This window comes from Podarcis gaigeae (assembly GCF_964106915.1).
Source record: "Podarcis gaigeae genome assembly, chromosome: Z".
Classification (NCBI taxonomy): domain Eukaryota; kingdom Metazoa; phylum Chordata; class Lepidosauria; order Squamata; family Lacertidae; genus Podarcis; species Podarcis gaigeae.
The window spans coordinates 2450862-2522388 of NC_139691.1; the positions used below are offsets into that span (position 1 = coordinate 2450862).

Here is a 71527-nt window from a genome sequence, read left to right on the forward strand (position 1 = left end):
AATCTTTGAATGAAATGTTCCTTTCATATCTCCAATTTTCTTGAACAGATCTCTGGTTCTTCCCATTCTGTTGTTTTCCTCTATTTCTTTGCATTGCTCGTTTAAGAAGACCTTCTTATCTCTCCTTGCTATTTTTTGGAAATCTGCATTCAATTTCCTGTATCTTTCTCTATCTCCCTCGCATTTTGCTTGCCTTCTCCCCCCCGCTATTTGTAAGGCCTCATTGGACAGCCACTTTGCTTTCTTGCATTTCCTTTTCATTGGGATGGTTTTCGTTGCTGCCTCCTGTATAATGTTGCGAGCCTCCATCCATAGTTCTTCAGGCACTCTGTCCACCAAAACTAAATCTTTAAACCTGTTCCTCACTTCCACTGTGTATTCATAAGGGATTTGACTTAGATTGTATCTTACCGGCCCAGTGGTTTTTCCTACTTTCTTCAGTTTAAGCTTGAATTTTGCTATAAGAAGCTGATGATCTGAGCCACAATCAGCTCCAGGTCTTGTTTTTGCTGACTGTATTGAGCTTCTCCATCTTTGGCTGCAGAGATTTCGATGCTGCCCATCTGGTGATGTCCACGTGTAGAGTTATCTCTTGTGTTGTTGGAAAAGCGTGTTTGTGATGACCAGCTTGTTCTCTTGACAGAACTCTATTAGCCTTTGTCCTGCTTCATTTTGCTCTCCAAGGCCAAACTTGCCCGTTGTTCCTTTTATCTCTTGATTCCCTACTTTAGCATTCCAATCCCCTATAATGAGAAGAACATCCTTCTTTGGTGTCACTTCTATAAAGTGTTGTAAGTCTTCATAGAATTGGCCAATTTCAGTTTCTTCAGCACCAGTAGTTGGTGCACAAACTTGGATTACTGTTATGTTAAAAGGTCTGCCTTGGATTCGTATCGAGATCATTCTATCATTTTTGAGATTGCATCCCAGTACTGCTTTCGCCACTCTTTTGTTGACTATGAGGGCCACTCCATTTCTTTTGCGGGTTTCTTGCCCACAGTAGTAGATATGATGGTCATCCGAACTGAATTCGCCCATTCCCGTCCATTTTAGTTCACTGATGCCCAGGATGTCAATATTTATTCTTGCCATCTCATTTTTGACCACCTCCAACTTACCCAGGTTCATGGTTCTTACATTCCAGGTTCCTATGCAATATTTTTCTTTACAGCATTGGACTTTCCTTTCGCTTCCAGGCATATCCGCAACTGAGCGTCCTTTCGGCTTTGGCCCAGCCGCTTCATCAGCTCTGGATCTACTTGTACTTGCCCTCCGCTCTTCCCCAGTAGCATGTTGGACGCCTTCCGACCTGAGGGGCTCATCTTCCAGCGTCATAACTTTTATATGCCTGTTGTCTTTGTCCATGGAGTTTTCTTTTTTTAAAAAAAAGGATATTTATTGAAGTTTCAAAAGTTATACAAAACAGTAATATAAACAAAACACCAACACAAAAAATAACAAATATAAAAAACAAAATACAAAACTAAAAACCATTTAAAAACAAGTAAAGTTTCATTCCCTTATTTTCTTATAACTAACTTCCCCGACCTCCTCATACCTCCCCTTTCTGTATTCCAATTTCTAATTATTAATTCAACAAATCCTCTCCCTTAATTTTCATTTAATTTTCAACCTTTCTTTTTACTTAATCATTACAGCTGGAAACCACTTAATTTCTAAACCAACATCATTCTAACATTCATTAATTTTACATTGTTTCCTAAGATAGTCCTTAAATTTCTTCCAATCTTCTTCCGCCATCTCTCTTCCCTGGTCTCGGATTCTGCCAGTCATTTCTGCCAGTCCCACGTAGTCTATCACCTTCATCTGCCATTCTTCCAAGGTGGGTAGATCTTGTGTCTTCCAATACTTTGCGATGAGTATTCTTGCTGCTGTTGTAGCATACATAAAGAATGTTCTATCCTTCTTTAGCACCAATTGGCCGACCATGCGCAGGAGAAAGGCCTCTGGTTTCTTCAGGAAGGTATAATTAAATACCTTTTTCATTTCATTATATATCATTTCCCAGAAAGCCTTAATCCGTCCACCAAAGGTGAAAGAATGTACCTTCATTTTCTTTACATTTCCAACATTTATTATCAGGCAAGTGGTAAATTTTTGCAAGCTTGACTGGGGTCATGTACCACCTGTAAATCATTTTCATAATATTCTCTCTTAAGGCATTACATGTCCATGGAGTTTTCTTGGCAGGGATACTGGAGTGGCTTGCCGGTTCCTCCTCCAGGTGGATCACGTTTGGTCAAAACTCTCTACTATGACCTGTTCATCTTGGGTGCCCTGCTCATAGCTTCTCTGAGTTCTTCAAGCCCCTTCGCCACGGCAAGGCAGTGATCCATGAAGGGGATCAGTGGGCTTAAGGGTGCCCAAATATTAGCATGGAAGTGGACTTTTGGTCTATGTGAATTCTGGAGATTCCATAAGAAGAACCTATGCACAGCATGAAAAAGTACTTTATTTTATCTGCCCTTAATCTTCCACTGTTCGCTGCATTGGATGTTCTCAAGCTCCTGTGGTTATGAGAGAAGGAGAAAAACATTTCTCTATCTACTCTCTCCACGCATGAATTCTGGAGATGCCATTGTCTAGATTCCATAAAGTATGTGGCACAGGTTCATGTCAAGGTGCGAGTGTAGATTTGCACAGGCCACAGCTGGCCCTCACAGACCTCCCATGCAGCCTGCTGCACATGTTCAAGCTAACGACGACATCCCCTTCCTTGCTGCCAAATTTTGCTGATTTGACCTCCCTGCATCCCACTAAACTGCTGTTTGGTGCATTGAAGACAAGCAGAATTTCAGTGGGAAGGAAGTTGCAGTGCGAGAGTCATCCTTGTGGGCTGGGAAACAGCTTTTGCATAGCAAGTTTCCCCCCTTTACGCCAGCAGGGAAAGGTTCGGAATGCCAGGACTGTGTTGTCCCCAGCAACATCATTACATTCAAAGCATGTGTCTGTGTGCAACCAGTCTATAACCCTGGCATGCCCATCCATCTCTGAATATTGATTGATTGATTGATTGATTGATTGATTGATTGAATTTATATACTGCCCTATACCCAGAGGTCTCAGTGCGGTTCACAGAACAAAATCAAAATATAAAATCACAATATGTATAATCAAAATATGGACCTCGAGGACACAGAGGCAGCCCAAACAGGTGATCATAGCACTGTAGCATGCACCCCAATCTTTAAGTGGCAAACTTCCAGGGATTCCTCTGCTTACTTTGAGTATGGTCAATGGAGACAGAAGTACCTTTGTTATATTTACATATCTATACAACCCAGGCATAGGATTGGCCGGGGGGGGGGGCAGTTTCACAGCACCAGCACCCCAGCAGACGTTACTTCTCCATTAGGTTTTCAGAGGGACCCCAAGTCACAGCTTTGGGGTTCAGCACAGAGCAAGACATGCCTCTGTCTCCCCAGCTTCCAGCATCAGCCAAAACATTTCTCACCTCCCTTACGGGCCTATTGTTCTTCCGTAAGGTGGGAAAATTATCATGATGGGAACCTCTTTGGACATGTAGAGGACTGTACTTAACTGGCCAGCCTTAACAAAGGAACTTATCTGATCTTCTACTAGATTCTAAGGTTTCTTGATATAGAATCACAGGCCTGGAAGTGAGCCACTGGCATCATCCAGGCTGAATCCCCAATTCTGTAACACCTGGGACAGCTCAGTTGATTGAGCATGAGACTCTTAATCTTAGGTTTATAGGTTTGAGCCCCACACTCGGCAAAAGATTCCTGCATTGCAGAGGGTTGGACTAGATGACCCTCGTGGTCCCTTCCAGCTCAACAATTCTATGACTCTCTCTCTCTTTCTGTACAATGGTTAGCCAAAAGAACCCCAGGAACCTAGAACACAGTAGTGCCCATGAAGGGCTCTTGCTTTGCCAAATTGCATGCATACACATAAAACTGTAACACAAGAACTCATGGCAAAAATATCTTTCAGCTTCCTGTTTTTTCTGCGTAATTGTGCAAACATGGTCTTGATCACAACAGTTCACAGCCATGTTTTTCCCAGAGCAGACTCATTTAAATTAATGGGTCTAAGTTACCCATGCTCATTTAAAGTTGCGTGGGATCAATTTCAATCTGTTACCTCCGAGGATGTGGACAGGCTGCTTGGACAAGTGAAACCAACCACCTGTCTCCTTGATCCTTGCCCATCCTGGCTTATAAAAGCAAGCCGGGAAGGGCTGGGCGATGGGCTCTGCGGGGTGGTGAATGCTTCTCTCTGTGAGGGAGCCTTCCCAGACCTGCTGAAAGAGGCAGTCTTTAAACCACTTCTTTAAAAAAAACATCTCTAGTCCCAGCCAATATGGCCAACTATCGCCCAGTCTCAAATCTTCCATTCTTGGGAAAAGTTACAGATAGGTAGCCGTGTTGGTCTGCCATAGTCAAAACAAAAAAAATTCCTTCCAGTAGCACCTTAAAGACCAACTAAGTCAGTTCTTGGTATGAGCTTTCGTGTGCATGCACACTTCTTCAGATACACAGATTCTTGGGAAAAGTGATTGAGCAGGCAGTTGCTGAACAACTCCAGGCACGCTTGGAAGAAGTGGACCATTTGGATCCCTTCCAGTCTGGATTCAGGCCTAATCAACATGCAGATCTCCGGCAGGCTAGGGACAAAGGTGAGAGTTGTTTCCTAGTTCTGCTGGATCTCTCAGCGGCTTTTGATACCATCAAGCATAACATCCTTCTGGACCGTCTTGAGGGGCTGGGAGCTGGGGGCACTGTCCTACAGTGGTTCTGCTCCTTCCTTCTGGGCTGTGTTCAAAAAGTAGTGGTGGGGGATGAGTGTTCAGACCCCTGGGCTCTCACTTGTGGGGTGCCTTAGGGTTCCATTCTCTCCCCCATGCTTTTCAACATCTAAATGCAGCCGCTGGGAGAGATCATCAGGGGGTTTGGGCTGGGTGTTCATCAATATGCAGATGATACCCAGCTCTACCTCTCTTTCAAATCAGAACCAGTGAAGGTAGTGAAGGTCCTGTGTGAGTGCCTGGAGGGGATTGGAGGATGGATGGTGGCTAACAGATTGAATCCTGACAAGACAGAAGTACTGTTTTTGGGGGACAGGAGGAGGGCGGGTGTGGAGGACTCCCTGATCCTGAATGGGATAACTGTGCCCCTGAAGGACCAGGTGCACAGCCTGGGAGTCATTTTGTACTCACAGCTGCCCATGGAGGCGCAGGTCAATTCTGTGTCCAGGGCAGCTGGACAACCTGTAGGTATGCCCCAGCTTAAAAGTGAGCCAGGCAGGAGTGTAATATAGGTGGCAATGTTAAATTACTTATGGCCACCAGAGGGCAGGATAGGAATATGCTGCGCAGACATGCCACAGCGTGTTGAACTTCCATCAGAAATCCTAATGTTTGCAGGGTAGAGATTGTGGGCAAGAGTTAATCCGGAGGCCCTGAAGAAGGCAGAGGCACTCATCCGCCAGCAATCTGGTGCCCCTTCAGATCTGGACTACAGAGCCAGCATGGCGTAATGGGCATTGGACTAGGATCTGGGAGAAGAGGGTTCTAATCCACCACTTAGCCAGGAAGCCTCCTGGGTGTGGCCTTGTCACTGTACCTCAGCCGAACCTACCTCACAGGGTTGTTGTAGGAGGGGGAAGAACCATGCACATGTCACCTTGAGCTCCTTGGAGAACAAAGTGGGAGATACAATTCTATAAACAAATGAAAACTGCCAAGTGCAGAATGAGGAAGGTGGCTGCACTCTCACACGTTGTAACCCGCTCTACGTGGGGCTGCCCTTGAGACTGACCCAGAAACTCCAGCGGGTGCAGAATGCCGCGGTGAGGGTCCTTACGGGGTCCTTGCCGCGGCATCACATTCACCCAGTGCTTTACCAGCTGCACTGGCTCCCGGTGGAGTACAGGGTCAGGTTTAAGGTGCTGGTTTTAACCTTTAAAGCCCTATACAGCCTAGGACCCTCGTATTATGGAACCGCCTCTCCTGGTTTTCCCCATGGAGGACCTTACAGTCCGCAAATAATATCTTGGAGGTCCCGGGCCACAGGGAGGTTAGGCTGGCCTCAACCAGAGCCAGGGCCTTTTCGGCTGTGGCTCCAACCTGGTGGAACGCTATGTCACAAGAGACTAGGGCCCTGTGGGACTTGACATCTTTCCGCAGGGCCTGCAAGACAGAGCTGTTCCACCAGGCGTTTGGCCAAGGCACAGTCTGACCCCCTCCTTTGGCACTCTTCACAGAACTCTAGCCATTAATTTGATTCTGAATTGGTATTAGAATGAATTGATTTTAGAATGTATTTTAATTAATTGATTGTGATTTTATGTAAACTGTGTTATTTTTACTGTTGTTAGCCGCTCATGTACCAAATCAAGGAAGGCTTGCTTTTTTGAAGTGTACTTATCTTTGACTTGCACCATTTTCTAAAAGAATACTTTTTAAAGCCCGCCCAGCACTGCTGAACCTGTTGCATGAGGCTGGCTTAATGTATTTTCAGTATCCCTCCTAGAATATTATTCATGAAATCGTTTTTAAAAAGTGTTTTGAGCTGATGTTCAGCCTCTGGAACAGGTTTTTGGGAACCAGACCCGAGACTCTTCTGTCCGTACTATCATGTAGCCTCCAAGGCAGCTGGAGCTCTGTTCTGGTGTAGTGGTTAGGGCATGCTGGAATAGGGTCTGGGAGACCAGGGTTCAAATCTCGACTCAGCAATGTAGCTCACTTGGTTGACCTTGAGGGCCAATCACTGCCTTTCATCACAGCGTTGTCGTGAAGATTAATTGAGGGGAGAAAACCATGTCTGCCACCTTGAGCTCTCTGGAGAGAAAAGGTAGGCCATATATGTAATAAATAAAAAAATAAAAAAGGGGAGATGAACAAACACTCCAACTGGATTTTATGATGGGAGGGGGGGCCCATTGGACGAATGACAGAACATGGGTTTTGTTTTTTGAGAAATTAATGCATCAGGAACCAAAGTGACCCCCCTTCTACCTCCCCCCGAGAGAAAACTTAAATATGTCAATGGCCTTGTTAAGATGAAGAATCCGTCTGTGTGAAATGGGTGGAAAACAGGCAAAAACCACCTCTCCCCCCCCCCTCGCCGCACCAGAAAGAACACGCTGACAAACTGTAAGGAGAAAGAAATCTGTAATTATACTCATGGTCCCAACAACATTGAACTCTTTACACAATAAATTCAAACTTTCTCTCTCTCTCGAAGTCTTCAACAACAATTTACAGGATAACACTTGGAATTAAAACGAACCTGGACTCCTCTGCTCTCAAGTAGGCTTTAAATTATGACAGAATTTCTGTCCCCCCACCCACAGAAAAGCCCCTGACTCAAACCTCTGGCCCAACATTTTGGCCCTGGCAAGAAAACTGTGGCAGATCATTCAAGCTGGCAGCTCCGGCACTCTGCACATGCTTCTGCAACCTCCCCTGCAGGTTGTTCCCGAGATTTTTATTTCAAGTGAAGCTTGGCTGTTTGAATGAAGCGAGGATTCCAGTGTGGACTGGGAAATGTAAGCCGTAAAGAACAAACGTTTTGTGGGGAGGAGACTATAAGATACATCCTACATGAGTCTTTCTTAACCTGGTAGCCTCCAGATGTCCTAGACTACAGCTCCCAGGTTGCAAAAGAGAGTCCTGCATTTTGCAAAAAACCTGATTATTTCAAACAGGTGGTTGTTGCTGTTTTTTTAACCACTGGGTTTCCATTCTCTGTGCTAACTTGGAAATAGCTTTGAGAGAAACTCTGTGGCTTTTGGCTCGGAGGCTCCTATAGATGATAAAAGAAAGCAAGATATGGACACCTTTCTCTCCTCCATGTGCACCACGCTGAGGTCCGTGCGTGTCAGCTGTTTAGTTTCTCGCTATGCAACACTGTGACAAAAGAAATCAGCACCATCAGTGGAACTTCAGCCTGCCTTGCAGCAGATTCTCACTCAGCACATTGCACATGGCCAGAAATATCCAAGTATGAAACACACACATGGTCCCATCGATTGTTAAGGGCACACACAAACAATGAAAAGTGACATTTCTCTTCCAAACACACGGAACCGGCCAACTGAAGCTGTTCTGCACGTGCAGTGACTTGCCTGGGTGCTCACTCGTCATGCCTTTATTTTTTTAGTACATCTACCTGCAGGAGGAACGCAGGTGGCGCTGTGGGTTAAACCACAGAGCCTAGGACTTGCCGATCAGAAGGTCGGCGGTTCGAATCCCCGCAATGACGGGGTGAGCTCCCGTTGCTCTTTCCCTGCTCCTGCCAACCTAGCAGTTTGAAAGCACATCAAAGTGCAAGTAGATAAATAAGTACCGCTCCGGCAGGAAGGTAAACGGCGTTTCCATGCGCTGCTCTGGTTCGCCAGAAGCGGCTTTGTCATGCTGGCCACATGACCCGGAAGCTGTACGCCGGCTCCCTCGGCCAATAAAGCGAGATGAGCGCCGCAACCCCAGAGTCGGCCACGACTGGACTTAATGGTCAGGGGTCCCTTTACCTTTACCCGCAGGAAGCAGGATTCTCACCCTGCCACCCTGCTGAATATTCAACTGGCTAAACGTAGCTGTGCCTTTTTGAAAGCAGCCTGATCAGCACATGCATTGGCAAGCAAGTGTTAAAATCTCTGTGCTGCCAAGATTTCTGCATGTGTGAAAAAAATGTACACAAGAGCATTCCCACCCTCCAACCAGGGTGGTTAGGAACTCTAATTGCCCTTTGAACCTGCCCCTTGATGACTTGTTTAGCGATAGTTGACGGGCAATGGCCACAATTTCCAGTGGTGCTCTGCTCTGGTGACCACCCTAGGCTACTTGGCCTCTGCGGGGCCTGTTCTACCTGTGCAGAGGGTTGCTAGGCAACCCAGACATGGATGCCCATTGTCTCTCTCTTTCTCTCTCTCTCTCCCCTGAATTACGACCAACAATACATCCCTTCACCCCAAATCAACCTTCTAAACACATTCCTAACCTGCCTCGTTTAACTGTGCATTTGGCCCCCAAAGGAGGTGCACTACATACCCCTCCCCTCTGGGTCCCCCCAGCTATGGGACACACCTTTTAATGGCACCCTGGGATAAAAGCCCACAAGGCGCTCCATCCACATCACCAATTCCTTTCCTTTTCAGATCCCTTTCGAAATACGGCTCCTCTGCTTGTGTGAACCAACCTTCAAGGCCCTCGTGCAAAGGAGTGAGAATCACAAACCGGGGGTGCCTTTGTTCACTAGTGGGTGGCAGCTCTGAGGGTCCTGAAAGTTTGGGGGTGGCGGGAAAATGCCCCTGATATGGTGAAAGCCGCCTCCTCAGCACCACTTGAGCTTGCTTGGCTGACGTGCTTCACACTCGCTCCCGTGACACGTGCTGACCTGGGGCAGCCTTCAGTGGCTGATGCATCTAATGGCGCCACTGGCATCATGACACCCCCACTGAGCATTCAGGCCTCCCGACGTCTCCTGAGCCCACCTCTTGCAATTGGCTTGCTGACCACTTCTCCTGACTGCATTCCCACCTGGCCCCAAATTTAACTCTCCCTCTTCTCAAACTCATCCTTTCAGCAAACTGCTCCTGGTCCTCCTCCACTCTCGCTCTCTCTGTGACCAAACATTACAGTTTCCATCCTCTCTTGCATGGCTGATGAGTTTTGTTTCTGAAACAAAAACAACCCATTTCCACCCTTCTGAGCATCCCCTGAGGGGAGGAGACAGCTGTGCCCCCTCCTCTGGATGACCCACAGCCCCCAATTTCCAGCTTTCGCTTCATAAGAAAGACTACGTTTGCAGCATTCACAGAACCTGATGGATGAGGTAAAATGTACAGGCATGGGCCTTCTCTATTTTTCTCTTTTGGATAAACCAGCCTGGTCCCCAATTCCAGTGTTTTACTTTGCACAGATGGCCTTGGGGGGGGGGGGGAATCTCGTTCGACGCCCCTGTGAGCGTGCAGTATGATGCGTGGCAGAACAAGTTGCCAACAGTGAGACCCTCTGGGGATGGGTCTACTCGGAGTAAAACTTCGCTGTCCACCACTCAAGCATGCGCTGGAATTGGCTTTCTGCACTCTCTTACTCTTGTGCCTCCAACTCAGCGCAAAACTGTTCGGATTTCACCAATTTTAATAATAATTTATTATTTATACCCCACCCATCTGGCTGGGTTTCCCCAGCCACTCTGGGCGGCTCCCAACCAAATTAATAATAATAATAAAGTGATAAAACATCAGACATTAAAAACTCCCCTAAACAGGGCTGCCTTCAGGTGTCTTCTAAAAATCAGATAGCTGTTTATTTCCTTGACATCTGATGGGAGGGCGTTCCACAGGGTGGGTGCCACTACCGAGAAGGAATAGGAAAACAGAAATGATAATAACTACCTCAGGATCTAGGAAACACCAATATGCTGAATTTCTCCAGCCTCAGAATAAAATAAAACTGAAAGGAGCATCTGTGCCACTAAACTCCTGCTGAAGGAAGGGATGGTCTGCAGGTGGGGGAAATTAGGGGGGGGGGGTCTGAAGGGTGGCTCTCCTTCATTCAGGCGCAAACTTCCTGCACCTTCAGCATCCCACCCCCGCCCCCCGGATGTTAGAGGTAAGGTGTTTGGAAGACATCACCACAGCTCCTCTCTGGCCTAACAGCCGACGCCTGGTCTGGAAATGGCCGCCAAGATGCTCTTGAACTGGTTCCCACAGGGGCGTCCAAGATGGGGCTTCTTGACCCTCTCGACCAGGAAGGGGGCTGGACTTCTAATATCAAGTGACTTCAAAATACTGGACTAATCTCACCTGTGTGCATCCCTCTCATTCCCGGGGAGACTTCTGGAAGTGACCATTCGGATAACCACCACCCACCCTGCTCAGGTGCTAACCTTGCCTCACAACGCCGAATGCTACAGGCCACCCACGACCTCCCTCTCCCTACCTCTTTTGCCCCCCCAAAACTGCAAGCAGCTTTTCTTGACTGGGGGGACAATCTGTGGCACACAGTCTAGATTTAAGCCAGTCGTGCCGAGCTCTTTCCCTGGGGCACAGAGACTGAGGATCTTGCGCCTGGTTTTTTACTGGTGCTTGTACCCTGGGTGACACGAGGTCCTTAGGTGTTCCTCCATTCCAGGTCAGCCAGTTTGTCAAGACGTCTGGTCATTTCCTGGTGTCTGTTGAGGACCTCTGCTTGTGTGGAAGACAAAGGCAGGAGACCCTCCCAACTCGCTTCTTTTGGAGACCACACGACTTCTGGCTCAAAGTCTCCCACTTTTGCTCTTACGGAACTGCCAGCCTCCACTGGTGGCCATTTCAGAGACTCCCCCCTGGCGCCGCAGCACCCTACAAGCCACCTCTAACCCCCCCAATCTGTGCCTGGCAACCAGTGCAAGCTAATAGCTTGCTCCCCAAGTGCATGGTTTATGCACGAGCAATGCAGGCCCCTGATGTGTCCAGCTCGTCCTCCGAGAGACTGATGCGCAAACAGGTTTCATTGCCGGCAGAGGAGAGGAAAGGACGCCGGAGAGACAAGCTGCCATCCAGATCCCTAGAGGGGCCTTTCTCAGGTCGTCCCAAGGTCCCTTTTGCCGGGGGTGCCTGTCCACCCTCCCCAGCCCGCTCCTGGCTTAGGGCCACCTGGTTTTCGGCACGGCCGCAAGTGTGACCTCTTCCCAGCGTCCTGGGCTCAGACTCCAAGCTGGCCAGGGAGAAGATGGTGATGCTGGTGAGTGTGGAGGTGCTGTGGCCGGGCCCAGAGGTGGTGGTGCTGGTGGCTGCTGCTGTGGTGTCCGTCTCTGCTTCTAGGCTGGGCGAGGTGGTTTTGCTTGACCTCCTCCGCAGGGTTGGAGGGGGTGGGTTCAGCTTGGGGATGAGGGGCTGCAACCTGTCAAACAGAGAAGGGATGGGTGGCTTTCAAAGGCTTTTCGTGACTTTGCACACTGCCCTGATGTTCGGCAGAGAAATAATTCTACAAATAAATAAGTCTATGTTGTGAACGACCCTGTGATCTTTGGATAAAGGGCATTGTACAAACTTAATAAGGAATAAAATAGAATAAAAATAATATATACCGTATTTTTCCGTGTATAAGATGCCCCCATGGGGGGCCTCCAAATTAAGAAAACACCCCTCAACACTACCTGTGTATAAGACGAGCCCCAATTTTAAACCTAATTTTTTGTTAAAAAAACACCCCTAGTCTTATACATGGAAAAATACGGTATATTTTATTTGTATTCCCCTATTCATTTTAAAAATATAGATATATCAGAGCAGTTCACAACAACTATAGATAAAATCATACAATAAAAATCATGTAAGAATGCTAAGATCAGAAATCAGCCAACTACTGTGGAACGATGTATTCTTAATTACCTGTACAGGCCAAGTTTTCAGCAGGCATTTAAAAGTTGAATCAGAAAGCGCTTGCTGAATCTCTAGTGGCAGAGTGTTCCACAGGGCTGGGCTGATGGACACCAAAGGCTCGGTTTCATGTTGTTGTCAAATTAGCCTCACCAATTGAGGTAATGACCAGCAATGCTCCTGCTGATGATCTGAGTGATCAAGCTGGGATGTAAGGGTTCAGGTGCTCTCTAGGTACGCTGGACCCAAGTTGTCCAGGGCTTTGTGAATTAATAGAAGGGCCTTGACCCTGAGCCAGAAGCAGACGGGCAGCCAGTGCAGATGCCTCAACAAGGGGGCCACACATTGTTGGCCAGGTGACCCCACCAGCAATCTGCCCACCTCACTCTGCAGTCGCTGGAGCTTCAGAACCAGACCCAAGGGCAGCCCCACGCAGAGCGCAGTGCAGCAGTGCAGCCTCGAGGTTTTTTTAAATTGGAGGTGCTGCCCAGGAATTGACCCAGGGACATTCTGCATGCAAAGCAGCTGTTCCACCCTTGAGTAGCAGCCCCTTCCCTGGCTTGCCTGTAGTGAGATTTGAGTAGCAGCCCCCACAACTTTGCAATTCTAGCAAACAGTAATTGGGTGTCACCTTGGGACAACACACCTCTCCCACAGCAAACCACGTTTTGCTTTCTCCATTACTAAACCAGCATACAGTATGAGCGCTTACTGCATGCAATTAACTTGAGCAACTTTAACCTTGCATGGTTGAAAGCCCCCAGTCGAAACTGCACAAATTAACTGCACACAGGGCAGAGAGCTTTAAAACTCTTTTTGCATTCTTTCCCCCAGTGTGGAAAGAGATTTTAAGCAAGATCTCACAAGAGCACCCAGAGCCTGAGCAGGACTTGACCGGTAAGCAAGGCAGAGAGCGTAATTGTGCAAGATGGGATCGTCCTGTGTTGAGAAAGGGGTTTTTCCTGGCTGGGATGTGTCCTCAAATTGGGATGGTGCCTCTCACCTGCCTGGATAGGTAGAGAAATGGGGCAGGTGGGAGCATAGGAATCTCTGGCTGTGATGAAGCTGCATTTGTAGGGTTCTGTGTGAAGGGGTCAGCCACATCCATGGCTCCACCCATTTCGGCCTCTGGCCATGTGGCCCCTTGAAAGCTGCTCAGGAGGAAACGTGGCCCTTGGGCTGAGAAAAGTCCCCCCCCCCAGCCATCTGTGAGCAAAACAGTTGACCACATACAGGTGAAACTCGAAAAATTAGAATATCATGGAAAAGTTCCTTGATTTCCGGAATTCAACTTAAAAGGTGAAACTAATATATGAGATAGACTTGTGACATGCAAAGCAAGATATGTCAAGCCTATATTTGCTATAATTGTGATGATCATGGCCTACAGCTGGTGAAAACCCCAAATTAACCATCTCAGAAAATTAGAATATTCAAGGAAATCAGCAAAACAAGGATTGCAAATCGAGCAAGATTGGACCTCTGAGAAGTAGAAGCACACCTCGCTTTGCATGTCATGAGTCGATCTCATATGTTAGTTCCACCTTTGAAGTTGAATTACTGAGAGAAATGAACTTTTCCACGATATTCTAATTTTTCGAGTTTCACTTGTAGATGACCTTGGAGATACCTCCAGTTCTGATTCTATGAGAGCAGACCAATGGGTGTGACAGCGTCATTGGCACTGGCACAACAGCTGTGAAACTGCAAAAATCTGCATGTATGGCAGCCCACCCCCCTTTCCCACCACACAGTGCTAAGAACCAAGCTGTGCAATTTGCCTTGCATGGGCCCAGACATAGGTTGATTATGAGCAACACTATGAGCAAGACTTCCCTACCTCTCCTCCTGTGCCGGAGTGCCCAGGTTGCTACTCTTCTGCTGGCCGGTTCTTCCCAGCACCGCACAGTCTGCGGCCTCAGACCCCTCCACGCTGCGGAGGCCGTCTGGCCCCTCCAGGACTGCCAGGTGCTCCTCGCTCTCTGCCCAGTGGCTCAGCTGGCTTCCCTTCTCCAGGTTGGACAGATTCAGGTAAGACTCGCAAGCACTGCCCATCTGTGCCACAGGGCTGCCCAGGACGCTGGCCGGTGTCGAGGTGGATGGCAGGTTGATTTCAAGGCTGTAGTGGTTCTTCAAGTTGAGGGAGAGCGACTGAGCCAGCGTCAGGTTCTGCAGGGATCGGTCAACTAAAAGCAAGGGGGAGGGAATGGTAGATAGGTAATAACACAAGGATGGAGAGTCCGTGCCTGCGGTCTGAGACCAAAGGCTTCCCACAGAGGCTCCTGGGAAGCCCCCAAGCTGTGGGTGCAGGCCAATAGCCCTCCCTGGCCCTGTTTTATGCCCCCAGTATCTGGTATTTGAAGGGAGCCGGGTGGCGCTGTGGGTTAAACCACAGAGCCTAGGACTTGCCAATCAGAAGGTCGGTGGTTCGAATCCCCACGACGGGGTGAGCTCCCGTTGCTCGGTCCCTGCTCCTGCCAACTTAGCAGTTCGAAAGCACGTCAAAGTGCAAGTAGATCAATAGGTACCACTCCGGTGGAAAGGTAAACGGTGTTTCCGTGCGCTGCTCTGGTTTGCCAGAAGTGGTTTAGTCATGCTGGCCATGTGACCCGGAAGCTGTACGCTGGCTCCCTCGGCCAATAAAGCGAGATGAGCGCTGCAACCCGAGTCGGCCACGACTGGACCTAATGGTCAGGGGTCCCTTTACCTTTTTCTGGTATTCAGTCGCAAACTGCCTCTGCGCCTGGAGGCTCCATCTATTCATCAGGATAAAGGTAAAGGGTAAGGAGACCCCTAACCATTAGGTCCAGTCGTGACCGACTCTGGGGTTGGGGTGCTCATCTCACTTTACTGGCCAAGGGAGCCGGCATACAACTTCCGGGAGCCGGCGTACAGCTCACCCCGTGGTGGGGATTCAAACCGGCGACCTTCTGATCAGCAAGTCCTAGGCTCTGTGGTTTAACCCACAGCGCCCCTCGCGTCCCATCCATCAGGATATAAAGCCCTTTATTTGATAGACTTCGCAAAGCCACACCAGCCACGGAGCACATCTGCTGCTGTAATTCTGCACTGCATTGCAGCAGTGCTGTGGCAAATTCAGAAGCTCAGGGTCCCTTCATGGCAGTCGCAGCCATGCCCCGCACAGCCACCCTATTTCTCAGACTATACAACTTTCTAAGGTTATACAACCCTTTTATAGTAATTATACAATGGCAATAATTGGGTACCTTCTGGTGTTGCAAACTTACTTTACAAACCGTTTTAATTTTATTGAGCCTAACCTACCTGGCAGGGTTGCTAGGAGGATAATGCAGAGAGAGGGAGGATCAGGTGTATGACTGGGCACCAGAGAGAGGACCTTGAGTGACCCTCCATGGAGACACGCCCCCTCCAGACTACTCCGGTCTCTCACCTGGATGTCGTAGATGCACCTTGATCTCTAGTTCCTTGAGCTGCCTCACTAGCAAGGAGACGTGCTGGAGGAGGTCGCGGTTGGTCATCAGGAGCTGCCGGACACGGACCTGAGCTTCAACCCGGGCTGTGGTTTCGGCTGACAGCTGGTCTTTCAGTAGCTGCACCTGCCGGGAGGTGGGGTGGGGACACAATGAGAGGGTCTCATGAGCTGAGAGGGCTGAGTGAAGTCACCAGGGGCCCTGCTGGATCAGGCCAATGCATCCTTTGAGCCCGACTCTCTGCTTCTAACAGTGGTCAGCTAGAGGTATCACTGGGCAACCCATACGCAGGCAGACGACAGACATTCTCTGCTGCTTTTGCCTCCAGTTCAGAGAAACTATGAACACAGAGTTTCCAACTAGGCATTGTGACAACTATCAATAAAGTTCTCCTCCACAGTGGATTTGTCAGAGGCGCGTTGGTTTTGGTTTCCTTTCCTTTTCAGCCATCTATCATATTTTATCCCCTTTATTATATTATAAATATATGCATATATGCATACTCACACACACACAAACACTTACATGCTGTTGCAAGCAGAGTTTGCTTTCAAGCTCCCAAAACCCATTCTTCTGCACTGCTTTTATTCTATTTAAATTGCTTTTTAACTATTTGCATTTTGCATGATTTTAGCTTTTTACCTGAATTGCTTTAATTTGTGTGAGTCACCTGGCGAAAAGCCAGGATGTAAATACAACAACAACATCCTACATGGGGCATTTTGGGGAAGAAGTTAGTTGCGCTCTCTCTCTCTCTCTCTCTCTCTCTCACACACACACACACACACACACACACACACACACACAGAGTAATGCAGAAGAGGAATGGGGAATGGCGTGGGTGGTGACCTGCTGAAAACTGCGTCAAAGAAAGTGCAGTCAGGTGGTTGCCAGACAGGTAGGGGCATAATTACCTGAGCTGCAGCCACCTGCGTCTGCTGCTGCTGCTGGAGGAGTTGGTGCTGGAGGAGCTGGAGGCAGTGCTGGGAGGCCAGCGGGGTCACTGAGGCGGAGGAGCTGGGGCTTGCAGGACTGCCCAGCGGCTGTGCGGTGGAAGGGCGGAGTGACCCGGTCTCATTTTCCTGGAATCCAGCATGCGGCAAAAAGGAGGGGACAATCAGGAACCCCCTCCACACCTTCCCTTCTACAACACATATTCGTGCCACACAAAGAGAACTGCTGGCTGCCCAAGCGATTTGCAGCTCCTCCACATATTTCTTGCAGAATGTCATGACGCGAAGCCTTTTTAAAAATACTTTGTTCTCTCTGCCTGGAGTAGTTCTGCTGATTATTGTGAACGGTTGTCAAAAGATTAGATAAAAAGTGCTGAACAAAAGGAAGAGGAGTGTACTCAAGTGTAGGACGAGCTCCTGACAACCAGCACTCCTGTTTCGGTAGTAGTCATTACCCGAGACAACAAATTATCCCTGATTTTTGTGAATTTATACAATTATCGTCTGCACAAAATGGATTGTTTATTTATGTAGCTTGCATACAGCCCTTCTTCCAAGGATCTCAGGACAGCTCGCAGCAAAAAAATCACAAGATAAAAATATGAAACACATAATAAGAATAAGAACGAAACAGACCAATAACCCCACCCCCTCCCCCATTTAAAAGGATATGGAATGTTAATCAGCCCAAGAGGGACACTTCACCTGGCGCCTAAAGGTGCATATTGAAGGCACCAGCTGAGCCTCCCTGGGGGAGCATTCCACAAATGGGGAACCCCTTGCTGACAATAAGAACATAATGTGCTTATTGTTACAGTTTGAACTTCTATGAACAAATGAAAAAAACAAAACCCCACCTTGTATAGATTTTAAAAATAAAATCCCATCTCTGCTCTAGGTTTGGCCCCTAGCCCCAAATGTTTGTAGAGGTGGAGGGCAGGAGTGGTGCCCCCACGTTTGGCTTCTGCCTCACTAAGAAAGTGTGGGCTAGGGGGCTAATCATCTTGACTTCACAGACACCTTAAATCAGTGCTCCCCAAACATTTTGGGACCACCTCTCCCTGGGTTCCATAAACTCATCCCTAGTACACCCAGTGCTGCAGCTAAGAGGGGGAAAGGCTAGATGGGTTTTTGCCCCAGGTGAAGCCCCCAGAGGGGTGCCACTGAGGCTCCCAGCCTGGGTATGTATGTACGCAAATGTGCATTGGTGTGTGTATGCCAAACGGGGTCTTTGACCTGGGTGAAATAAAGCCATTTTCACCTCTGCCAGGACCCCCTACATTACCCTGCAAATAGCCTTATTCAGAGTAGAAGTTTGCACGGTCCACTAAGGACGACAGCAACACTATAAAACTCGTAACAGTAACAATTGCACATTTATCCAAAATCCAGCTGAACCTGTTTACAGTGGTACCTCTAGTTGCGGGCACAAACCGCTCGCACCCCAAAAAGTCCACAACTGGAGCAGCGCTTCTGCACAAGCACAGAGTGAGATAGAGCACTTCTGCATATGTGCAAAGTATGCAAAATGCTTCTGTGCATGTGCAAAGAGCGCAGAACACTTCTGTGCATGCACAGTTTTTTCAGTGGTCTAATCTCAAAGTCTCTTAAACTTAAGCCAAGAAAGAGTATTCTCTATAAGATTGAATATCAATATAAGTATCAAGACTTTGAGATTAGACCACTGAAGAAGCCCGGAAAACTATCTTGGGAGTGTGCTGCCTGCAAGCCCCAGTTAAAGGGCCCCATCGGGGGCAAACAGCGGCCTTTTGATTCCTTGGACTGCCAGGGTGAAACAGGTGGAAAACGCCGGCACCCTGTCTCTACAACTCTACTAGCATCTCTCGGTATTGTGAATATCACCGAACTTACCTTTTGTTGGTATCTTCATGAACTTATCTAAAAGACTGGGTTAAGCATTTGAAAAATCTATTGAAACCAGAGGTTATAGGCTGGGTAGTTCGCAAGCCTTTGTGGCTTTCTTTAATGTTTTGTATATTTCTCAGAAGGTTGATAAAGTACCGTATTTTTCGCTCTATGATGCACCTAGTTTTTAGTGGAGGGAAACAAGAAACAAGAAAGTGACGCAAAGCCTCCAGAGCGAAGAGGGAGGAGCGCTCCCTCTTTGCTCAAGAGGCTTTGCGTGGCTATCCCTGAAGCCAGGAGAGCAAGAGAGATGTTCTTGCTTCAGCGAGAGCTGCACAGCCTGCATTTGCTCCATAAGATGCACACACATTTCCCCTTACTTTTTAGGAGGGAAAAAGTGCGTCTTATACAGCGAAAAATACGGTATGTATAATTATTCTGTGCATATTAATCGCCAACATGTTGCATGAGTTGCACAACTTCCATCAGCAGCACAGGTTGCATTTTTCTAGCATGAAGTGGCGCATGGCCAGCTTGGTCCAGCCACTCTTTTTCGGCCTAATCTACCTTGCAGGGGTGGCTGAGAGGGCAGGACACAGTTGCAAAGTGGAGGTACCTGTTCATGCTCTTCTGGGCCTCCCCAGAGGAGAAAAAAACATTGCATTGGGCTCTTACCTGGCTGCTCCTGTCCTTCAGAATCATCCCAGATTGTGGGACCCCTAGGTTGGGCGCGGCCAAGCGCAGCTCACAGGCTCCAAAGTCAGGTGCAAACGCTCCCTCAGGGCCATTTTCTTCGTCAGCCATTGCTGCCCCAGCCAGCTGGAAACCTTGGAAGTGACACAACAACAGAGAGCAGAGGGGGTTACCCTCCCAAAGGCGAAGGAGCCCATCCTGCAGGGGGGGGGAGGGGGCTGCCTTGCAAACCTGGGAGAGTGTTGCCTTGAAGGTGGCCCCCGATTTCAACCTCATGCAGGAACTCCTTTATCAACTCAGCCAAGAGTTGGCACCATGGTGTTTCCTGCTTCCAGGCACATTTAGACAGGTGTTGACCTTACTGGGGCTTCTGTGTTGCAAGGAGAACGTCAGCAATGTCTGGGCAACACGATGACCATGTACATACGTGATAGACAATCTTTATAGAATTCCTTCAAACCATAAGAAGTACAAAATGAAATCTTTAGTCTCAAAGTCGCTAAAAAAAATTAAATGAAGCGAGGTACCGGACTTTGTACGGTGAAAGACAAGCTGTGAAGCTTTGTGTATTCAGCAAATATGATGTCCAACACTGAACAGTGATTCCAAATATAGACTACTGTGTTTTGTAGAATTCTTTGTCAGCGTGGTGGGAGGATATAGAATGCCTTCATAAACCCATCTTATTTCAAATGAATGTATGTAAATGAAAATATCAAATGCTGTGGAACAGTGCTCATATAATAATGTAGTCAATAATGTGACTACATTATTACATGAGCACTGTTCCACAGCATTTACATACATTCATTCGAAAAAAGAGGGGTTTACGAAGCATTTCTATATCCTCCCACCACGCTGACGAAGAATTCTACGAAACAGTAGTCAATATCCGGAATCACTGTTCAGTGCTGGACATCATATTTGCTGAATACACAAAGCATCACAGCTTGTCTTTCATCGTACAAAGTCTGGTACCTCGCTTCATTTAAAGATTTTCAGAGACTTTGAGACTAAAGATTTCATTTTGAACTTCTTGTGGTTTGAAGGAATTCTATAAAGATTGTCTATCGCGTATGTACTACATAGTCATCGTGTTGCCTAGACATTCCTGATGCTTACTGGGGCTTCAGCACCAAATGAAGGCTTTCTGTCAATTCAGACAAAACTTCCCACAGGCCTGAGCCCAGCCATGTCCAGCAGAAACTTGATAAAGCAGCAGAACTGTACTATATCAGAATCTATATCATCCCCCCCCCCCCCCGGGCCCACATTTGTTTTTATTTTCATTTCCTAATGCATGGAAAGCAACAGCAACGGTAATAAAGAGTGAGGGAAACGATCCCAAGGAAGAAAGTGGGGGGGGGGGGGGAGAAGAAAGGACGGAAACGAGGAGGGAGTTGGTAGCATTCCGAAAACAGCACTGCATATTATTCAATAATGTTTTTCCAGAGATCTCCACTGAGAAGAGGGCAGCTGCCAATGAGGTCCCTTTTATTTTTAGTACATTTGATAATCGGGTGCCAAGCATAATTTACAAAGTAGTCCTTCATTTTTGGGTGGTGTAAGGTTCAGGGACGCGGGTGGCGCTGTGGGTTAAACCACAGAGCCTAGGATTTGCCGATCAGAAGGTCGGCGGTTCGAATCCCCGCGACGGGGTGAGCTCCCATTGCTCGGTCCCTGCTCCTGCAACCTAGCAGTTCAAAAGCACATTAAAATGCAAGTAGATAAATAGGTATCACTCTGGCGGGAAGGTAAACGGTGTTTCTGTGCGCTGCTCTGGTTCGCCAGAAGCGGCTTAGTCATGCCGGCCACATGACCCGGAAGCTGTACACCGGCTCCCTCGGCCAATAAAGCAGATGAGCGCCGCAACCCCAGAGTCGGCCACGACTGGACCTAACAGTCAGGGGTACCTTTACCTTTACCTTTTTAAGATTCAGGTATATTTTGTTAACTTTTCCCATTAATGCAATGGTCCAGGTCTTGAAGTACCAATACTCTTGCAAGTTTCCTGTAGCTGACATCTTCTGTATCATTTATTATATGCTCTTGTTCTACGTGCGGTTATTTAAAAAACAAGAACAAGAAGGACCTCCTCTTGTACATAGCTTTGGATTTTTTAAAAACACGAATTGATTAATGTGTTAGATGGTCAGATGGACGTGAGAGACCAGGGTCCAAATCTCTCTCCCCCCCCCCACCTCCAATGGCCATGAAGTTCACTCAGTGTGACCTTGGGGGCCAACGACTGACTCTCAGCCTAAACTACCTTGCAGGGGTGTTCTGAGGATTTGAATGAGGAGTGGGGAGAGCAATGCCCTATGCCACCTTCAGCTCCTTGGAGAAAAAGGTGGGACTTCAATGCAAGAAAGAAGGCGCTTTGAGGATTTGCAACTAAACACCAGGAAGAACTCTTTGACGGTAAGAACCATTCAACAGGGAAACAGTCTCCCTCAGGAGGAGCTGGGCTCTCGTTTCTTGAAGGTTCTGAAGCAGAGGCTGGATGGCCATCAGTCATGGGTGCTTTGGCTGAGATTCCTGCAGGGGGGGGCGGTTTTGGACTGGATGATCCTTAATGGTAACAATAAATTTTATTTATACCCCGCCCTCCCCAGCCAAGACTGGGTTCAGGGCGGTTAACATCAGGTATAAAAACAACTGATTAAAATACAACTTAAAAACAATATTAAAATACAACATTAAAATGCACCCTCCTTTCAGTAGAAACTCAAATCAAAAACTTTTTAGGGATGAAAACATCAAGTCTTCACCAAGGTCAACTATCCAGACTGGTCCTACGTGGGCCAGGAAAAAGCCAGGGAAGTCCCCAAACAGGAGATCCATCACAGAAGGAGAAAGGAAAGAGGGGAAGGGGATCAAGTTGATTCCAAGCCAAAGGCCAGGCAGAACAACTCTGTCTTACAGGTCCTGCGGAAAGAAATCAGATCCTGCAGGGCCCTGGTCTCATGAGGCAGAGCGTTCCACCAGGTCGGGGCCAGTGTTGAAAAGGCCCTGGCTCTGGTTGAGGCTAATCTGACTTCCTTAGGGCCCGGGACCTCTAGGGTGTTGTTATTTATGGACCTTGAGGCTCTCCATGAGGCATACCAGGAGAGGCGGTCCTGGAGGTACGAGGGTCCTAGGCCGTGAAGGGCTTTAAAGGTCAAAACCAGCACCTTAAATCTGACCCTGTACTCCACCGGGAGCCAGTGCATCCTTTCCAATATTACAGTTCTCTGATTCTATGCTCCCTACCATCTAGCCATACATAAAATTTATGAAATAAGAAAGAAGTAATAGTTATTTAAATAAACAAGCAAACACCATGCTCTCATCTTCTTTTGGGTGCCCCCTGAAGCTTCCAAAACCAGTCAGTGTTTATCCTCCTCCTTCCGGGGAGAAAGGCTACCACCAGGCAGGTATTTTAAATTTAAATATTAATAAACTAAGCCCCAACCCTGGACCCTTTTGAAATGCCCATGCAGATCTGACCCAGACCCCTCACCTTCCACCTGGGGGTCATCTGCGGAGTTGTTGCTGGCTCCATCGGCCTGGCCATCAGCGTTCTGCAGGGCATGTTGGAGGCTCAGCTTGTGACAGACCTCGAAGGCCTGGCCCACTGTCCGAACCACCCGCATGGCCTGCGTCTGTGGGGAGAGAGAAAGCCCACCTTAGCATGAGGAGAGGCAAGGGGCAGTTAAAGGCAGCAGCAGTGGTGGGGAAGGAGGAGATCCCATGGCAAAGGGCCCCTCGCCCACGCCAGCCCACCTTCTTCTTGGATTTGAAGACGTTGCACCGGAAAGAGTTGTTCGCGCCGTCCCTGGCGATGTAGCTGAATATCTTCAGATCCTGGGAATCATGAGAGACATAGAAGATCCTGAGGAGAGAGGAGGTCCGCAAAGTGAACCAGGAGGAAAAAGCGTCCCCCAAGTCCTGGGCACAGGGGAATGGTAACAACATAGCTTGGGAGATGCCTTAAGGTAAAGGTAAAGGGACGCCTGACCATTAGGTCCAGTCGTGACCGACTCTGGGGTTGCAGCGCTCATCTCGCTTTATTGGCCGAGGGAGCTGGCGTACAGCTTCTGGGTCATGTGGCCAGCATGACTAAGCCGCTTCTGGTGAACCAGAGCAGTGCACGGAAATGCCGTTTACCTTCCCGCCAGAGTGGTACCTATTGATCTACTTGCACTTTGACGTGCTTTCGAACTGCTAGGTTGGCAGGAGCAGGGAGCGAACAACGGGAGCTCACCCCGTCGCGGGGATTCAAACTGCCGACCTTCTGATCGGCAAGTCCTAGGCTCTGGGGTTTAACCCACAGTGCCACCTGCGTCCCAAGGGAGTTGCCTTGCACTGTGCCAAACCCTTCCCTTGTTTCCCAGGAATGCTGGGCAGATTGTCCCTCAGATTTGCTCCAATGAGGTGGGAGCAATTACCAGCTTAGGGGATTGAGCCACCTGGATCAAATTAGCAGCTTTGCCAATCTGGTAGTGCAGAGGACAGCTGTCAGGGACTGCCTGGGTGGGGCAGCAGGGGAACCCCAGGAATTTGCACCAGCAGAGACAGAGAGGCCAGCTGGCACTGCAAAGACCAGCTGGAACGGAGGCAGGGTTGGCATTCCCTATTGAGGACAGCCGGACCCATATGTGCCCAATGGGCAGGGGGGCAACTGAAGGGAGCTGAGCCACTAGTGGCCACCTTTTAGCCCACCAAAGGGGCAGGGGTCAATCTGCCCCATGTGATCTCTGGCCAATCTGGAAGAATAGGGCAGATTTGCATATATGTTGTGTTTTTATTTACCATAGTTATTAAGGCACATGGCCACTCACTGCCACCAGTATATATGAAAGTCTGGTTCTTTTAAGAGTACACAGAACATCCATTCTCAAAAACAATGGAACTCACAGGTGGATAATACCTTTTATTTTTATAAATATTATTTGTTTGCAAAGGGAATATTTGAATGACTTGCTGCTGTATTACATCTTTGGAGCTGTGCTGGATCCTTGCATGCAAGTAGGGAGAATCCGCAGCAACCTACCTGTAAACCGGGTCGTGCATGACCACCATCTTGCCCTCATCCCAGGCCCACTCCTTTCTCTGCAGACAGGAACAAAGAATTAGTATAGCCCTCTCCTCCTCCATGAATTTGCCTAGTGCCCTTTTAATGCAATCTAAGTCAGTGGCCATCTCTGCCTCCTGTGGACGTGAGTTCCACAGTTTAACTGTGTACTTTATTTCGCCTGTCCTGAATCTCCCAGCATTCAGCATCACTGGAGGACCCCATTAGTTTCTAAAATTAGTAGAGAGGTAAATGAAAGGTCCATCTACTTCTTCAACCTCATGCATGATTTCATTTATTTATTTATTTGAAAAGTTTTTATTATGAAAATAATTCAGCATTAATAAACACCTATTGCTAATATACAAGCATACAAACATACATTTCATACAATCCTTAAAAATGTTCAAACATGCCTACACTCATTCCCACAGATAATTCCTTTTCCCATCACCATCCACCACCCCTCACCCCACCTTTGTGTTAGACTTCTAATCTACTCAATTGCAATTTCTTTCCACTTCTATTACTTTCTTTCACACACTTTTAAACCAACTTTGCTACTTCTTTTTCTGTTACACATTGTTATCCATCTTATTTAGTATTTCAGTATTTAAAACGGAACTTGTTTATTCTAATAGGAGTTCTGATTTTTCAATATGGTTTTGCAAGTATCCTTTAAACACTTTCCAGTCCCTGTCTATCCTCTCTTTTGAGATCCTTCCAATTTCTCCCATTGTTTTGGATATATTGTAATACTCCAATAATTTGGCAAGCCACTCTGTTTTTGTCGGTATAATACCACTTTTCCTATTTTTCGCAATCAATGATTTCCAGCACTTTCACACTCTCCCCTCCCCTTCTTTCCAAACCAAGAAGTCTCAAATGTTGCTAAGGGAGTTTGCCCTCCATCCCCTTGATCATTTTTTTGCAGGATGAGAGGGTGGGGGCCCTTTCCCTGCCCCCTCCCAGCTCTCCAGCATGACTCATCTAGGCCCCACTCCTCACCTTCTGCTTCTTGCGCAAGATCACTTTCACTCCATCCACCGAGATGATGATGTTGACCTTCTTTTTTTTGATGTTCTTGGCCTTAAATTCATACTGCGGGAAGGAAGAGGGTGGAGAGATGCATTAGGGTGGCCAGTTGCCGTCCAGCTTGGCCCCAAGGCGTTGCAGTGGGTGGGGGGAAAGGTCACATCAGCAGCCCTGTCACATGGCGAGTGGATAAAAATATCTATCCAATTTCCACCTCTAGATTTCATGCTGGGCAATTTGTAAATGCAACCATTTGCACCCAAAACCTCCTGCTGCATTGCCCACCCTGATTTTTGTTAATTGCAGACTGCAAAGCCCCTCCCCCACCTTCCTCTCTCTCAACCATTATGTGCTGGGCTTTTTTTATCTCAGCTCAGGAGAGAGGCAACTCAGGCCTGCAGTGGGAATGTTCAAAGACCACTGGTGGGGGGCTGTCAGACTGAAACGGCCCCTGATGTGGCTGCACCACTTAAATATTCATTAAAGCGGGTTTTGAACGAAGCAGCAGAACGGAGCAGTTTTTGTGTGTGTTGTAGCAAACAAAACAGCCCTCCCCAAACCCCAAATCAAATCATTTGGAGAGAAAGTCAGATGGATGATGATGATAATAATAATAATAATAATAATAATAATAATAATAATAATAATTTATTATTTATACCCTGCTCATCTGCTGGGTTCCTCCAGCCACTCTGGGTAGCTGGGTAGCTACAAAATATTAAAAATACAATAAAAACCAGACATTAAAAACAGGGCTGCCTTCAGATGTCTTCTAAAAGTCAGATAGCTGCTTATTTCCTTGACATCTGATGGGAGGGTGTTCCACAGGGTGGCGCCACTACCAAGAAGGCCTTCTGATTTCATCCTTTGATTTGAAGGGCTCAGTCTTGGAATGCAGGTTGTGCTTACTCAATGGGGTGCAGATGTGTGAACTCTGCACATCCTCAGAGGCGCCTGCATTTGCTTCATGCACTCAGAGCCAAGGGTCCCAAGGTCAGTCTCAGCTGTGTTTTAAGCGTTCCTTGCTTGACCTTCCATCAGTAGTCTTTCTCCACCCTGGCCTGAACTTTGCTCTCTACCTACTCGGTCAGAAGGATGGATTAGCCTAGCCTAGCCTCCCCCCACCCACAACCTTGGGTCCAGGGTTGAAGGCAGCAAGCAGGCAAGAACAGCCCCCGCCCCAGGCAACCGCTTGGTCTCTGTTAAGCTGTGACCTCTTGATCAATCCATGAATTATTACACAGGGCAAGCTGTTTAGAAAGCTAAATTTAGCCACAAAGTGTGAACACACAGAGAGAGGGAGAAAGGGGGAGGAAGGAAGGAAGGAAGGAAGGGAAGGAAGGAAGAATGAAGGAAAGAGGGATTTAATTAAAGAAAGTCAGAAAAATTTAAGGAGGGAGGGAGGGAGGGAGGGAGGGAAGGAAGGAAGGAAGGAAGGAAGGAAGGAAGGAAGGAAGGAAGGAAGGAAGGCAGGCCAGCCAGCTGTGTTCTTGTTTACACAAAAAAGAGGGACAGGGCATGATCCCTGCTGAAAGGACAGCAGCCGCTCCACCAAAGCTGATCCTTCAAAAGCATTGCCACCGCAACCTCTGCCTGGGGCTAAGAAGATGGATTCTCTCTCCCCTAACACACACACATACCGGATATGCACCTGTGGAACCAAAATCTGCCCTTTGCCCAAGGGCAGAGCCAGGTGCTGCCTGTTCCTTCGAACACACCCTTTCCCCCAGCCAGGAGACCTTCTAGCGGTTTCAGACTACAACTCCCATCAGCCCTGGGCAAAGGCCGTCCTAAGAAATCTGTTTCCACTTTTGAACTGCTGGGACTGCCCAGGCGTGGGCTGCTACAGCCCCATACCCCAGGAGGGCAGTGCAGCTGCGCAGAGAGCCCTTTCTGTTTCCTAAGGATGGCGGAGGCTGCCCCCTCGGGCTGTTGGAGCTGAGCACCTCTCCAAGGCGTGAGAAGGGGAGCCATGCCAGGGATGGGTGCCAGCTGGCTGCTGCCCTCTTCTGCCCTCAGCACTCACGCAGAGCCGCTCACTGCTTTGAAATCGGGACTGGAAGCCAAAGAATATTTGCACCCCAGGGCGAGTGATGGGATTGGCTCCTCCTGAGACCTGTGCTTTGGCTCCTCTGCGCAGGTTCTGAACACATCCGTCTGTTCAGGGAAAGAGGCCAAAAGCCGCTGGATCTGATATCAGAGGGGCTCAATCGCTACTGTTATTATTAATTATTAAAAGCAGGTTTGCTTCTTGGGAGAAAAGCAATGACAAACCTAGACAGCATCCTAAAAAGCAGAGACATCACCTTGCCAACAAAGGTCCGTATAGTTAAAGCCATGGTTTTCCCAGTAGTGATGTATGGAAGTGAGAGCTGGACCATAAAGAAGGCTGATCGCCGAAGAATTGATGCTTTTGAATTCTGGTGCTGGAGGAGACTCTTGAGAGTCCCATGGACTGCAAGAAAATCAAAGCTATCCATTCTGAAGGAAATCAGCCCTGAGTGCTCACTGGAAGGACAGATCGTGAAGCTGAGGCTCCAAGACTTTGGCCACCTCATGAGAAGAGAAGACTCCCTGGAAAAGACCCTGATGTTGGGAAAGATGGAGGGCACAAGGAGAAGGGGGCGACAGAGGACAAGATGGTGGGACAGTGTGCTCGAGCCTACAAACATGAGTCTGACCAGGCTGCGGGAGGCAGTGGAAGACAGGAGTGCCTGGTGTGCTGTGGTCCAGGGGGTCACAAAGAGTTGGACATGACTAAACAACAACAAACCACTTGGAAGTTTGAGCAAGACTGACATCTGCAGCTCCTTCAGACATTGGGACCTGAACCAGTACAGTGGTACCTTGGGTTACAGATGCTTCAGGTTACGGACTCCGCTAACCCAGAAATAGTACCTTGGGTTAAGAACTTTACCTCAGGATGAGGCGGCGCGGCGGCAGCGGGAGGCCCCATTAGCTAAAGTCGTACCTCAGGTTAAGAACGGACCTCCAGAACGAATTAAGTTCTTAACCTGAGGTACCACTGTAGATTCAAACGACAATAAGAGAGATGCCAGCTAAACATTAGAAGAACTTTCTGACAGTAAGAGCTGTGTGACAATGGGGTGCGTTAACTCAAAAGGTGCTGGGCATCTGTCAGGGGTACTTCAGCTGAGATTCCTGCATTGAAGGGGGTTGGACTAGATGACCCCTGGAGATCCCTTCCAACTCCACCATTCTATGATTCCACTTCTGCCAGGCTAGGAATAATTATTGATGATGATCATGATCACGATGATGGTGGTGTGTGTGTGTGTGTGTGTGTGTGTGAAAAGGACTCCCAGCGTTTTGGAGCCTTAACTCCATATCGGGATAAATGGTGCATGACCAACAAAAATATCTGCACCATGTAAAGGACACAGAAACCAGTCCAACTTACTTTTTCTTTCGCATACAAAGCACAGTTGGCCCTGCCAGATTCTGCCTCCATTTGCACCGCCCTTCTGGTTCATATTTCCTTATGGGCCTGCATTCCAATGCACAACTCCCCTTCCACAAAGAAGACAGAATCATGGAGTTGGGAGGGACCCCCAAAAGTCATCTAGCCCAACCCCGTGCGATGCAGGAGTGTTAAGAGACTCCCAACAGCAACCTCCATGCAGCACTTCCCCTGATCCTGCCCCTGTTTAGAAAGCCAGTAATAGCACCACCCTTCTCCCTCCGCCAAGCTTCCATCTCAGAGGACCAAAGCAGCCACAGAAAGACCTCAACTCCACCCCCCACCCACCCTGAGACAACCACCGCCAAGCACCTGCCCAGGTGGAGATGACCACTGGGCACGTGGGCACCCGCCTCCCCCCCCCCCGGAGCTCAAGTACATAGGGTCTCCTCCCCCCCATTTTATCCTCAAAACAACCACCCTGTGAGGTAGAGCTTACGCAGAGAGTCAGTGATTGGCGCAAGGTCACCCAGTGAACTTTATGGCCAAGAAGGAGATTTGAACCCTGGTCTCCCGGGTCTTAGTCCAACAATTAACCACTACACCACCACCGACTTCCCTGTTATGAGCCTGTGAGAGATCTGACAAAAATTTCTCATTTTTCCAACAGCAACTAGCCAGATTGAGAAGGCCATAAGCGCAGGGCTCAGGATCTCAGCAGTCCCCAACCGGCAGTATTCAGAGGTAGATTTTGTGTTAACATGGATGCTTCATTTAGGCGCCCTGACCACTAGCCCCTAAATAGACACCGCTTCTCCATGAATTTATATAAACCTTTTCAACAGCCTCCTAAGCCACTAGGGACACAGGTGGCGCTGTGGGTTAAAGCCTCAGCACCTAGGACTTGCCGATCGAAAGGTCGGCGGTTCGAATCCCTGCGGCGGGGTGCGCTCCCGCTGCTCGGTCCCAGCGCCTGCCAACCTAGCAGTTCGAAAGCACCTCCGGGTGCAAATAGATAAATAGGGACCGCTTACCAGCGGGAAGGTAAACGGCGTTTCCGTGTGCGGCTCTGGCTCGCCAGAGCAGCGATGTCACGCTGGCCACGTGACCCGGAAGTGTCTCCGGACAGTGCTGGCCCCTGGCCTCTTAAGTGAGATGGGCGCACAACCCCAGAGTCTGTCAAGACTGGCCCCTACGGGCAGGGGTACCTTTACCTTTACCTTTACCTAAGCCACTGCCCCTCACCAAAGTTAGCTTTGTGAAGAAATCATTTTTTAAAAAACCTTTAAATCTCTCCCCCCTTTTGTTCTTGTTTTTATTATGTATGTTGTGTTTTTATCTTGTATTTTTATGCCGTGAACTACCCTGAGATCTATGGATGAAGGGAGGTATACAAATTTAATAAATAAATGCATGCATAACATATTATCTGAATTTACCTGGGACTCAGCTAAAGGTAAAGGTACCCCTGCCCGTACGGGCCAGTCGTGTCTGACTCTAGGGTTGTGCTCCCATCTCACTTAAGAGGCCGGGGGCCAGCGCTGTCCGGAGACACTTCCGGGTCACGTGGCCAGCGTGACGAAGCTGCTCTGGCAAGCCAGCACCAGCACAGCACATGGAAACGCCGTTTAGCTTCCCGCTATAAACCGGTACCTATTTATCTACTTGCACTTAGGGGTGTTTTCGAACTGCTAGGTGGGCAGGAGCTGGGACCAAACGACGGGAGCTCACTCTGCTGCGGGGATTCGAACCGCCGACCATACAATCAGCAAGTCCTAGGCACTGAGGTTTTACCCACAGCGCCACCCGCGTCCCGCCGGGACTCAGCTATACAGCTGCAAATAAAACATTCTGAATGTGTTGCAAAGTGCAATATACAATCGTGACACTAGATGACGACTGTGAGCTATAGCAGATTCAATGCATTTTTCAAAACAATTTTTTAAAAAGCATTTTCACATGTGTAGATTCCACCCTGCTGATCTTTCGTTGTTGTTGTTAAAGTTTTTATTTAGAAAAAAAAAACTTTACTAAGTGGTTTAAATATTTTGCAACGAAGCAAAACAAAGAGTCAGGTGGCGACTTGCTATTATAGATCCAGAGTACATGGCTGGATATGACATTTGAACGCGAATGAGTTTTATCTGAAGTGAGACAAGACAACAGGATGGCTGTTCTTGCAGGAACAACGAGGCCTCGCAGTAGTGGATATCAGTATGTACCAAATCAGTACCAAATGAAGTATGATGCGGTGGGAGCCAACCAGCCATGCGCTTGCGTCTTAATATATGCCAGAAAACACCCTCAACATGGCAGCGGAGCCCATCGGCACATGAAACATGTTCATTTGGTGAAACGTGCATTTCATTTGGTGATCTCCCCACCAACCCCACCCTGAGCTAAAATAGGATGCCAGAAGGTGAAAACCTCCCCAGTACACACTTCATAGGGCTGCGCATGATTTCACAAGCATCAGTCATGTCCCACTTGCAGAATGAAATGCGCTTGCAGAAGAGCGTGATGGATGGAGCCTCATCAGAATTATTTGGCGGGGGGAGGGGGGAGTTTAATGAGCACAGTCCTCCCTTTGGCAGTCAAGAGGCGTTTCTGCAGAGGCACTGCAGACACAAGGAGAATCCCTAATGCTGCCGCCTTGTGTGGGCAGAGAAGGCGCCAAGCGCATCCTGGATACTAAATAATGCATCTCCACCCCTCCACACACACACACCCGACCTCCCTCTTCCCTTCATTGCAAAGGAGCTATTTCGGGCTGCATGGATTTCCAAGCCAGAGAGAGGTGGGGAGAGATTCATTCACTTAGCATGGGAAAAGAACAAAAATCCCTTGAGCCAGTCTTCACAGAAAGGACTCCCCGAAGAGAAGTAGAGATGGAAGGCAGGACATTTGGAGGAGGAAAACGAAGCGTGGGGTCGGGGGCTGGCATGCATGGCCCCACCATGCAGCAAGCTGAAGCAGCCTGCTTTAAGGTAGTAGGGCTTGGATGGTGTGGTGGGGGGCAGATGTCTGGACAGCACAGTTAGGCTTTTCCCAGGGGGTGGTCCTCACAAGGGTTGGAATGCTGGTTTGGAAGAATCTTAGGCTGCTCACCCCTTCTTGGAAGCCAGGCCAACCTCCTGAAATGAGCTTCTTTGTGAACGGAGGATGATGCTGCTCTTGAGAAAAAAGCCTCCGTTTTCCGGCTCCCACGCTCACCTCCTGGCACCGGGATGCCTTGTTTGCATCGCTCTGTGTGCTGGCACAAGCCGGGGCCCAGATGGCATAACGACACAGACCGTTCCTGAAGCAGCCAGTGCACCCCACGCCCCTTGTGCAGTATCGCACAGCCTGCCCCCATCCCAGGACTTGGCCACCTCCCGGGGGGGGGGGGTGTGCATTTCGTGACTCGCCACGCCTGTGTTCATCTGTCAGTACAGCACTGGCTGGCTCTAGGCTCCGGCTCAGAAGGGAAGCACGGGCAACATCAGAACAGGGGCAGTTTTAAAAAAACCAAACCAGCATGCCAAGGAGTCAAAATCATAGTGCTGGAAGGGACCCCAAGGGTCATCTAGTCCAACCCCCTGAAATGCAGGGATCTCGGCTAAAGCATCCCTGACTGTTGGCCATCCAACCTCTGCTTAAAAACCTCCAAAGAAGGAAAGCCCACAACCTCCCAAAGGAGACTGTTCCACTGTCAGAAAGTTCTTCCTGATGTTTAGTCGGAATCTCATTTTTTCTAACTTTAAGCCATGGGTTCGAGTCCTACCCTCCGCAGCAGGAGAAAACAAGCTTGCTCCATCTTCCATGGGACAGACCTTGAGATATTTGAAGCTGGTTATCATATCTTCTCTCAGTCTCTTCTTTTCTAGGCTAAACGTTCCCAACTCCCTCAGCCCTTCCTCCTAAAGCCCTTGATCATCTTGGTCACCCTCCTCTGCACATCTTTCAGCTTGTCAATGATATAATAATATGAATTACCAAAGGCCAGCTGGTATTATTTTCAGCAACCTGCTGAGGTTCCCACCATTTCCTTCCAGGCAGCAGATAAAGGGCAGGTAGGAAATAAAATAAAAACTGAGACGGTTTGGAGACAGCGGCCTTTTAATGGAAAGTTATAGGTTGCTGGGCAGATAGAAAGGAGCATCATGCTCAGCCACACACGGCACTCTTCCAGGGGATCTCCTTCAAAAACACCCACACAGGAGCGGTGACATTCGAAAGTGCCCCAAGAGAGGAGGATCTCCGTATTCTGCTTGGGTGCTGTCAATGTTGCCCCGCAGGGCAAGACAAGGCAGATTTTGGCTAAACATCAGCAGAGACTTCGTTATGGTTAGGAGGTGTTCACCACTGCAACAACCTGCTTCCTTTGCCGGAGGTACTTAGGCAGAGGCCAGGCAGCTTTCTGCCAGGGATGCTTACGTTCCTGCATTGCCTGCCCTGCCCTAAGCAGGGGTTGGAGAAGATGGTATCTAAGGTTCTTCCTGACTCTATGATTCCATCACTGTGTTGACCAGACACTGCACAAAGCCAATCTTCATGCGCTGACTGCATCCACAGTCCTGTTTTGCACTGTGTACACAGTGATTAACACCTGCCACCCAAGAATATTGGTGTGATCCTATGCATAATTATAACGGATCCACAATGCTTTGTCAGAATACTGTATTGTTGCCGGCACCTGCTAAGGCCATTTTCATTTAGGCAACCCTACCCAGACATGTAGGGACGCGGGTGGCGCTGTGGGTTAAACCACAGAGCCTAGGACTTGCCGATCAGAAGGTCGGCGGTTTGAATCCCCATGACGGTGTGAGCTCCCGTTGCTCGGTCCCTGCTCCTGCCAACCTAGCAGTTCGAAAGCACGTCAAAAGTGCAAGTAGATAAATAGGTACCGCTCTGGCAGGAAGGTAAACGGTGTTTCCGTGCGCTGCTCTAATTCGCCAGAAGCGGCTTTGTCATGCTGGGCACATGACCCAGAAGCTGTACACCAGCTCCCTCGGCCAATAAAGCGAGGTGAGCGCCGCAACCCCCGAGTCGGTCATGACTGGACCTAACGGTCAGGGGTCCTTTACCTTTACCCACACATGTAGAATGTTGGTGTATGTTTTAATCTGTTTTTAATTTATTGCCTATACTACTTTTTTTAACGTTTTAAATAAGCGTTGGCTGTTTTTACTGATAATTGCTTTATTCTTTTTTTGGTTTTTTGGTGGTGGTGTTTTTTTACATTTATATAAATTTTATGAAATAAGTAAAATCAATAAGCATGGCTCTTGTGCTTGGGTCCTGCATACAGGATTCCAATAGGCATCTGTTCAGCACCGTGAGTACAAAATGCTGCAGTAGGTGGGCCACTGGCTTGATCCAGAAGGGCTCGTATTATATCCTTTACTCTTTAAAATTTAAATTTAAAGATATGGCTTATCTGTGCCCCCTCCCCTCCCCACGGACAGCCGTGTCCCCAAATGAGGTCTATCCATCATGTTTAGTTTAGCTCCTTGACCCCTCCTTGACTAACCCAAATCAGCATTCACACAAGCTTGCAGAGATTGCGCCAGCACCAGGCACACGCCCCCCACCCACCCACCCACCCGGCTCTTGGGAATCCAGTTCCAGCAATTCTGAGCATGGCATTAAAAGGTCACCATTGCTTAGAGATTACATGTTTTGCAGGCTGATCCATCAGCCCATCTGCTATCAATCATCCCTGGAACGTGCTCTCATAACTGCGGCATTTTCTTCTCAGCTAACAGAGTGACCATCACTCTGACAGGAGGAGATGGCCATGGCGATGGCGGCCACCATATATTGGAGCGACCCCAAGGGAATGCATCATAATTTTAGCTTTCTATTCCATTCTACTATTGCTAATAAAAAAGGCCATTTTTTTGCCCTTGCAGAGATAAGGAAGGAAACAGAGGGGGGCTAAGCAACGCTTGCGGTAGGCCAGGGGTGAGGGCTCCTCATCCTGCATGAAATGTAGAATTATGTAAAATGCATGCAAATCTTCATGATTTGCATAATCATGAACTGAGCTCAGGTTATCTTGGCACATAATAATAATTATTTTTAAAGAGCCCTGCCTATGCAAAGCCCTCTCTCCACTGAATAAGTAGAATACCCAGATAGTCCAAAGATAACTTGCATATAGTCCTCATTCTTCCATATGTGTCTTGCTTACAGTCCTGCCAGGTGGGTCGCTGACGGAGTGCAGATAGAGAGAGGGGGTTTTCTCCCTCTCCCATTGTTCTGGAACTCAGGGCAGTCTCTCAAAGCCAATGGGATGCAGTGCCTATGGAACTCACTGCTGCAGAGTGAGGCATCCCTCCACATTTAGAGGAAATAGGCTACTGACTTCCAGGCACTGAGAAAGGGCCTATGCCTTCAGACTCTGTTGCCGTCAGGTCCTAATTTTTTTTTGGGGGGGGGGGCGTTCCTATTGTGGCATTTGGTGAGCACAGAATGTTGTGCTAGAGGTTTAATCTCACTCTCCTTGCTTGAAATTTGAATCCACTGGTTTGGGTCCTACCTCCCAGAGCAGGAGAAAACAAGTTGGTTCCACCGCCCATTTGTTAAACCACTCTGGGAACTGTAGTTCTAGGAGGGGAATAGGGCTGGGTCTCCTAACACCTCTCAGCACCTTGCACAAACTACAGAAAACAGCCACTTCTTGAAAGATAACCTATGAAGTAGAAGCAAGCTCTTCTTATGCTCTTTGTTGGCATCAATCTGTCTCAAGAGACAATGGAGCGTGCTGCTGAAGCTCTGAAGAGGTTCTTAAACATTTTGAAACCTGACGCCTTATTTGGGGGGGGGGGGTTGCTCCTGGCTTGTAGGCTGCTGCTGCTGCAATACTGCAAAAAGGCGCCCAATGCAATCAGCACGTGAAGCTGCCTGTGAATGAGGCCTGCAGTTGTATTATTGCAATGCACCTCCCAGATCTGCCTTATCCATAGAGGCTAGTGGCGCAGGGCGCCAGGGCGCCAAGTTCTGGAGGGCACCAGGCGGGAGTCTGGGAAACACCGAACGAGCTGCCCGCCTCCTCCAGCCCTAAAAAAAGGCTGAAACTCTGGGAAAGGGTGTGTGTGTGCCAGAGGGATCTTTGCACCACAGCGCCAGATATGCTGAAGACGGCCCTGGCCCCTCCTGACCAAAGGGACAGAATTCCAGTAGGGTTTTTTAGGGGGGGACAAAATATGAATTCTCCACTGACTTCGCATGATAGCATCATGCAAATCCACATTTACAGAGGGTGTCACTGTGAGAGCCTTGTGTGGTTTCCAACAGAAAGCCTGCGGCAAAACCAGTCCCCCCAGGGTGGGGGGTGGGAGGTGCACACATGCGCTGCTAGAATGCTCTTGCATGCACCTTTCGACTGAGCTGGCTCTGGACCTGACTTACCCATAGAATAATGACCCTTCTGGGGAAAAGTCACGCCTGCCTCTCTATTAACAATTAAGGCGTAGGAGAGAACAGATTAATTTTGAGGCAGCAGAGCAAGGAGGCCAAAGGACAGCATCTCTGCTCTTTTCGTCCTTGCTCAAGAGCAGAAGCTTGTGCCACAAACTCTGCAAGCTAAAGCAGACTTGGAGGCAAACAGTAGGAGAGTAGTTTACCTTAATTTTCTAGTCACTGAGTGGGGAAGATGGGAGATTTTCAGGGCACTGAATCCACCCCCTTGGTTATGCTAAACCTTACTCAGCTTCTCTTCAACTGGCTTCAGATTTTTTTTTTAAATAATAATAATAATAATAATAATAATAATAATTTATTATTTATACCCCTCCCATCTGACTGGGTCTCCCCAGCCACCCTGGATTGCTTCCAACAAAGTATTACAATACAGTGGTCTGTTAAACATTAAAAGCTTCCCTATACAATGCTTATTCTCACCTAAGAGGGCTAGGAACTTGCGTTGTGTGTGCTCCATAGCCAGTTTCCCGTGGCTGAGATCTGCGGCTCATAGCTGCTCCTGGAGGATCAGTTTGGCCCACTGCCTGTACTGAATCCATGACTTTCAGAGCTTTCAACCTCATCTTCAGGACTGCAACTTGTCAGGATATCCCTAGAGGGTTGGCAACCAACAGCACCAGGAGCCCCACCACCCAGGGAATGTCACCCAGAAGACAAAAGACGAGGGGGGGTGGGCAGCTGCAATGGTAACCAAAATTGCTGGGCTTAGCAGAGCGGGACCTTTGTTTGCTACAGAAGCACATCCTTCTCCAAAGCAGTTACTGAGCAGGGACGCATTCAGGGTTACATCACTAAGTTCCTAGGACCCAAAAAAGTGTCAAATCACAGAGCTGTGGAACTGGAAGGGACCCCAGGGGTCATCTAGTCCAACCCTCTGAAATGCAGGAATCACAAGCTAAAGCATCTATGATGGCCATCCAACCTCTGCTTAAAAACCTCCAAGGAAGGAGAGTCCACCATCTCCCGAGGAAGACCGTTCCACTGTTACACGGCCCCTACTGTCAGAAAGTTTTTCCTGATGTTGAGTCAGAAACTCCTTGTAATTTGAAGCTATTGGTTCAAGTCCTACCCTTCACAGCAGGAGAAAACAAGCTTGTTCCATCTTCCATGTGACAGCCCTCCAGGTCCAGGCAGTCTTTCTTTGGGTTACATTCTGGACCCCAGTGGGGCTCAAGTTAAACATTCCATTCCACACTGCCCCAACCTTCTAGTGGCATTTTGGTGACATTTTCAGGTCGCTTCCAGGTTTAGCGCTGCACGTGTGTGTGTGCAATCGCATATCAGTCAGACATGTCTAAATTGGTAATTGCCTTTATTTGAAGGTGGCTACCACATCACTTCTCAGTCTCCTCTTTTCCAGGCTAAACAGACCCAACTCCCTCAACCACTCCACATAAGGACTGGTTTCCAGACCCTTGATCATCCTGGTTGTTCTCCTCTACACACCTTCCAGCTTGTCAACATCCTTCTTAAATTGTGGCGCCCAGAACCGGACACAGTACTCCAGTTGTGGCCTCACCAAGGCAGAATACAGCAGTGCTATTACCGTATTTTTCGCTCCACAAGACGCACTTTTTTCTTCCTAAAAAGTAAAGGGAAATGTCTGTGCGTCTTATGGAGCGAATGCGTGGTCCCTGGAGCCGAACTGCCCAGGGGCAAAAAGCAGGTCATGCTTTTTTTTTTTCTTTTGAAAGAGGGAAGGGGGTGTTGAAACAAAGCCGCTGATGAGCAAGCGATCAGGAGCGAGATAAGGGACACTAGAAATAAAGGAGGCTGCCTGGGAGCAGGGAGGTAAAAGCCCATGGATCCTCAGGATTTTTACATTGGGTCACCCCAAATTAACCATCAGATCACATAGCATGTCCATGGCTACAGCCTGCACCAAAAAAAAAAAAATGCACCCACTGTTTCATGAGGCCATAATGGTGCAAAAACGTGGTTACAAAGCCTCCTGGATCCTCAGGCTTTTTGCATTAGGCTAGCCCAAACTCACCGTCAAATCACATATCATGTCTGTGGCCACAGCATGAACCACAAAAATCATACATCCACTGTTTTGTTCAGAATATTTTTTTTCTTGTTTTCCTCCTCTAAAAACTAAGTGCATCTTATGGAGCGAAAAATACGGCACTTTGCTTGGTCTAGACAGGCCTGTCTTTTCATTTTCACCTCTTTGCCTGTCCTCAATGGTCCTGAACAAGGAAACTTTGCTGAGGTTTTGTACTGTCCTCATTTAACTTTGACTCAATCAATTGGTTAATGTTTCCATCAGCTAAAAGGCAGAGGCTTGATCCGTCAACCTCCCAACCTCAATTAGCCCACACTGAGAGTCAGGGAGGTGTAGTGAAGCGGTTGTGGGGCTTAGGCCTCCATGTGGCTGGGGCTGATGGGTGCTGGGATCCTGACATCTGGAGTGCCACAGATGTTCCTCACCACCGGTGCTGCAGTTACATGCCAGGCTGAAAGAACTGGAGGCCTCTCTCTCAGACAAGCCTACCTCGGAGGGTTGTTTGCAAAGGATAAAACAGGCAGGGAAATGGCAGCCCTATAGGTGGCCTTAAAAACCTTCTTCTGATGCAGTTCTTCAGGAACTTCCCACCCCCAAACACACATGCCAAGGGGTTGGGCCTTTTCGCTGGTGGCACCCCCAAATAAGTGTCTTCAATTGTAGCATTCAGGTGCCAGGTTAAATCCTCTCTTTTAAAGCAAGGCTCCTGACCGATGGATTGCTGGTAGGAATACGGCTGCAAAGTTGGCTCTGCTGCCTTCTGACTTTCAACTCTGTTTGGTTTATTTACTTATTCTGAAAATGTGATTCATGGTTTCAGTGCCAGCTTGCCTCTCTGCTTCCTATGTATTAACCTGGGTTCTCAGTGGGTTAATAGATTTATATTTTGCATGTCTATCTCACCTTTTCCTCCAGGATGGCATGCCTGGCTCTCCCTCTTCCCATGTTAGCCTCTCACAACATCCCTGCGAGGTAGGTCATGCTGAGAGGCAATAGCCTGATAGATGAGATGAGAATTTGAACCCTGGCCTCCCAGGTCCTAGCAAGGCACTCTGAGCTTGCTTTGGCCTTGCTCTGACACTGCACCTCCAGAGGCAAAGCCTGAACGAATTATCTTGCCATGGAGTGCAACCTGTTCCATTTAACACTGTGAGCGGCATAAGAAGAGTTGTATCTCAATGCTAGATCATCCACTTTGCATGCAGAAGGTTGCAAGTTCAATCCCCAGTAGCAGAGCACCAGCGTGGTGTAGTGGTTGCAGCATCAGATAAGCATGCGGGAGAGTCCAGGGTTCAAATCCCCACTCAGCCACAAAGCTCTCGTGGACTGACCTTGGGCCACTCAGCCTAACCTACCTTGAGGGTTGCTGTTGTGGGGATTCAGTGAGGAGTGGGGAGAAGAACCATGTACTCCACTTTGAGATCCTGGGAGATAAAGGTTAGATATTTATTATCATCATCATCATAATCACCATCATTAATTAAATTTGTATAAAGCCCTTCATCCGAAGATCACAGGGTTGTTTACAACATAAGCATATACAGTGGTACCTCGGGTTACATACGCTTCAGGTTACAAACGCTTCAGGTTTCACACTCCTCTAACCCAGAAATAGTGCTTCAGGTTAAGAACTTTGCTTCAGGATAAGAACAGAAATTGTGCTCTGGCAGTGCGGCGGCATCGGGAGGCCCCATTAGCTAAGGTGGTGCTTCAGGTTAAGAACAGTTTCAGGTTAAGAACGGACCTCCGGAATGAATTAAGTACTTAACCCGAGGTACCACTGTAAAGTGAGAATGCAAAATGCATAACAAAACAAAACAAATAACCTCCCCTAAAATAAAACTAATCTCTAGGTAGGGCTTGGGAATGTCCCTGGCCTAGGGCCCTGGAAGGCAGAGGCTACCAGACCCGAGGGGAGACCAGACCTGAGGGGAGGGGGTGGTTAACCCTTGGTCCTCCAGATGTTACTGGACTACAACTTCCATCAGCCCCAGCAAGTGCGGCCAACAACCAGGGAGGATGGGAGTTGTAGTCCAGCCACGCCTGGAGGTCTGCAGCTTCCTTCACACCAATTATGGACAACATTGGGCTAGATGGACCAGCAGCTGGTCTCAGGGTGAGGCCCTTTCCTAAACCATCCCCAGGCTCTGAAAGCAAGCATAGGCTACAAAGAACCAAAATGTAATGGGGGGGGCAGGATGCTCCTGCCAAGGAGCGCACCAATCGCTGCCCCACTTAATATTCAAGCGGCAAGAATAATGACATCCGCTGTCACTGTCAAAGCTGGGGGAATTGGCTGGGGAGGAGGGAGGATTAGCTACAGCTCAGTCAGTCGCAGAAAAAGTCTGTGGCTCCAGGAGGCTACTAATAATCCAGGAGAAAGGCTGGCAATTTTTAACGCAGAAAACCCCCCACACATTTAAATGCAGGCTTAGCTTAGCCTTAATGTCAAGCCAACACAGCAAGCACCAAATTTACATTCTGCTCCAAGGGCTGAGCTTTCTCTCTGTTTGTTAAAGAACACCTCTTGCCAAGAAACCAGCCTGGGGGGGGGGCATGGCTGTGTCTCTGGGTGGATCCAGGAGCTCTCAAAAGAACAGAGGGCTCCCACCACATCTTTTGGGTTCCCCACCCACCCTGAGCAGCAGGTAGGAGGCAAGGGGAACACCTGTGCTATGGAAAACTTTACCAGCATGGCTTCAAAGTAAAGCATCCTGCCCTGAAACACTGAAGCCAAATTTCGCATCCAGCACCTTTGTAAGAAAGAGATGCCTTAAAACTGCCGAGAGTCAGTGTGCAAATATTTTGCCTTTGTTTGTTGTCAATTGCCCCATATATGCCCACTTGCCTGCTTCGATCTGTGGAATTGGCCATCCGGCATTTGTGGGATCTCGATCTCATAGGGTGGCAGCACCTGTAATTTTGAAACTCTCTACCTGATGTCAGGAACCTTTACTATACTCCTTTTGGTGCCTGCTAAAATCATTTTTGTTTAGACATGCCAACCCAGAAGTTTAGGAAGTTGGTGTGAGCTTTAATCTGCTTTTAGTCCATCATTATTTTAACTTCCCAAAGGTCTTAAATTATTGTTGTTAATTCTTCTCAGTGATATTTTCATTGTTTTATCCCATTTGCAAACCATTTTAAAAATGTCAGTCCGATCCTATGACATTTCATATTTGGCTGGCGAAGGTTCCTAAAATGCTCAGCTCTTATTGCAGACTTCCGCACAAGGACTCTGGAGACTGCAGTTTAGCACAGGATTCAGAAAACTTTCTCTAGAGTTTCCCACCCTCCTTGCAAGCACCCGCACCCCCTTCAGAAAACTACAGCTCCCACCCCTCCAGGTGCCTTGATCAGGAGCCTGGTGCTGAACATAAGAGGACACTGCTGGGTCAGGCCCATGGCCCCTCTAGGCCAGCCTCTCGGTGCCTGGATGAAACCTGCAAACAGAACCCAAGCATGGAGCCTTCTCCCTTTCTGTGGTTTCAGAAGCATAGCCAGGCCTGTGCAGAGCTTGTCTGAGGCCCAGGGCAAGAGTTCCCAAGTCAGCTGGGAGGCATGGGGCAATCTTGGCATGACAGTGTATGTCTGGCATGTTCTGGCGGGGAGCCCTGGCCAGCTTAGTCCTCTGAGACGCAGGGCAAGTCTACTCAAGCTCCTCTCCTGCTTCTGCCTGGGCCTGAACATTACTGTCTCCCACTGTGGACATCATGGCTGGGAGCCATGGACAGCCTTCTCCTCCATGAATGTGCCTCCTGTGGGCGGGAGTTCCACAGGTTAACTATGCATTGTGCAGAGAAGAACTCCCTTTTATGTTGGAAGCTGAATCTTCCATCATTATTTCCCTTCTCTTCCCTCCCCTTTTATGAAGATCACCTGCTCTGAGACCCCGAGGCTAATTCTCCCCTGGCCTCCTCGATGGCCCAAGTAGGACCAATTCAGCCAGCTAGCCCTGGGGATTATCTAATTGATTTATGAATTTTATTGTTATTCATGTTTTTATACTGTATTTTATGCTGCTTTTATAATTAAGTGTTTTAAATTTGTTGTTAGCCGCCCTGAGCCCGGTTGTTGAACCGGGAAGGGCTGGGTATAAATAAAAAAATATTATTATTATTATTATTATTATTATTATTATTATTATTATTATTTATTATCATTTAGCTTCACTGGGTGCCAAGTTCTGACGGACGGAGAAAGGGAGTTGCCATTTCCTCTTTCCACCTTCTCCACGCCACACACAATTTTATAGACCTCTGGCATGCCTGGAACTGCTTTAGGATTTGTCACGTAGACCTTGCTTTGCTTGGGAGCACATAGGTCCCGTCCTCCTTTCCTCCACTGACGCCGCTGCCTGGCCTCCCCGCCCCCAGCCCCTTTCTAACTGCCAATTAACTGTCACAAGCAAGGCGCCCCCGCCGAGCCCCAGCTGGGAAATGTGAACACAAGGAATGCCTTCCTCCTTATTAAATCTCGGAAGCCTTTTTATAAAAGGGGAGGGGGAAGGGGGGGAGGGCGGAATAGCTGGCCCAGAACACAAGGAGGATGCTTCATGAAGCCACTCAGCACAGCTGATTAGGGGATTAGCGGATGCCAGCCTACAGAGCCCACAGGACGACAGGGAGGGGGGCAGCCTAAGGGAGAACCCCTGCAAGGTACCTGAGCGCAGGCAGCTGTTGGAAAACAGGATTGGAGAGCCTTTGGCTGGCACAGCGGGGTGGAAGCAGAGAAAGCAACAGGAGTTTGGTGTGAATTGCAATGGTGGTGGTGGGTGAGGGCTTGTGCCCGCACTTGTGTTTTTCCTAGGACCCGCCGCAAAACACCCAGAGACCCTGGGTGGGTGGGTATGGGCAGAGGGGCCTGTTATGTGCCAGATCCACACATCCACCCAGCCCTCAGTACTATCTCCTCTGACTGGAAGCAGCCAGCCAGGGGGCCCTCCCAGCTTTGCAACCCTTAGGGAAGGGGTGCCCAAGGTTGATCCTGGTGCCCCTGGTATGCCAAGCCAAGTGCCCAACCCCTGAGCTGGCAGGGGCACTCCCTGGTGCAGTGAACAGAGGGGTGAGATGGTCTTGGGCCACCTCAGAGTATCACTGGTCCACCCACCGAGCTCTGCCAAGGCTTTCCCTAACAGCCTCCCAAGTTGGAGACTGGATGTGGGGCTTCACGGGTGGAAGCAGGCACAAAAACCCAAGGCCCGGGGGGTGGGGCAGCTGGACTGGTTGCAGGAGGGGGGGGGACCTGCAGTCCTCCAGGTGCTGATGCAATACTACTGGGAGCCGAGGGTCCCAGTAAAACCCAAGGATCTAAATCACCCCCACCTCCCTGTTTTGAAAACAGGAATTTGTGGCAAGGGACACGGCTGCATATGGCAGCTTCTGCTGTGCACCTCTTCTGTGTCCCCCAAGAAAACTTGGCCCACTCCTGTTTCTGTAGAACTGGCCCAGAAGCACCTGGTTCTGCACTCCCAGAAATTCCACAAAAACAATAGAATAGTCAGTTTTTTTTAATTTTGTTAACTCATCAATCAAAACTAAATTATGCTAACTTCTTAATATGCAGTGGTACCTCTGGCTGTGAACGGGAGCCGTTCCGGAGGCCCGTTCGCAACATGAAAAGAGCGCAACTCGCAGCAGCGTGCCTGTGCACGCGCTGGTTGCGATTCACCGCTTCTGTGCATGCGCGTGACATCATTCTGCGCATCTGCACATGTGCGAGCGCCGAAACCTGGAAGTAACCCTTTCTGGTACTTCCAGGTCGCCCAGGGACATAACCTGAAAGAACGTAACATGAGGTATGACTGTACAATATGTTTTGATGTCACAACTTTTTTTAGCAGCTCCCATTTTTGGAAGCTGGAAGCTGAAAAATTCAACACACGTTACCATGCTAGTTCCAGAGCACCTTAGCTATATACGGTGGTGGACTTGACTCTGCTGGAGGTTTTGAAGTAGAGGTTGGAGGGCCACCTTCCAGGGATTCCTGCACTGTGATCCTGCCCTGCAGGGGGGCTGGAATAGAGGACCCTTGGAGATCCCTTCCAGCTCTACAGTTCTACAAGTCTATGAAAAGAAACACTTTGGCCTCGCTCTCCTTCTCAGAACTGACAAGAAAGAGTCAGTCTTGCCTCAAGTCAGGCAAAGTAGCGGGGGTGGGCGGGCGGGGGGCCGCGGGAGAGGAGAAAGAGAGAGAAATGCAAACTGACTGCAGAGCCAGAAGTGGACAGAGGCACCACCTGGTCTAGCACTGCAACGTGTGCCCCCCCCCCCCGAGTCTCCAGAAGTCAGCTCCTAAGCTGCAGTCATTCATTCCCAGAAGGCCATCTTAGCCACTTGAGAGAATCTGGGCTTCTGTTCCAGGAGGAAATGTAGCTCATCCGTGGGCTCAGCCATTTGTGGGGGTGGCAGGGGCGTATGTGAAGTGGAGTCCAGCCAGCCTTCTGGTTGAATGCCTCCTGGGGAAAGGAAGGCAAGGGCAGAGTGCTTTTTTCTTTTGGAGGTGGCGGAGAACAAGGCACAGGGGGAAGAGAACGTTTTTCTGATTGCATCACTGAGTGGCTCAAAGTAAGCAGAAGATATCTGCAGGTTGGGGAGGGGAAGGAAGGAAGGAAGGAAGGAAGGAAGGAAGGAAGGAAGGAAGGAAGGAAGGAAGACGCATGCAATGACTCACCCGGATCCTCCTCATCGCGGCCACTATCTCCACGCGGCTGTTGGGTCTTGGCACGTCCAGACTGCCAATGTACTGAAGGGAGAGAGCAAAGCCAGGAGTGATTCGTTAAAGACTTTTGGAACAATTTGCCCCTGTTCCAAAGCTTGATGCTGTGCACATCTGCCCCATTCTCATCGGTATCTGCAAGGGCTCTGTGCATTCACACACTTATTTCTTACTACTACTACAGTGGTACCTCGGATTAAGTACTTAATTCATTCCGGAGGTCCGTTCTTAACCTGAAACTATTCCTAACCTGAAGCACCACTTTAGCTAACGGGGCCTCCCGCTGCCACTGCACAATTTCTGTTCTCATCCTGAAGCAAAGTTCTTAACCTGAGGTACTATTATGAGGGTTAGCGGAGTCTGAAACTTGAAGCACCTGTAACCTGAAGCATCTGTAACCCGAGGTACCACTGTATTATTATTATAGCCCATCTTTTTCAGAGACTGGGACCCAAGGCAGCTTACGCGAATCAAAGCAGCACAAATAAAATACAAAGGCTTTGTTGGCATCCGTCTGTCTCGAGAGACAATGGAGTGCCCCTTTGGAGGTGAAGTCCAACCACTGTGTTAGCAGCACCAAAGTGAGCTCCCCGGGGCACAATCCTGGGCAGTGTGTCTGGAGGTCCTGGGCTGACCAAGACCCCTCTTTCCAAAAGAGAGCAATACGTTTGACACCCGCTAGGTTGCAGGAGTTGGATGGAAGGTGGCGTACAAGGTGCCATCCAACAGCCTTAGGGATGCCACTCTGGATTTGTATAAGATTTGCTCCTGGGTTTTTTCTTTTCTTGAAGTTATCCTACAAGGTTTCGGACCAGAGCTTTCCTTCTCCAAGGTGGGCTACCTTCCCAGGTGGATTGGCCCCACCTGCCCCTCACTTCCCTCTACAGCATGTGCATTATTATTATTATGATGAGTGGGTCCAACAGTTAAGAAGGTGGTAACCTTCTTAACTGTTGGACCCACTCATCATAATAATAATAATAATAATAATAATAATTTTTTATCTATATCCTGCCCTCCCCAGCCGAAGCCGGGCTCAGAGCGGCTAACAGCAGTAAAAATAACACAATTTACATAAAATCACAATCAATTAATTGAAATATATTCTAAAATCAATTCATTCTAAAATCAATTCAGAATCAAATTAATGGCAACCATTGGGTTAGAGTTCTGTGAGGATTACCAAAGGAGGGGATCAGGCTTTGCCTTGGCCAAAGGCCTGGTGGAGCAGCTCTGTCTTGCAGGCCCTGCGGAAAGATGTCAAGTCCTGCAGGGCCCTAGTCTCTTGGGACAGAGCGTTCCACCAGATTGGGGCCAGTGCTGAAAAGGCCCTGGCTCTGGTTGAGGCCAGCCTAACCTCTCTGTGGCCCGGGATCTCCAAGATGTTTTTGTTTGCAGACCGTAAGGTCCTCTGTGGGACATACCAGGAGAGGCGGTCCCGTAGGTATGAGGTCTGCTCAATCTTTCAGAGCCTGTCTTTGCACACAGAGTCCCAAACTCACTGAGGGTTTGTGATCCATTGGCTACCCTCACCTGATGCAGCCGGCCACTTGAAGCCATTCTCAGGACTGTGGCTGCTGTCACATGCCGGCAGCTTCTAGGAGCCACAGGTGAGAGCTGAGAGCAGGGTGGGGACCAAAGGGGGATGAACTACCTGAGAAGGAGCGCAACATGGCCCACACCAGAGGTACTGCCCCTTCCCTAACACCCCAGACACAGACTAAAAACATAAATACAATAACTAAATACTATGGTGCTGGAGGAGACTCTTGAGAGTCCCATGGACTGCAAGAAGATCAAACCTCTCCATCCTTAAGGAAATCAGCCCTGAGTGCTCACTGGAAGGGCAGATTGTGAAGCTGAGACTCCAAGACTTTGGTTTCCTCATGAGAAGAGAAGACTCCCTGGAAAAGACCCTGATGTTGGGAAAGATGGAGGGCACAAGGAGAAGGGGATGACAGAGGACGAGATGGTTGGACGGTGTTTTCGAAGCTACCAGCATGAGTTTGACTAAACTGCGGGAGGCAGTGGAAGACAGGAGTGCCTGGTGTGCTCTGGTCCAGGGGGTCACGAAGAGTCGGACATGACTAAACGACTAAACAACAACAAACACTATACAGTCGGACCTTGGAAGTCGAATAGCTTAGTTCCCGAACGTTTTGGCTCCCGTACGTCACAATCCTGGAAGTGACTGTTCCAGTTTGCGAACTATTTTTGGAAGCTGAGCGTCCGACGGGGCTTCTGATTGGCTGCGAGAGCTTCCTGCAGCCAATCAGAAGCCTGCTTTGGTTTTCGAACATTTTGGAAGTCAAACAGATTTCCGGAACTGGTTCCGTTCGACTTCCAAGTTACAACTGTAATAGAATTCAAGGAATATTAAAAACCAATGTATTAAAATACAGTTTAAAAAAGAAGCACAGCGTAATTTCAAAGTCTTTTCCTTTTTCAAAAAGTCAGTTCTCAAAGGCATGTGGGAATTAAACAGCATTCAGCTGCTAGCAAAAAGACAAGGAGAGAGCCAGGCTTGCCTCTCTAGGGAGGGAGTACCAGAGTCTGGGAATAGCCACCACCAAGCAGACCCTCTCCTATGTCCTCACCAAGGCTGTGGGACTGTGAAAAGGGTTTCCTCTGAAGATCTCAGAATCTGGACAGGTTCACATGGGAAGATACGGTCCTTCAGATAGCCTGGGGCCTAAGCCTACACAAGTATGCACAGATTGGGTGCCTGGCATTAAAATTTGCAAGCACTCTGGCTGGGACAGAGCTCTGTGTTTGCACTGCAACAGCTGGATTGCAACCCTCTGGTCTGTTGAGTAACCCTACGGGTGTTCCATATCAGCTGATGTGTGCCTATCCTGGGGATGTCATAACACCCTTGACCCTGCGGTGGAAATGAGTTGCAAAAACAAAGTTCTTGGCCTCCATTTCCTCACCCTCCATTTCCTGGCATTATGCTGCTCCTCGCAAGATAAGCCAAGCCGACAGAATCCCACCTCTTGCCAAACTCAGCCAGCCTGGAATTGGTACCCGCCGGAGGAAATAACTGCACGACTGCTGATTTGCAAATTGCTCGTTTTAATGAGGCTCTGTCACGGCAGGGCAAGGTGAAGACACTGAGAACCAGGCTAGGCCTGTACAAAAATTTGCACGCCAGTGGCAGGATTTCTATTGCCCATCTCTCTCTCTCTCTCTCACACACACTCCATCGGACTTGGACCCGAGTGATACCCATCAAGCTTGCAACTGAGTGTGCCAACTCCAACATTGCTCAACTGGAGATTAGTTGCTCAACCTTCTTTAAGCCACAAGGGTGGTGGAAAGGAGCTTGGATGGGGGGGGGGGCTTAGAGGTGAAATGGGGATTCTAATCCTGCTTAATGGTCTTGTACCTGAGCGCCAGAAGGGAAGCCATTTATTTATTTATTTCATAAAATTCATATAGCACTCTGCTGCAGAACATTGCCCAGCCGGCCGCTTCGATCTGTGGAACCAGAACTATTATTACGGGTGCTACATAATACCCGCTCCAAATTTGTACGGAATTGATCTTTTAGTGCAGTGTTGCCCATACTCTGGAACTCCCTGCCTCTTGACACCAGGAAGGCACAACTTGCTGGTTGTGGTACCTGCTAAGCCTACCCAGCTACGTGGAACATTGGCAAGTCTTTTAATCTGGTTTTTAGTTTCATCACTGGTATGTACTAAGCTTGGATCCCTAGAACAATAGGCAGGTAGGATCCCAGAATGCAGCAACGGATTGCCTTGCAGGAGAAGACCAATCAGGCTCCAGGAGGAAGTTAATCAGCCTATTAGGCTGGTAGGATCTAAGAATGCAACAACTGATTGGCTTGCAGGAGAAGACCAATTAGGCTCCAGGAGGGAAGCAGGTTCAGCCAATCAGGCGGGACTCATTGTGTAAATAATGTATATAAAAGCCTGAGGTTTGGGGGACAATTCGGTCACTGTTTTACAAGCTGCAATAAAGAGCATGAAATCACTGCAGGACTCCAAGTATTTTTCAACCACTTATTTAAATTAAGAACTAAATGTTTCAAATAGCTGTTTCACGTGTCTTTACTGATAATTCCGTTGTTTCACTCTTTCTGTAAACTGTTCTGAGGTCACCATTGGTTTGTTTGATTTTTACAATCAATTCCAAATATTTTTTTTGGGGGGGGGAACCTCAAAGCCATTTGGGGTCAATGTATCATCCAGCCCACCTGGGGGCTGATGAGAGCTGGAGTCCAAGACATCTAGTGGGCACCAGCTTGGCAAAGGCTGCCATGGGAACATCAGCAAACAGTGGATGGAGCACATAGGAACACTCAGATTTCAAGAAAGTGCCAAGAAGGGGGAGGCTGGCATTAGTGTTATAAATTCAGATATATAAGCTAGGTGCCAAATGGTACCTTAAATCCAGGTTGCATTCGCCACAACAGAATGTCTATTGGCCAAGGTATTAGACTAGAGGATCCCCTGGGTTGCTTCCCACACAAGAATTCTACGACTCTATGATCTCAAAAAAACTAAGAGCATAGCCGCTGGTCCCAACACCTCTTGGCAAATAGAATGGGAAGAAATGGAGGCAGTGAGAAATTTTACTTTCTTGGGTTCCATGGTGACAGCAGCCACAAAATTAAAAGACGCCTGCTTCTTGGGAGAAAAGCAATGACAAACCTGGACAGCATCTTAAAAAGCAGAGACATCACCTTGCCAACAAAGGTCCGTATAAGTTAAAGCTATGGTTTTCCCAGTAGTGATGTATGGAAGTGAGAGCTGGACCATAATGAAGGCTGATCGCCGAAGAATTGATGCTTTTGAATTCTGGTGCTGGAGGAGACTCTTGAGAGTCCCATGGACTGCAAGAAGATCAAAGCAATCCATTCTGAAGGAAATCAGCCCCGAGTGCTCACTGGAAGGACAGATCGTGAAGCTGAGGCTCCAAGACTTTGGCCACCTCATGAGAAGAGAAGACTCCCTGGAAAAGACCCTGATGTTGGGAAAGATGGAGGGTGCAAGGAGAAGGGGACGACAGAGGACGAGATGGTTGGACGGTGTTTTCGAAGCTACCAGCATGAGTTTGCCCAAACTGCGGGAGGCAGTGGAAGACAGGAGTGCCTGGCGTGCTCTGGTCCATGCGGTCATGAAGAGTCGGGCACAACTAAACAACAACATGATCTTAGCTACTGTATTGCTTGACTGTATCTTGCTCTTGCAACAATTCACTTGTCCCAGTATGCAAGGAGGAGAAACACACACAGTGGAAATGGAATTAACTATGGACCAAGGTAGGTCTTTAAACTGCGGCCGCCAACCTGGTGCCCAGAATTATCCTCATGATTGCAACTGGACCTATGCCAGGAGCAAAACACATAATCCCAGGGCACCAGTTTTTGCTTTACTGGCCACCTGCAGGCCAGGTACAGAAGCAATACAGTGCCCTCTGTGGTGTTGTGGTTAAGAGTGGTGGACTCGTAATCTGGGGAACCGGGTTCGATCCCCCGCTCCTCCACATGCAGCTGCTGGGTGACCTTGGGCCAGTCACACTTCTCTGAAGTCTCTCAGCCCCACTCACCTCACAGAGTGTTTGTTGTGGGGGAGGAAGGGAAAGGAGAATGTTAGCCGCTTTGAGACTCCTTAGGGTAGTGATAAAGCAGGATATCAAATCCAAACTCTTCTTCTTCCTCTTCTTCTCTGGATGTTGGTGGACTCCAATTCCCACCATTCCTAGCCAGCCACTACCACACTGGCTGGTGCTGAAGGGAGCTGGAGCTGAAAGAGTTGCTGCAGCTTATCCAGAAGATCAAGAAGGGAACCTCTGCCAAACCTGTTCTCCTGTTTATGCTGCAGGAGGGAATGTTATTTACAGGTGAAACTCAAAAATTTAGAATATCGTGGAAACGTTCCTTTATTTCAGTAATTCAACTTGAAAGGTGAAACTAATATATGAGATCGACTCATGACATGCAAAGCGAGATCTGCTTCTACTTCTCAGAGGTCCAATCTTGCTCAATTTGTAATCCTTGTTTTGCTGATTTCCTTGAATATTCTAATTTTCTGAGATGGTTAATTTGGAGTTTTCATAAGCTGTACGCCATGATCATCGCAATGATAACAAATCAGGGCTTGACATATCTTGCTTTGCACGTCACGAGTCAGTCTCATATACAGTGGTACCTCGGGTTACAGACGCTTCAGGTTACAGACGCTTCAGGTTACAGATGCTTCAGGTTACAGACTCCGCTAACCCAGAAATAGTACCTTGGGTTAAGAACTTTGATTCAGGATGAGAACAGAAATTGCGCCGCCGCCGCGGGAAGCCCCATTAGCTAAAGTGGTATCTCAGGTTAAGAACAGTTTCAGGTTAAGAAAAGACCTCCAGAATAAATTAAGTACATAACTTGAGGTACCACTGTATTAGTTTCACCTTTCAGGCTGAATTAGTGAAATAAATGAACTTTTCCACGATATTCTAATTTTTTGAGTTTCACCTGTGTTGTTGTTGTTTGCATTTATAGCCCTCCTTTTTTCCAAGGAGCTCAAGGTAGCGTACATGGCTTCCCACTTCCTCATTTTAACCTCACAACAGCCTTGCGAAGTAGGCAGGATCAGGACCCCCAGGTGCTTCCAGGCCCTGTTCCCCTTTCCAGCTCTATTGGGGCTCAGGGGTCTTTGTGGCACTCTGCAATCCGTCTTATTTCACGGAGACCAGACTCCTAGACACCTTTGGCACTTTAGGGTCTGCAGTCCAAAGCAGAGCTGTGCCACCCCCACCCCCACGAAACTGTGAAACATATTTCCTTCATAAAAATGATGAACAGCCAGTGCTCACTGCCTGATGTGTAAGAATGTCAAACCACAAAGCAAATCAAGCACAGGGCTCTGTCCCCTAGAAGACTGCAATCTGCAGTAATGAGGGTCTGCTTCTTTTTCTTCTTCATTAATTAATTTATGACTATTATTATTATTATTATTTATTATTATTATTATTATTTTATATTTATTAAATTTTCATACCACCCTTCATCTGAAGATCACAGGGACGTTTGCAGCATAAATTACAAAATAAAAACACAAAATACATAACATAATACAGTGGCACCTCAGGTTACATACGCTTCAGGTTACAGACTCTGCAAACCCAGAAATAGTGCTTCGGGTTAAGAACTTTGCTTCAGGATGAGAACAGAAATTGGGCTCCGGCGGCGCAGCGTCAGCAATAGGCCCCATTAGCTAAAGTGGTGCTTCAGGTTAAGAACAGTTTCAGGTTAAGAACGGACCTCCGGAACGAATTAAGTACTTAACCTGAGGTACCACTGTAATAACAACAAAAGCCAATAACCCTGAATAATAAGGGGGAAACTGATGTACTGAAATCACTGTTCCCCCCCTCTCAGGTGCTGATCATTCTCACGATTGTCCATCAGAATATCACTACTCAGGCAATGAGAGGGACCAATGTTTTCCCAAGACTATAATCTCCCTCTCCTATGAAGAACTGATGACCTTGGCTTTCTTTACCCTATTCTTGTGCTTCACCACAAGTTCTGTTCGGGGAATCTTTATTAAATACCAAGGCATTCTAATAGTTAATTCCAGGCTTGAGGAAGCTTGCAAGATATAAGGAAATCCGAAGATAAACATCTGCATTCCTTTAAAAGCATGAGCACCATTGTTAATAACAGACTGATACACCACACATGATTATTATTAATAATATTCTTACTATTACCATTTTAAAAGCCCGTCCACCCTCTGAAATCAACAAGATGTCCCTTTGCACCTTTCCCATTTTTTCAGATATTTTCTAAAAGTGCTAATGTGCTTCTGGGCTCAAATTCCTTTAGAAAACACCACTCTCTGCGTTACATATTCGGCATGGTTTTGCTCAGAAACTAGCTTGGCTCAATCCCACAGGGCTTAAAACTATCTAGCAACTGGGTTCTAGGACTGCAATCTTAGGATTTATTGTGGTTTTGGGAACAATGACTGAGAGGGTTTGGCAAGGGAAGATTCCCAGCCAGGGAGGGGAGCTGGCTATTTTAAAAAGGAAGAAAGCAGTGGCACAGCTTGAGAAGGGGGAGGGGGCAGATGACAGTGTCCGGCATCTAAAGCATCTCTCTCCCCCAGCCCCCACTCCTGCCCTCCAAAACACCCATTATTGTCTCGGAAGGTCAGTCTTCACACAGCTCCTCCCACCATCCTGCTGCCACTTAGAGCGCCTTTAATGCAAGGTTGGGCCCATAAGAGAGGTCAACATCGCAAGACTCGCTTGGAGCTCATCCCTGCACAACTGGCAAGCATTTACAAATTACTTTTGCACAAGATAATCACATCCTGATTTGGGTTCTCTCTGCACCACCTACACTGGGAGACAGGCTAAATACAGGTCAAACGGTCAAATCAAATTCCACGTGTCCCTTCAGAGTGACACAGAACTATTTGCAGGGCAGAACTGAGGTTTTCTTGCCCATCCGCTGAGCACAGTTGTAGCAATAAACAGCTGGCAAAAAATACCACTGCCATTCTGCCATGTGAAGGGTTCTGTATAGCTTGGAAGCTTGTGTTGTTTTCAGACGCAAATGGGATTTTGATACCAAACTGGTATCAGCAACTGGCTGTCCAGGCAGACAAGAACATGATTAGAGGCTCCAAGGAATATTAGACTTTGTTTTCAGTCCTCTATAAAGCTGGGACCTAAATGCTGGAATCACTTAAATGCCACTTCAAATGCAAATATTCACATTACACTTCTTAAATTTTGCCATGGAAACCTTCATTCTCTAGGCTTAAAAAGAACCAGTTCCCCTTCTGCTCTGCTTGATGAGGAATTCTGCGTCAGCAACACAGCCTGCATATTCTCCCCCCAGATTTCAAGACCCACAGAGCTATTCATAGGACACATGTGGCAGCACACAACCATCACACCAGTCTCAATTCAGACAAGGAGGAGATGGGGCTGAGGCCTCAATGGCACAAGCACCAGATTTGCAAGCAAAAGTTCCCAGACTCATTCCTTGGAATCTCCAAGTAGAGACTAGGGAGAACTGTTGCTTGTCAGATACTGGGCTGGATGGATCAAGGGTTTGACTGAGTATTAAGGCAACTTCTGAAGACTGGATCCTGCGTGAGGAAGTTTTCCCCACCACCACCCCAGAGCAGGTTCCTAAGGATTCCTGCAGGGAAAATGCCCAACAGATTTAAACTCTGAAAACCAGAGAAGATTAATTTTGAATATGAAACCAAACTGAGCAGGATAAGCCAGTTTATATGCAACAAGATCATACAACCGTTATGACCTCTTGAATCTGCGCCCCTTCACTCCCTGAATAAACCTCCTTGGCTCCATCCGATTAGGACGCAATTAAAAAGAAATTGGTTGGCCCGACTCTCTTGACTTTGTTTTTCCCTCTGTAAATGACATCGCAAATCTTTTGGGATAAACGCATTTTGACTGCAGGGTGTGGGAACAGCCAGTTCCAAACACTACAAGAATAAAAGCTGGAGTCCTTTTAAATTTGGCTGGAAAGACCTGCAGGTCAGCTGTACTTGCTGATGCTCTTACGCGGATTCATGGAGAAGGAGAGGGATAGCCATCTCGGCTCTGCAGCAATGAATCCCAGTTTCTGGGACCCACAGGAGGGGAAAGGGCTGTTCTTGCCTCTAATCTTGCTTGTGGGTTTCCCACAGGGCATATGGTTGGTCACTATGAGAATTCTGGACTACTAATTGTAACTGTCATTGCACAGTAGCTCTCTGAGCATAGCCTGGGACCTGGGGCCACACCAGAAACCACTCTCAAGTCAACACCTATGAACCCCAACTCCTGATGCCCCACCAGCCCAAGCAGCCTTTTCTGGCAACCTACCTTAAAGGTAAAGGGACCCCTGACCATTAGGTCCAGTCGTGGCCGACTCTGGGGTTGCGGTGCTCATCTCGCTTTATTGGCCGAGGGAGCCGGCGTACAGCTTCTGGGTCATGTGGCCAGCATGACTGAGCCGCTTCTGGCGAACCAGAGCAGCGCACCGTTTACCTTCCTGCCGGAGCGGTACCTGTTTATCTACTTGCACTTTGACGTGCTTTCGAACTGCTAGGTTGGCAGGAGCAGGGACCAAACAATGGGAGCTCACCCCATCGCAGGGATTCGAACCGCCGACCTTCTGAGTGGCAAGTCCTAGGCTCTGTGGTTTAACCCACAGTGCAACCTACCTTAGCACATGGTTAACAGTGGCTCAGTAGTAGAGCACCTGTCCTGCATGCAGAAGGTCCCACGCTAAATCCCCTACATCTTCAGGTTAGGGTGGGAATGTCTCCCATCGGCAAAACTGTAAAAGCCACTACTGTTGCCTGTCAGTGTGGACAACGCTGAGCTAGATAGGCGGTGGTTGGCCGGATTCTGTATAAGGCACACCCCCATGCTATTGTCAGGCAGCTGGGAGGCAGGTAGCCCTGTCAATCTATTATTGTAATTATATTTATTTATATCCCACTTTTCCCCCAGGCTGGGACTCAAGGTGGCTCACACAAATTAAAACAACTCATCGACAAAATACAAAAGAGAGAGAAAGAGAGCTAAGAATGTATAAAAGAGAGTCGCCAAGAAACTCTTCTAAAACAGTATATAAGAACATAAGACAAGCCTGCTCTTCTCTCAGTGGCCACCCAGACGCCCCACTGGCAAGCTGGATCTGAGCCCCAAAGCATCACTTGCCTTCCTGTGGCCTCCAGCAACTGGTAAGCATTCAGAAGTTAGTAATAAGAACACCTACTGCTGCCAAGTTACCCAAATATCTCCCAGGAGATCCTAATCTACCTTCTTGCTACCTGTGTGCTAAGGAGCCCCCCCCCCCCCGAAGGAATGCAACAAGCGAGGAATCACTCACACCCCTTCCCCTGGGACTGCTGCTCTCCAGTCTGGCTCAGGAACAGGGGCTCGGACCATGTACAGCGGTGCAACCTTCCTGCAATGGGGCCAAGCATCCATCTCGATCAGCACCACAATTTAAGCAACGGGCAGTTGCACGTTTTGAGGGATTTCCACAAGCAGAGTATAAAGGGCGTACTTTCTCCCCCGCTCTTGCAGCTGCTGCTCCCAGTTACCAGCATTCAGAAGCAGACTGCAGCTACACACAGAGGTTCTATTTAGCTACAAGGCAACGGAGAGATCTTCCGGATCAGACCAAAGGTCCTTCTGGTCCAGCACGCTGTCCGCAAAAGCAGCCAGCTGGATGACCCCAGGAAGGTTGTTAGCCTGCAAGCCATGTTTCCAGAGGGCTCACTGCCCCTGCACATGGAGGCTCCATTTTAGGGGCTATGACTATGGCCACCTAGGTGGGAACCTAGCCCCCTTCCCTAAGTGCTAGGAGTAGGGAGCCTGAGCTTAGGGAGGGGGTTCACATTTTCAGGTAGGTTTGAGCTCCAGCACTTGTCTGACACATGCCGGCCAGTGCACAAGGCCTGCAGGCTGCCTTGGGGGCTGAAACATGGTCAGAGGCTCAGTGGGCTTGGATGCCCAGGTGTGGACAGTGTGCCTAGGGGGCTCAGGTGACCCCCCACCTCACAGGCACATGAAATTGCTGCATTCTCCACTACCAAATAAAAGGTGAAGGAAAGAGTTGTCACCTCTCTCTTCTTACAGGACCTCTGTACCTGTAACAACTTCTACGACAGGCAGAAATCCTAAACAAGGAATTATTCCCACTCCCTGTATGCAGGAATGATGAGGGAAAGCTGCACCTGTGAGATTCCTGCCTTCTTAGGTGTTGGATCAAAGGCTACAATCTGAAGCACTCTTTCTACTGGGAGCAAAGGCGGTAGGCGTCTGTAAACATGCAAGGGGTTCGCTGCCCAACGCGAGCCAAAAGCTCTGCACATGTTCTGGGAACCCCTTTTCCTCAGCGCTCCGAGTTACGGCTTTGACCGGGGAAATCACGGGGGCTTACTAGTCAAACACGCCGGAGGAGGAGGAGAGCTGCTTGCCGAGGAATCAAAGCGCGTCTTGAGAAGCACTCTGCACATGCACGGGCAGACCTCTTTCTTTAGAGGTGACAATATGCGCCCCACGGCTGCGGGTACTGGAGGGAACCCGGCTGGGATGTCGCCAGACGGGGTGGGGCGGTGGGACCGGACCTCCGGTCTGGAGGAAGCAGCGGTGGCAGCGCGGGATCCCGTGCGTAAAGGCGCGCAAAGGCGCCTGCCACAAAGCCCCGGCTCACCTTGGCCTGGAAGTGGATCCCGTGCTGGAAGGCTTCCTCGTTGTGAAGCGGCACCCGCGAGTCTCCGGCATCGTCCACCAGGTTGTAGCGGTTCTTGAGCTTGACCGGCATCTTGCAAGAGCATCGCCCGGCCGCCCCAACAGCGAGTCCCTGCCGCGCGCGCGCGCCAGCAGCCGCCGCCGCAGCAAAGAGCAGGAGGCAGGAGCCGGGAGCGCAGCGCTCGGCTCGCCCAGGACGAGGGCGGCGAGGAGGAGGAGAAGGAGGACGCTCCTCCCGGCGTCTCCCTCTTCCCGAGTGATGCGGTACGTTGGGGCGGAGCTGAAGCGAGACAGCGGCTGCGGGCACCAGGAATGGAGGCGACGGGGGAGAAAGGGAGGAAGGAGGCCGGCGCGCCACGGGACCTCCCGGGGCGGAAAGGGGGACCTCCTGCAGGCGGCGAGGGCGGATACAGGCAGCTCAGAGACATGCCCGATGCTGCTTGGTTTATTTTTTGTGTTTGGGGTGGGTTTTTTTTGGGGGGGGGGAATGGTGGTTTGCTTTGCTGCTCCACTGGGCAAAGAAGGAGGGGTGTTAGTTAATGTTGTTTGTTGTTATTTTTATGGCTTATATATATTTTTATGGTTATATATATTCATGCATGACACACAACCCTTTCCCCTTCCTTGTATTGTGGTATTGTGTTGCGTATGTCCTGGTAGGTAGGTAGATATTTGCTGTAAGTCGCTTGGAGACTAATCGGCTTAATAAAATTATTATTATTATTAAACTCCCACCCTCCAAAGTCCACTTTATTATTATTACTATAGTAACTGCTATAACTCAGACATTGTGGAGATTTAAAAACAATGCCTGTGGCATAGCAGTTAGTTATTAACAGTGTTGCTTGTGATGTTAAATGTCCAATTGTTGTTATTATTATTTTATCTTTATTTATATCCCGCCTTTCCCCCTATCTGGACACAAAGCAGCTTACATATAAAAACAAGAACCACTAAACACATAGGGAAAGTATCGTTAAACAACCATTGAACATTAATAAAATTAAAACTACCTACATATATAAAATTTATAAAATTCATACAATTAAAATAAAAACAGCACCAGCCCTTTCAGTAACAGCAGCCAGTTCCCTGCTGGAACAAGAAGGCCTTCACCTGCTGATGTAAGGAAAGCAAGGAGGGAGCCAGTCTGGCCTCTCTAGACAGGTAGTTCCAAAGCTGCATGGGAGCTGCCACCACCAAAAAGGCCCTGTCTCACGTCCCCACCAAGCGTGCCGGTAAGAGTGGCAGGCCTGAGAAAAAGGCCTCCCCGCAAGATCTCAAAACATGGGCAGGTTCGTATGGGGGGGGGGGGAATATGAAGATGTTTATGCATTGCTTATCTTAGATTTATTTATTTATTGCATTTTTCCTACAGGGAGCACAAAGTGGTGTACATGGTTTTCCCCACCCCTCCCATCCCTACAACAAACCCTGGCAGGTAGATTACACTGAGAGGCAGCGACTGGCCCCCAGGGTCACTGCCAATGATCTTCATGGCCGAGTGGGGGATTCAAACCCTTGTCTCCCAGGTCCTAGTTTGAGACTTGATTGCCGCACCACACTGACCTTGCAAGTTTCCTCCAACCTGGAACGAGACCCTGTGCGCACGGCAACCTTCCCCTTCCACCCTGGGTGGTGCATGGAACTGCAACTGCCATAATCCCTGGCTCTTGGTGGTGCTGACCGGGGCTGGTGGACATGGAAGGCCACCTTTTCCCCATTCGTGCTTTCCTGAGTTCAAGAGAACAGATCTCTGCCCTGAGAGGGATTACAGACTAATAGTTGGTGAAAGCTGTGGAGGTCTGTACCTGATCCTCCAGGATCAGAGCCCCAGGGCCCCTGAATGCCAGTTTAGGAAGGATAAGAGCATTGTTGCCTCCAGGCCCCAGCCGTGGTTTTCCTCTATGCATCTGGTTCGCCACAGGATGCTGGACTAGAAGACCTGATCTAAATAATAATAATAATAATAATAATAATAATAATAATAATAATAACAACAACAACAACAACAACAACAATAATTTATTATTTATACGCTGCCCATATGGCTGGGTTTCCTCAGCTACTCTGAGCGGCTTCCAACACAATATTAAAATACAGTAATCCATCAAACATTAAAAGCTTCCCTAAACAGGGCTGCCTTCAGATGTCATCTAAAAATCTGGTAGTTGTTTTTCTCTTTGACATCTGGTGGGAGGGTGTTCCACAGGGCGGGTGCCACCACCGAGAAGGCCCTTTGCCTGGTTCCCTGTAACCGCTTCTTGCAGTGAGGGAATAATAATAATAATAATAATAATAATAATAATAATAATTTATTATTTATATCCCGCCCTTCTGGCTGGGCTTCCCCAGCCACTCTGTGCAGCTTCCAACAGAATATTAAAATACAAAAACTATTAAACATTAAAAACTTCCCTAAACAGGGCTGCCTTCAGATGTCTTCTAAAAGTCTGGTAGTTGTTCTTCTCTTTGACATCTGATGGGAGGGCGTTCCACAGGGCGGGTGCCACTACCGAGAAGGCCCTCTGCCTGGTTCCCTGTAACTTGGCTTCTCGCAGTGAGGAACTGCCAGAAGGCCCTTGGAGCTGGATCTCAGTGCTGGGCTGAACGATGGAGGTGGAAACAAATTTTTTTTTCCTTCCAGTAGCACCTTAAAGACCAACTAAGTTAGTTCTTGGTATGAGCTTTCGTGTGCATGCACACTTATTCAGATGGAGGTGGAGATGCTCCTAGGGCTTTAAAGGTCAGCACCAACACTTTGAATTGTGCTCAGAAATGTTTATAAGTCATTCCCCCTTTGGTGAACTGTAATCAGGGTGTGGGGGGGGGGGTAAGCACTAATCTCTTTGCCCTTCCTTGGTTTGTTCTTTCTTCCCTGTTTCCACAATTGTAGACACTTACGCCACATCCACACCACATTTTTAAAGCACTATGATACCACTTTAAATAGTCATTGCTTCTCCCAAAGAATTCTGGGAGTTGTAGTTATTAAGGGTGGTGAGAGTTGTTAGGAGAGCCTCCTCAGGGAGCTACAATTCTCAGAGTTGTTTAACAATCAATTCCTGTTCCAAAGGAACTCTGGGAATTGTAGGTCTTTGAGGGGAATGGGGCAGAATATCCTCACACCTCTCAGCACCCTTAACAAACTAAGCACCCAGAATTCTTTTGGGGGAAGCCATGACTGTTTAAAGGAGGACAGTGGTACCTCGGGTTACAGACGTTTCAGGTTACAGACGCTTCAGGTTACAGACTCCACTAACCCAGAAATAGTACCTCAGGATAAGAACTTTGCTTCAGGATGAGAACAGAAATTGTGGTACTCGCTTCGGCAGCACATATACTAAAATTGGAATGATACAGAGAAGATTAGCATGGCCCCTGCGCAAGGATGACACGCAAATTCGTGAAGCGTTCCATATTTTTACATTTGGATTTTTTTTTGCAACGGTTTCTACCGTAATAAAATTTGTTTATTGATTTTCAAAAAGAAAAAAAAAGAACAGAAATTGCGCCAACACAGTGGCAGTGGGAGGCCCCATTAGCCAAAGTGGTACCTAAGGTTAAGAACAGTTTCAGGTTAAGAACGGACCTACGGAACGAATTAAGTTCTTAACCTGAGGTACCACTGTATCATGGTGCTTTAAATATGTGGTTTAAATGGTCTGAAATTAAAAGCGATCTAGAAGTTTGGTCAAGACTGAAACTTTCCTTGTCAGGACGTATTGCTGCTATTAAGATGAATGTATTGCCAAAAATGCTGTTTTTGTTTCAAACTTTGCAGATTGTGGATAAAATGGAGTGTTTTGGGAGGTGGCAGAGAGATATCTCTAAATTTGTCTGGCAGGGCAAAAAGCCCAGAATTAAGTTTAAGATATTAACTGATGCTAAAGAAAGAGGGGGCTTCGCCCTGCCAGACTTAAAGTTGTATTATGAATCAGCAGCTTTCTGCTGGTTGAAAGATTGGCTGCTTCTTGAAAACACTGATGTTTTAGATTTGGAAGGATTTAACAATGCTTTTGGATGGCATGCATATCTGTGGTATGACAGGGTTAAAATACATAAGGCTTTCAAGAACCATGTTGTCAGAAAAGCAGTGTTCAATGTCTGGACAAAATATAAAGAATTATTGGAAAATAAGACCCCAAGGTGGTTATCACCAATGGAAGCTAAGGCCCCGAAAAGACTCAATATGGAGGCCAGATGGCCGAAATATTGGGAAATAATAGAAAAAGATGGAGACAAGTGGAGGTTGCAGAGTTTGGAGAAACTAAAGGGGAAAGTGCGAGATTGGTTAGATTATGCTCGGATCAAAGAAGCTTTTAAGTCAGATAAAAAGTTAGGATTCCAGGTGGAAAAATCGAAGTTAGAAACAGAACTGTTAGAACCCAGCTCTAAGATACTTTCAAGAATGTATAACTTGCTGCTAAAATGGAACACACAGGATGAAACGGTCAAATCAGCTATGATAAAATGGGCACAGGGCATAGGGTACAACATTATGTTTGCTGACTGGGAAAAGTTATGGACCACAGGTCTGAGATTTACGGCATGTAATGCCTTGAAAGAAAACATTATGAAAATGATATACAGGTGGTACATGACTCCAGTCAAGTTTGCAAAGATATACCATTTGTCTGATAATAAATGTTGGAAGTGTAAAGAAGCTGAAGGAACATTCTTTCACCTCTGGTGGACTTGTCCTAGAGTGAAGGCTTTCTGGGAAATGATATATAATGAGCTGAAAAAGGTATTTAAGTATACCTTCCCTAAGAAACCAGAGGCCTTTCTTTTAGGCATTGTTGGCCAGAGTGTGCAAAAGAAGGATCGAACTTTTTTTATGTATGCTACAACAGCAGCAAGGATACTCATCGCTAAATGCTGGAAAACTCAAGATTTGCCCACACTGGAAGAATGGCAGATGCAACTGATGGACTATAGGAACTGGCGGAGATGACTGGTAGAATCCGAGACCTGGGAGAAGAACTGGTGGAGGAGGACTGGAAGAAATTTAAGGACTATCTACAAAAACATTGTAAATTGTATGAATGTTAAGAAAGATGTAAGATCGGTAATAAGATGGCTCCAACAAATTAGTTATAATGAAAAGAAATCTATATGTAATTGAAAGAAAAGATAAATTTTGGATAAATAGTATGTCAAAATTAAAGTTCTAAAAAAGTGAGTTAAATTCTAAAATTTGAGATTCAATACTGGAAAACTACACTATATGAATTGAAACAAGTTAGCAATTTGCTAGCAAATATATGAGTTTAGAAGGCAGGAACAAGAGATGTGAGGAAGTCCAAAGATGAGAATGAAATGTGGATAATGGAAAATACTATGTTACTATGTATGTCTTTTATTGTCTAAACAAAAATTTTAATAAATATCATTATAAAAAAATAAATAAATGGTAAGTTCCTTCAGCAAGGGAGATGCATTTTCATTTTTTTCATTTCTTTCTGGACAGATTAAAGAAAATACTTCTTCATGCAGTGCATAGCTAAACTGTCAAACTTGCTTTGAAAGAGGATTAGAGCAGCTTCAAAAGAGAATTAAACCAATTCACAGAGGAGGAGGCTTTCAATGGCTACTAGCCACGATGGCTGTGGCTGCCTCCATCGCTCCTTGGAGAAGGGTGGGGTATAAATGCAATAAAAAAACCAAATGATCATAATAATACCAGTTGCTGGAAGAAGCTTGCCAGTTTCCCACAGACATCTGTGTGGTCCCTGTGAAAACAGGATGCTGGACTAGACGGGCCACTGGCCTGATCCAGCAAAGCTGTTGCGATGTTATAGGTTATTAGGAGAGCCAGTGTGGTGCAGTGGTTCAGAGTGGCGGACTCGTAATCTGGGGAACCGGGTTTGTGTCTCCGCTCCTCCACCTGCAGCTGCTGGGTGACCTTGGGCCAGTCACACTTCTTGAAGTCTCTCAGCCCCACTCACCTCACAGAGTGTTTGTTGGGGGGGAGGAAGGGAAAGGAGATTGTTAGCTGCTTTGAGACTCCTTCAGGTAGTGATAAAGCGGGATATCAAATCCAAACTTTTCTTCCTCTTCAAACTTGTGAGCATAGGATTAACCTGATAGAATGTTCTTTTGACAGCTGATAAACCTCTGCACTGTTTTAAAACAATTTGTAGACTCACTTAGAAATTTTAATCTTGTGGGGGAGGAAAGGAAAGGAGAATGTGAGCCGCTTTGAGACTCCTTTGGGTAGTGATAAAGCGGGATATCAAATCCAAACTCTTCTTCTTCTATTCTGTAAAGTGCCGTGAAATGATTGCTGTAGCTCATTTTGTTGTTAAGCACCTAAAAGCTAACCTGTGGCACTCAGGAATGTGGGGCATCCCCCCCCCAGCATCCCTGACCATTGGCCACTGGCCATGCTGGATGAGCCTGATGGGGGTTAGATAACAGCACCTGGGGGGCACCAGATGCTCCCCATCCCTAGCACAAAGTTTTCTAGGACATGAACCACAAAGGAAAAGGGTTTTTTGTGTGGGGAGAGAGATGGACAACAAGAGAACAAGTGATAAAATTATATTGCTGTCTAATAGCCAGGTTGAATGGCCAATGTGGAAGAGGAAGTTGGCCTAAATAAGAGAGCTGTTTGACAGTGGAACAGGCTCCTTGGAATCTGTTGCCAGGTGATGGGCTCTCTTTCCTTGGAGGTTTTTAAGCAGAGGTTGGATGGCTACCTGTTAGGGATGCTTTTGTTGAGATTCCTGCCTTGCAGGGGGTTGGACTAGATGACCCTCAGGGTCCCTTCTTTTTTTTTTTTAAATAATATTTATTAAGATTTTCAGAAATACAGAAAGAAAAGATTAAAGTACATTCAAAGTCTTATTTTCATACACCCACTTTCCGGGACTCCCTCTTTCCCCCACCCCTACCATATTCCCCTATCATATTGTTGGCTCCACAAGCTCTCAGTTCTAATTAAAACTTAGTTTGTTTAAACCATTAGTCGAATTTAAATTTAAATTTGTACAATCCCCATCAATACCCTTACTAACAAAACAAAAGTTCTTTCCCCAGGGCCCACCCCCTTTCCATTCCACAATTTCCCTTTTTTTTAATGATAAAGACACCCCACACAATAGAAATATAAGAAAATAAGAAATAGAAAATATAGTAAGTAAAAGAAAACCAGTTCAGAAAATAGTTGACAAGCCTTTGGATTCTATTTCTCCCCCCCCCCCCCGTCCCCGGTTTAGTTTCCCCCTGACCACCAATCCATGTTGTCTGCCTGGAATTTTTAAAGTCCATAAATCACATTTTTCCCCCAACTCCTTGCTGGCTTTTTCTTTTTATAATTATTTTTAAAATTATTTTTAAACCATTTAGCATCTTTAATAACACTCCCCCTATTGTTCTTTCCAAGTTGTAGTCCAGTTTCCTCTTGTTCCGCTGCTAAAACGTTCTAGTTCAAAAATTTAGTAAGTCTGCAGGGGTTATTGTTATTCAGGAACAAAAACTTGCGTTCAGTCCCTTCCTTTCTTCAATAGAAAATTCTATTGTCTCCTTTAGCTGAACACCCTGTAGACACAATATTGTTTCCGTTTTGCAGCTTTCCCAGAAGATAACCAGTCCTGTAAAATTCCGATGGTATTTTTCCACTTACGACCTTCTTTGTAATGTCCCGAAGCTCCTCTAGGGGGATTATTGTAACTTTGTTTTCTCTAGTCCAAAAGTCCGATTGTTATCCATGTTTTCGCCATTTTGTATCCAAGTTTTAACAGGTTGTAACTAATTATAACAAAATTTAACCAGCAAAGTCCTCGTATTAAGGTCCTCTTTGAATTTCCGACTTTGACAGCTACTTTGACAGCTGTCAAAATCTCCTTCGCTTTTCGCCAGGCTCTCTCCTCAATCACCCCGGTTCCCGGGGGGGGGGTTACGTTTTCCTTCTCCCTCAATTCTTCCTCCAGCACAGTTCTTGTAATTTCCCATCGTGGAATTCTTAATTTTTATCAGCAATACAATTCTTTTTGGACCTTGGTTTCCCAGTCCTTGTTTTGGAAGGTTTACAGTAGGGAGGGGGACTGACTTCCTTTTTGGATCCCCCCCCCGCTCGTATCAAATCCGGAAAAAAATTCTTTTTTTCTCCTTTTAAACCCGGTTTCCAAATTACTCACGGGTTATTGTTGAAAGTCCAAATTCTCAATGGAAGAAGTCAGCGCTCTCCGCCGGATGGCATGCGGCTTCGCTCGGCAGGGATAGCGGAGGACTCAAAGCACCACGCTTCTCCCCGGCACCCGATCCGTAGCCTTTAAAAAGGCTCCTTCACGAGTCGGGAGGGCGCTAGCGGTGCCAGCCGAGTCTCCATGTCCACGGCCTCCGTGGCCGTGGTTTTTAAGGGTCCCCGCATCGCCGGTGCGGTAGGACCCAGCCCCTGCCGAGCAGGCTCCCTCCGGAGCTCGGAGGGAGCCCGCCATTCGGCGATGGCGCCAACCCGGAAGTCCCCCTCAGGGTCCCTTCCAACTCTCTATGATTCTAAGTAACTGTGTGCTCCAGCTGGGCCAATGGTTTGGGCAGTGGTGTCTGACCTGTCCCCCTGATACAGCCAAGTAGAGACAATCTAGAGACAATTATACAAGGGAGGTAACTTCATTTGGGTTCAAAATTCAGCCAGGTTACTGGCTGGTGTTCCATGTAGCGCTTCTTTGACCCCTGTTTAAAAACAAACAAGCAGCAGCACTGTGTTCAAGAACGTGACCCTCCAGAGCGCAGCAGAAGAGTCCGCCTCAGAAACTGAACTAAGCGAGCAAAGGGCCAACTCTGCAGAGCTGCCTATCAGAGTCTAGAAAGGGCAGCTTGGCCCCCCTCCTTCCTAGGGAAGACGCTGTTAGCTCCCAAGGAGAGGAAGAGTTGGAAAGCAGCCAGAGCGTTGCAAGGCAACCAGCAGATAAGCCAGAGTCTGAGCTGTGTCTTCTGGGAGTGAGGAGGCAGGCCAGCTGTTCAGTCCCTGTACTAGGAGACTGGTGAAGCTCAGAGAACAATGGAAGGGAAGGAGAAGAAAGGTGGGATTTTGGTGTTCTTCCTGTTGGGAGAGGGACGGTGAGTCAGACAGATCAACTACTGTTAATGGGAGCAGGCGGGAAGCCATGCTCTGGATGTGTTTTTTCTTGTAAATAAACTTGCATAAAACTGAGAGTCCTTGCTTCTTATCAGGCTGCTTGCCTGCCAGAGATCGTTATACACTCGTTGCTGATTTGTTTCCAGGCCGGATTAAAGGTGCTCATGTTAACAACAGACATTTGTCCATGTACCCTTCACTGTCAGGAGGGGGGGGCACACCCCAGGCACATTCCCCAGCAACCCCAGTCATGCACCTGCATCACATACCTATGGTGGTGAGGTGAGGCTTTTTAGCTAGTGATAAACCATTTGCCATCCAGCTTCCCACTGAAATGGTTCCCTGCCGGCTGCCTCATTCACAGCTGGCCAGTTCCAACGTCTGTTTGCAAGAGGCCTTGGAAACAAATAAATGTCACCCCCAATTATGCATTCTTCCATCATCCTGTGCTGAGTTGGGGGGGGGAATCTGCGCGGCGCAAGTAGGTTGTGCCTGAGGTTTCTGCAGCTAACGTAAACAGTGACTTTGTGGGAAACAGTTTTGGAAGTTGAGAGCAAGACATGCAATTACACGGAGAGCCCCTGTTCACCGCAGGTGGATTTTCTTCTGACCAAAGTGATTTCTTTTAATCGCTGGCTAGTCTGGCTCTAGAATTCCTACTTACAGTTTAAGGAATGCTGCCATTTTCACCACTCAGAACCTTGGCCTCAATTTAATCCTTTAATTGCAGAGCAAAATCAGTGAAGGGGAGATACTGCGTTGGCTCTGGGTCAGTTTCAGAGCAGAAGCAAAGGGACTCCAGACCAGCTTAAAATATTTACATGGGATAGGAGATAGATGTGCGATCTCATCTGTATGTTAATAATCAATATGATAGTATTCATACCTGTTGAGAATATTAAGATCCTAATGGCTAATATCAATAATATAAGCAATCACGTAATCGTTGCCGTACACTTTAACAAAACATAACACAATGTATATCTCACAACAACTTTGCTGTATTTGCACGAGGTTTCACTTATGAAAACCTAAAAATGCAACTGTCCATATTGCACTGCAGAAGCAAATGTTCGTAAAGAGTTGGAAATTTTTGGAACTGCTCAGTTCACGACAGAAGTTCGCAAGCCATTATTCAGAGTTGTGTGTGCACTGAACATGTAGTATAGATTTTGTTAAGAATTACATAAAATATATGTATGAAAGTTGGGGCCCCTTCCGGACCACCAGGCCCCAGTAATTTGTACTGGCTCCCACCCACCATAGACCATGATCCCATCAACAGCTTTGCCGCAAACCACCTGTGGCTTCCTGCCCACTGGCTGAAGACCTATGCTTTGAAGGAAATTGAAGTTTTAAATGCTTTAAATTTGCCTTCATAATATAATTTGGTGTTTATGCATTTGTTTAGAGTTGTGACCTGTCTCGGGGGGCATTCCCCCATCTCTCTTGCCTGAAAACTGATCTACAAATTAATTAAATATCTATAATCTGCCCAGTTTGAGGATTAATTTTTTGGCATAAATCTGTTATTCTTGGTGAAGCCAGGATACCTTCTTGCATTTGCTGTGAGCATTTCTATTATCTGGGATGTCTCCCTTAAAACGGGGCAGTCTTTGCAGATGCAAGATGCGATAATTATGGACAAATTAACGACGCATCTAAAGGGAAAAAATGGACTGGTATAAAAACCTACCTACTATACAATGTGGCATGTCTGTAAAATAGATATGCAATGTCCAATTCTGTGTCACTAGTAGGTAAACGTAAAGGGACTCCTGACCCTTAGGTCCAGTCGTGACCAACTCTGGGGTTGCGGTGCTCATCTCGCTTTATTGGCCGAGGGATCCAGCATACAGCTTCCAGGTCATGTGGCCAGCAGGACTAAGACGCTTCTGGCGAACCAGAGCAGTGCACAGAAACGCCATTTACCTTCCCGCCGGAGTGGTACCTATTGATCTACTTGCACTTTGTTGTGCTTTCGAACTGCTAGGTTGGCAGGAGCACTGCTACTAAAAGAAAAGTAATTATTTCTTTATTACAAAGGTCACATTGCTCTTTTTTAAAAATAGTTAACAATCCCAAATTTGAGGTACATTTCACATGTTGGCCCATAATATACCATTTTTCTGTAAACACCATCAACCAGAAGGGCTTTATATGTTCTCATGTCTCATGAAATGTGGTACCTACACTGTTGCAACCTCTCCTGATGTACAAAGTTTACTATCATATTTTGCCTTTAGTTTTTTTTTTTTTTAAATCCCACTTTTCTAGACTCCTTCCAGGATCTGGAAGTGGTTCTGTGTTTTATTCCTGCTGTGTTCATCTCTGTAAGAAATATCAATAAAATATGTAATAATAATTATAACATTTCCAGAGCAGGACACAATCACTATAAATCAAACATATAACAAGATGCAGCGAGTTATGTGAAGCAGATAAACTTTGAAACAGCAACAGCAGTAAAACTCATGGCTCTGGTGAGGCAAGCAGATCCACCTCCACCTTTAAAGGACTGGGCAGGAAAACACATTTTTAACTGGCTCAGCAGCCCAGCAGCACTCTTAGTAAAGATGGGGTCATCTAGTGCAGGAATCTCAACGAAAGTATCTGTGACAGACGACCACCCAACCTCAGTTTAAAAACTTCCGAGGAAGGAGAGTCTACTACAGGCATCCCCAAACCCAGCCCTCCAGCTGTTTTGGGACTACAACTCCCATCATCCCTGATTACTGGTCCTGTTAGCTAGGGATGGTGGGAGTTGTAGTCCCAAAACAGCTGGAAGACCGAGTTTGGGGGTGCCTGGTCTACTACCTTCCAAGGGAGACTGTCCCACTTTTCCATAAATGGCTATAATTTGCCCTTTAGACCTAGTGCAGTGGTTTTGCAGGTCAACAAGCAGCTTTAAAAACCACTTCGTTGGAAAGTGATTGTGGTTCTCTGTGGCAAGGAGCAGATGCAGCGGTGCATTACATCTGTGTGTTCCTGAGGGGTTGCTGGATGCGCTAGGTCTGTTGCAGAAAAAGAGTTTAGTGGCAGCTTAAAGACCAACAGATGGATTGGGGCAGGAGATTATCCAACAAAGTGGACTCTAGTTCATGAAAGCTGAAGCCGTGATGCATCTGTTTGACTGTTAGTTGCCACAAGAGTCGGTCACAAGGCTGGAGCCACCAGTTTTAGGGTGCCTTAACAGAGGCATAGGGTTTTACCCAACACTAGTCCTACTCAGAGTAGACCTGCTGAAATTAATTAATGTGACAAATCTAGGCCGGTTGATTTCAATGGGCCTACTCATGAGTAGAACTTAGTTGGAGTCAACCCATTGTGTTCATATGATGAGAGATAAGTTTTCCTGCTGCGTCCTGCTCTGGGCACCCCATCTTTTGAAGGGCATTCACCAGCTAGAGTATGCCTAGAAAATACATCATGGAGAGGCTGGTCCAGCGATGAGGTGTGAACTGAGGTATGGTGATGCAGGATGATGGGTTGATTGTTAAGCCGCTCTGGGAACTGTAGTTCTGGGAGCTGCATTTGAGTCATTTTAGGCTTTGTTGTTTAGTCGTTCAGTCGTGTCCGACTCTTCGTGACTCCATGGACTAGAGCACGCCAGGCCCTCCAGTCTTCCACTGCCTCCCGCAGTTTGGTCAAACTCATGCTGGTAGCTTCGAGAACACTGTCCCACCAGCTCGTCCTCTGTCGTCCCCTTCTCCTTGGGCCCCCCATCTTTCCCAACATCAGGGTCTTTTGCAGGGAGTCTTCTCTTCTCATGAGGTGGCCAAAGTCTTGGAGCCTCAGCTTCAGGATCTGTCCTTCCAGTGAGCCCTCAGGGCTGATTGCCTTAAGAATGGATCGGTCTGATCTTCTTGCAGTCCATGGGACTCTCAAGAGTCTCCTCCAGACCATAATTCAAAAGCATCAATTCTTCGGTGATCAGCCTTCTTTATGGCATTTTAGGCTTAGTGATCTTATAAGCAATGTGCAAGGGCACTCCAGGTTTGTGTGGGCCTTTGAGCAGCAGAGTATAATTCACCCCTCTGTTGTTCTGCTGGCCCTGCTGCTCACTCTGTTAAGTCGACCCCCACCCCAGACCCCTGCCCCAAAGCCCAGCCCTAGCAGTGCCATTCAGGGGAGTGAGGTCACTGTCCTCACATGCAGCTGTCAGGCACCAAAGTGCTTTATTTGTGTGTGGGTGGGTTTTTTTTTTTAAAATCATTTTATAATGCATATGAAACAGAGAGAACAGTGATAAGAACAACACTCAAAAGGTGAGAAATAAAACTCCAAAATACAGTGAATACAGTCACATGTGGCGTTAAAATAGCAAAGTCCAAGCAGAGACTATCAATGGGGTCTGATTGTCCAATCTAGTTCCACATTTGCCAGGATTGTGATGGCAGTTGTCTTGACAATTGTGGTTCCACTGTATGTATAATAGAGGAATGCCAAGCCAAAAAGAAAGTGCCTGGAGGCCCTAGTCCTTGTCGGGAAATCCTACTTTAATAATTGGAAAAGATGGTAAAAAGGTAAAGGTACCCCTGCCTGTACGGGCCAGTCGTGTCCGACTCTAGGGTTGTGCGCCCATCTCACTTAAGAGGCCGGGGGCCAGCGCTGTCCGGAGACACTTCCGGGTCACGTGGCCAGCGTGATGAAGCTGAAAAGATGGTAATATGGAAAAACTAGTTACGTAATAACAGGTGTATTGATCTTGGGCTAACTGGTAGATGAGGAAGGTGAATTTTATACGCGCGATGCTCTAAGAGAAAAATACCATCCGTCAGAAGTGGACCAATGGCACTTTTAGTAGCTTTGTTTGGCCTGGTGACCCTTACAGCGTTTGAGACACTTGAGATTTTGGACCAATTGGATAATTCATTTGAAACTAAAAAGCCAATAATTACTTTTTACAGATATTTATTATCAACAAATCAGTTTGATATGCAGAGTTTAAGAAATGATTGGAATAAAGAATCGGAATGTTCAGTATTACTTAGACGGCGGGAAAATGTCTTGGCTTTGGCATCAGACGGATTGATGAACTTAAACTAAGACTTATACAACAGAAAATACTATTGGACTGCTTACATTTGTATAAGAAAGGAATATCTAATGTATCTCATTGTTGGAGATGCAATATGGACAATGCTTCTCTGAAACATAGGCTTTTA

At 47.6% G+C, this 71527-nt stretch overlaps 1 protein-coding gene across 2 annotated transcripts; it reads right to left on the reverse strand.

Annotated features, from left to right (window-relative positions):
- Nucleotides 1-7142: 7142 nt before the first annotated feature.
- LOC310836457 (carboxyl-terminal PDZ ligand of neuronal nitric oxide synthase protein-like) lies at nucleotides 7143-57559 on the reverse strand. 2 transcript variants are annotated; one of them, XM_083721774.1, is made up of 12 exons: nucleotides 57237-57558; nucleotides 44978-45049; nucleotides 39661-39729; nucleotides 25383-25475; nucleotides 24354-24412; nucleotides 23084-23192; nucleotides 22821-22962; nucleotides 19301-19452; nucleotides 16721-16888; nucleotides 15767-15932; nucleotides 14195-14540; nucleotides 7143-11875 (listed from the first exon to the last, which is right to left on the reverse strand). In XM_083721774.1, exons 5-12 carry the CDS (start codon nucleotides 24380-24382, stop codon nucleotides 11413-11415), a joined length of 1575 nt encoding a protein of 524 aa, XP_083577900.1. In that variant the 5' UTR covers nucleotides 24383-24412; nucleotides 25383-25475; nucleotides 39661-39729; nucleotides 44978-45049; nucleotides 57237-57558; the 3' UTR covers nucleotides 7143-11412. The 2 variants fall into 2 exon arrangements, with proteins under 2 accessions (XP_083577900.1, XP_083577899.1); XM_083721773.1 differs by lacking the exon at nucleotides 39661-39729 and having other exon boundaries at nucleotides 57237-57559.
- Nucleotides 57560-71527: the final 13968 nt, after the last annotated feature.

Bases quoted from the DNA above. Each gene is read 5' to 3' on its own strand.
- LOC310836457 (XM_083721773.1), bottom strand. From the start codon at position 57,347: ATGCCGGTCAAGCTCAAGAACCGCTACAACCTGGTGGACGATGCCGGA. The intron at 45,050-57,236 runs GTGAGCCGGGGC...CTCTCCCTTCAG, and splicing joins GGATCCACTTCCAGGCCAAG to TACATTGGCAGTCTGGACGT. The intron at 24,413-25,382 runs GTGAGGAGTGGG...TCCTGTCTGCAG, and splicing joins TCTTGCGCAAGAAGCAGAAG to AGAAAGGAGTGGGCCTGGGA.